The 60948-nt window shown below is 40.3% G+C and overlaps 1 protein-coding gene across 1 annotated transcript; it reads right to left on the bottom strand.

The window, feature by feature from the left end:
• Positions 1-388: 388 nt before the first annotated feature.
• On the bottom strand, positions 389-40691 carry MARCHF11 (membrane associated ring-CH-type finger 11). The gene is made up of 4 exons (XM_036378627.2): positions 40278-40691; positions 39174-39329; positions 8373-8565; positions 389-1143 (listed from the first exon to the last, which is right to left on the bottom strand). The coding sequence occupies exons 1-4, from the start codon at positions 40545-40547 to the stop codon at positions 821-823; spliced, it is 942 nt and encodes a 313-aa protein (XP_036234520.1). The 5' UTR covers positions 40548-40691; the 3' UTR covers positions 389-820.
• Between the last annotated feature and the right edge of the window lie 20257 nt (positions 40692-60948).

The following is a 60948-nucleotide window of genomic DNA, read 5'->3' as shown; positions in this document are numbered from 1 at the left end:
TTCTTTTTCTTCTTTTTTTTTTTTTAAGGGATGTCAATGACCTATAATTAGAATGGCACTAAAGATTCACACACTGCTAATTCCAGCAGCGCTGCTGAGAAGGTAAGGTCACTTCTGTGCACAGGCACAGCACCAGCCCTCTGCAGATCTTAAGAAACTTGAGAGGCAGTAAAAGACTCTTCCCCTGTCTGTGTCATACTTGTGTCTGATATCTTGCATGGACATCTCGGAGAGCTAAAAGAAAACACTTCCCATCTTCCTTTAGGTTTTGTAGAACACCCACTGGACTTCCTGCTTAAATGCAAAAGACAATATATCCTTCACTTAATTTCACACACCTGAACTGAGCTACAAACAACAGCAAAATAAAGACAGAAAAGGAAAAATATTTGACTTGTGTCAACATTCTTATTCTTTTTGGAAGAATGTTGCCCAGTTTAATCCTCATGAAAGTGGAAAAAAATAACAGTAGTGGATTAAAGCCAGAGTTTAAGAAAATACATTTAAATATATCTTTTTACTTAAAAATGAGTTTCCTCATCATTTAAAGACCTAAGAGTTAAGCTATGTTACATACACCTCAGGTACAAATTGAGAAAAGATTCAATAAATCAGACTATATAAAAAGCAAGAGACTTTTTCCCCCAGAAAAATGTATTTATGTTTTATCTGATCATATAAAAAACATTAAATTTAAAAAAAACAAGTGTATATATTTTTTCAAGTGTTAATGGTTTCACCATTCATCATAACTACATTCTGCAGTCCTGTAACACCAGGGCACATTATCCTTATCTGTGTAGCACAGTGAGCACAATCTTTACACTGAGGTCACTCTCATCACTACTTCCCCAGAGCAGTTATCCTCTGATGAATCCTCCTGAGGTCTCATGCGGTTGAACAGCTGTAGCAACACATAGCCACACTGAAATCTCGGTGAGGTTAATTGTGTTGGATGAACTAAACTTCTGTTTCTAAATGCAGTCAGTGGCAGCCACAATGTCCTCCCTGCTGAGGATTCTCCTCGATTGCTCTCTTCTATGTCCGTGGCTTTATCATAATTTAACACATCCCAGTGCAGATTCACAGCTCTCCAGCGTTTAAACACTCGGTAAACAGATGCACCTTCATGGACTATCAGTCCTGAAAGTAAGAGGGAAAAAAGAGAGTTTATGCAAAAGGTCAATGGATACCATTTTGAGAGCAAATAGAGATTTAACACATTTTAATGACTCTGGCAATTTCCAGATGCAATTAAATTACTCATAACATTAATAATTCAAACAAACTGTACATATGCAATTTAACTGGTTATTCATTTGTTTGGGAGGTAGGAACATGCAGAGGAAATAAGTTGTCCTGAATGAAACCTCAACATAACCAATAGTGGAATAATCTGAGCATGCCTAACTAAATAAATTATTCAGATTTAAGTAAACTAATGCAAAACTGGCAGATTTAGATATTAACTGTTTATGCTAGTGCTGCCCTTGTTCATGGTAAGTACTATTTATTTACTGAGATTGGTACTCCTTTAAGTAGACCTTTAAGTAGCTAGACCTTCTGCAATGAACAGGACAGTCCTAAATTTGCTTAAGAGTGTTTTGTAGAATTCAGTACAGAAACTGACAAATTTAACTGCTTTCATATTCCCAGTTCAACGTGGGAGCACATAAGATTTATGAAACAGCTGTAAATATAATGACTTTCCTGTCTTGTTCTTTAGAACAAGATAAAATTAAATGTTATTATTAACTACAATGAGCATGGTAAGGATGATAGACTTTCTTCTTTCTCTTCAGTATTCAATAGGAAAAAGTTGTAAATTATCTTTTTCTTGAGACCAAGAAATCTTTTAAAAGGTCCCTCAAGGAAAATACAGAATTTCTGGAGTCCTCAGGAGACCAATCTGCTTATGAATTTCCATGTAACTAATATTTATGCCTATTGTATGTGTTCAAGCAATTTATTTAAAGAAATTAAGCTTCTAACTTTTTGTATGTATGTATATGTTTATACTCACACTCTTTATATGTGAGTATTTCAAATATGGATCTACTGGGGAGACACATGGGGCTTCTGCCTTCCTACTAGTTTTTTCCTCAGCCAGCCTGGTTGAGGACACTTACACAGTTCTGAGCAACACCACCTGTTTTCTCTGGCTCCCTGCTTTGGGAAGAGAGCAATCTGCCTAGCCAAAAACATTTAAAAATCTTTTGTCCAGTGTGCTCCTTGCCTTAAATTTTCCTATACATGGCCACATCTGTAATATGACCAGTGATGTGCTTTAGCCCAAGAGATTGTATATCACCTGTTTCTGCACAAGAAAATTCTGATTTAAGTGTCTGAGGTCCTTTAGCACAATTAACTGATACCAGAAAGGAGATGCTCACAGAAAGATGACACAAGCTGAAAGGGTGGTAAAAATATTTACATGAACAGCAAACCTCACATTAAAGTGCAATGATTTGCAGATAGCAACGCCTACTCTAACATATTTTTAAAGATCATTACGCTGAAAGATGGAGAAACACAAAGATTTCTTTCAGAAGGATATGATAGTGCATGCAGCATCTCTGTAAGGCTTTCAAGTTGCCTAGAATTTATTGAAGCATCCAATATAGCAAAAGTAGCACAAAATAATTAAATAGTAAATGTTCTAAATGTATTTTGTAACAGCAAAGCATTTTAGTGGATTTTTTTTCTTGATTGCAAGATTTCTATCTTTATCTTCTGAGACATAGATAAAGTAACCTGTCTTTAAAATTTATCATAATAATTTAGTCGCTACATAAATGTACCTTCAAGACTGGCTTGATTGTACAAAAAAGAATAAGTGTATTGGATCCTGTACAGAATTTACAAACCAAATTAGCCATGGTTTTAATGTTGTGACAAAGATTAATCCTTTTGTGTTCTTTTGGATTTCCTATGAAGTTGATAAAGGAGATGAGAATAATCTTCCTCAACCTGTTCCTGGAACACAGCATTATTTGGTCCAACTTCTCTCAAGTCTGTGATGAAGCAAAGTTAAAAGAACCTATTTACTCCAAAGTAAAGATACATGTCTGCACTCCACTAGAACCTGAACAACATATTTCAGAACAGAGAACAAAGTATTTGAGAAAGGATCATTGAGATACATGAAGTACATTTAAACAGTCAAAATATCTTTCCAAAATTGCAACAGATGAAGTTGTAGGATGACTTCTTTCAGGGATCTCTTTTTTACTGTCTTGGGGCTTTCAGGATTTATTGAAATTATGTTTTCAAAGTCTTTAAACATTGGCAAGGGTTCCTTTATAGTGGAAGCTGTCAGTCACATATCCTTTAAAAGAGCTACAATACAAAGGATCAAATATCGCAAGCCTTGACATGAAGTTGTCAGATTTGGCAGTGCTGAAGGAGAAAAGCAGCACTTTCATAATTCCTCTCATAAAAAGTTTTAGCTCCCTTCTTGATAGAGCTATAGATTGAAAAATACCTACGTAGATGAGGCAAAATAACTTTGGGGGCAGGGGGGATGTGAAGTTCTTGGCACCAACAGTTCCAAGACCACAAAAAGAGGAACTCCAGGTAAAATTTAAATGCTAGAGATTTTCCAGGTCCAGAGGAATTCTGATGCTCAAAATATAAGTAGTTAGTCACTGAAGTGGAGCTGTAAGGAAATGGCAAATAATTGCCTTTCTCTTAAGGATTTCACGGCAATGAAGGTAGCTATGAGAAAGAAAACAAGAACAAATCCCTGAAGAGCACTGATTTGTTCCAAACACCATGATTTCAACAGCACAGAGGACACAGCTGAACACTTGTAGGGGAAAAATATTTGTTTGACTCAGATGATCCCAAGAAATATTACAATTCACTACTGTTAGCTGTTCAGATGTTCTGTCGAATCATTAATATCTACAAGGAACAGGGTTTTTGGATGATGGACCCATCTAAAATGTCCTATGGTCCTAAGAAGGCTTTACCTTTACGTTTTATCTCTAAGATGGAGGGATTGCAGCGGGATCCAGCTATCCAGCTAATAGGATTATGAAGAATCTTAATTTTGTTTTCTTTTTTTATCTTTTTGCCAAGTACTATTCTATTCTTTTACCATCTTCAAAAGTTTTCTTATCCTGACTCACAAGATACTTGACATTTTTTACTACTGAATGTCTTTACAAGCAGTCAACTTATCTTATTCATATTTGGTGGTATTAGGCTACAACTTTATCTTATTTATCATACTAATCTTTTATATAAACATTTAGGAATGGTCCTCCCAGTAATATCACAAGATTTTATCCAGGGATAAAAGATCATTTTCAGGAACAGACTTTACCTCTGGACAAAATGTCATGTCTTAAAACTATTCTAGGGCCCACAGATAAAAAAAAAAAAAAAAAAAAAAAAGCAATCAATTGCTCACAGCATTAAAGTAAAACATATCCATGCTAAAAATAGTAATAGTAAACAAATATAATTCTTTATAAATTATTTAGTGTTAGATCCAGTGTGGGAGAAAAAAAGGCTTTCTGAGAAAAGACATATAAAGTGCAGCTAGATGTGTTCATTGTAAGTAACTTCAGCCTGTTCCTTTTTACAACCAAGGAGTTACAGGAATGTTGCAAGGCATCAAGTTCCTTAGCAGGGAAGAAAGTGGTTCTCAGAGGGCAATTCACACCTCGCACTGGCTCCCATCTCTTCCTCCCTTGCCACAGTACTACTGGCACCTGTCATGTGTCTAGTGCAATGCAACAATTACTTTTCAGTGCTGGAAAGGGAGCAGCACTGCTATTCTGTGATTGCAAGTCAGCTGTTATTATTTGTGAGAGGTTTTGCTCATGTTAGAACCATTTATGACCAGTAGTTATGACTATTTTCCAGTAAAAAAATATAAAATTCTACTACTTTTCTGTTAGGCAAAATGATTGCTAGGTTTGGAAAGTAGAATGGCAAAGGCTTGATATACTGTCCTTCAGCAGGTAGATAAGGCATTTATACTATTCATTCCTTTTGTGAACTCACTCCCTTTGGTAATCCCTACATAGATGGTCTGATCCTAGCACTATCACTGGAACAGCTCTGGGTTTCACAGGCTGTAGTTTTGCTTGATCAGGGTGTTCAAGGTTTGCTTTAAGAAAACTTCAACCAATAGCAAATTTCAAAGAGAACAGCTTTGCGCTCAGCTCTGATGCAGCAAGGTACAAGATAATGACTTGTACGGTTAAAACCAACACTGATAAATAAAAACAATCCCATTTGTCAGGAACAATTCTGGGAAAATTCAGACTAGAAGAAAGAGAATAGTGGATACCAATAAAGCATGTACACTAAAATGAACAGAATATATTATTCTCATGATCTATAATCTTCAGGGTGTTTCTTTTGTTAAAATGTAAAAACAAAGAAGTAAAATACAAGTTAGGTGTAATTTACTTAATAAGAAAGTGACTGGTGTGCTACATGTGATATAAAAGTCAGTCATTGAGTAAATGAATTGTTATGTGCACATTTTCAAATATGTCATAAAAATATGTCAGTACCTTTTGGCAAATTGCTTTTAAAAATTATAGCAAAACATTTCAAAAAAATGTTTCACACTTTTTGTGTGAAGATATCTACACTTCACAAACAACCAAAAAATAAAAAATATTTGTATTGTTTCTGCAAAGGTGTAAGGGAGGTATAACTGAAAGCAGGTGGAATAAATCTTGGTCATACCACCAGTATGTCAAGCATTATCTTGAAATACGTGGTGCACAGGAAAACCTGTATGTCTGCATAAATTTTTCATTGAAATAAAGAGAGATTACAGTGGGAGTAGAGGTATTCCCTCACTCCAAATCCTGTTCAAAACTAAGACAATGCCATGGATGACTAAACACAACTGAAAGGAGAGGAGATCCTAAGTGAAACCTGTAGCTGGTTGGAAGCATTACAAGCTTCATGATATAAGAGATTATTCGTAATAATGGTAAAATAAGTTAATGCCTAGGGAAATCATCAGCATAATGGAAAGTATTTTGGGTTTTAAAAATGATTTATAGGTAATACTTACATATATCTATTAGAGAATTTTATTTGAAAATTGTAAATTAAAATTATCAATCCAATTCCCTCACTTTATCATGAAAGAAAATGATGAAATTTAATAAGGTTGACTATAAGAGTTACAAAAAGTCCTGATCTTACAAGCTAAACAGAATGCAAATTACTAAAAATTATATGCAGAATAAGTGGGTCTTATTATTAGCCTTAGGTCCAGTATGGGAGAAAAAAAAGATTTTCTGAGTAAAGACATGTAAAGTGCAGATATATGTGTTTATTGTAAATAACTTCAGCCTGTTCCTTTTAACAACCAAGGAGTTACAGGAATGTTGCAAGGCATCAAGTTCCTTAGCAGAGAAGAAAGTGGCTTTAATGAATCTGGATTATCAAAATACTTCAATTATAAAACCTCCTTTATACAGCTTTCTGAATTTCCAGATACAGTCTAGTAAATTCCTAAGTCATATGTGCAGTGAATTTTGTAACTACAATACAGTGTCCAAATATATTTAATTGTAGTCACTTTTACATTTAAATTTTCCTGTATTATTTGTGATAGTTCTATAAAATATGCATTTATTAAGTGACAGGCCAGTCACTTTATCTGTGTGTTTGCTTTGCTCCTGCAGAAGCTCCATGTGAGGTACACATTTGTTCAGCAGCTTCCACTTCAGCAGTGGCTTGAGCCTAGCTGGCTTGAAAGGCAGCTAAAGGATGCACCAATCTATCAAAGGTTGCCTGCCAAATATTTACTTCTATGGATAAATACAGTAATATTTCTGATAACCCACAGACGTTCTTGGCTGATTTTGAGTTTAATCTGGTTTAGGTGTTTTAACAGTAAAACAAATGGGAAAAATGAAAATAATTTGAAGTAACTGGTTATTTCAACTAGCTGATGCATTCCGAAGTATTTTCTTTATTAGGGAAAAAAACCCAAACAAACCAGAACTCCATATAAATGAAATGCTTGGAATGCCTGAAGCACATTTTATTTTTCTTTAGTGTATTTTTAAACAAAAGCAAAGCCCTCAGTATGGAGTGTTAAGCTGGAAGAGGTGATGTTCAGAAATCAGCATCTAAGAGGACACGTAGCTGAGTCCTTTTATTCATTTAAAAGATGAGCACTTGTCCAAACTATGAGATTCTGCTCACTTTTCTGTCTGAGATTTGGGTTCACAGAAGAAAGCCTGTGTTACAAAATATTCCAGGGCAGGCTTCTCTAACAAAAATTACAAAATGAACAGAACTGCTGATGTAGCTGAAATATAAATACTTTTACAGTAATGGGATGGTTTCAATAAAAGATGATGTGGCTTTACAGTTGAAGCAAAACCCTTGATATTAGGAATCACTCTGCTTCTTTGTCCCTTACAAAGCAGAATTCAGCACTGTTCTAATTCTCATATATAAGATTCAGATAACATTTATCTCTCAGAAATGTCAATGCAAACATCAAATGGCGTTTGACTTTTGGATTTTCTTGCAATTAAAATTCTGTGAATGTTGTTTGATGTAAATAATTATTACTAATTATGTAAATTTATTTCTCTAAATTATATAATTATGTACTATTTAACATAAATTTTCTCTCCAAATAATAATAAATATTCTATGAATCAAATCAGATTGTTTTACCAAATACTACAAGGGATTTCTATTTAAATATTCCTGGGTTCAGTGTATTTTCAGAAATTTCAAAAGTGGTTAATACAGTGTTGCAGTAAAATGTATTTTTTTTTACAAGATTTCAGCTAAATTACTTGGGGCTTTTTAATAGTAAAGCAAGTTACTATAGTTAGCACTGTGTGAGTGTTTCATAATTGTTTATGATGTGCAAAGAACTCATGCCTGCCTTCTCCATTCTCCTCCATTTCTAGCACAGTGACCTATATAAATCTGTGCAACCTAATTTTGGGTGTGCAGTTTCATGACATCTTCAAGGGCTTCTTCTGTGCTTCATGATGGTACAATCTAATTCAAACTGGCATCAGAAGATGACAGTGTGTAACTTTACTAATTATTTTAATAATGTCTTTCATATTTTCATCTGTTTAACTCCCTGAACTTTGTTAGTCATTTTATCAAGAAATTTAAGCTGATCCTGTTCTCACCACTAAGATTTTGTGAATCCACTGATGAATCTGAGAGTAAAGCTTCTTTGATTCTTTTCTCTCTGCAATATTTGCAACACTGTAAAAAGCAGCATTTGCCAAAGGTATCAGCTGAGAATAAATCTGCAAAGAACTGATCAATTAGAGTGACCAATTAGAAAAATAGAAATAGTCACAGTCTTAAACCACAGTCTGTGCTGTTTAAAGATTTGAGCTTACCTATGCATACTAGATCCATAAAACCATACATTCCATAGCAGATTTGAAAAAGGATGTCCTTTCTTTGCCATACTGCATAAGGGCTGAAGGCTGACCATAGAAGCCAAGTCACACTTGCTACTAAGAACAGAGATCCTAGGATTACAGCAACCATCTGCACTTTCTCAACCAGTGTTATAGTAATGCTTTGCCACTAAAAGAGAAACAAAGTTGTATAAGATAAAAATGTTATTGTCCATGGTTGCACATTCAACTCCATCTTTTTCCTGAAATCAGAAATTATTTTAATATTTACACATATCTTCATAGATATTTACTAATATCCTTGATACTGACATTTTATATATCTTTTTTCCTATTCCAAAGTGAAGCTAATAGTTGCTTCTCCATTTCCTCCAGTGTCCCTATCAATACGATCTAGCTGTGAACTTCTGAAGAGTTAATAGTTTTGTATCTGTTTTGAATATGTAGGCAAAAAATATATTAAGTCTTAGGAATGGAATTCTGTCTTTCATCTTTGGAGGTCAATGAACAGAATAAAAAAGGAAGAAGACTTTTTCAAATATATGTTATGTTAGTGTGACAGGTTTCCTTTCCATCCCTCCCTCCTGAAGTGTGAAGCCATTTTCCACTTTCAGGCTTCTCATCAAAGAAGTTCCAGACATACCAAGGGAGTTGTCTTTCTCTGCATAAACCAGTGTAAACAGCACAAAAACACTCCTGCAACCTAGTGTGGAAGTGACTCAAAAACTCAGGAGAAGCCCTGAATACAGATAGCACAAACATGTCTTTTCAGTACACCCCAATTATGTCCATCTTTCCAGGGCAGGCTGTATCTTCCATATGTGACATGACTCTGGTTTATGGTCGTACAAGATTTAAATATGAAAGAGTGTGCGTACTGACTTCTGTCAAGATAAGAGAAATAAAATTCCGTTATAAGAGTCACAAAAACAAAACACAGCATAAGGAACTAATTGTTCTAGATTACCCTTAACATATATGGCTTTTCTTGGACATAATTATGTAAATTACTTTGGTAGACTCCCCACTCCAGCCCCATCACTCCTTCCAGGGCTGGTGTGAAGATTTTGTAGACATCTTTCCTGTTCCTAATTTTGGATGTACCAGCCCCCTTCTATAGATGCAGTAGGGAACAAGTGGAGAAAGCTATTGCAATAAGGGTTTTCTTGCCTCTTTTCCCATCTGGCAATAATTTTTCCTTTTTCCTAATACTTTACTAAAGCCTTCTCTTTTTTACAGCTGTTGGGTACCCAGTACCAAAAAATCATAGGATAAAATAATAATTCAGGTTGCAAGGAGCTGTGGGAGCCCTCTAGTTCAACTTCCTGCTCAAAACATGATAAGGGGATGAGATTAGACCAGGTTGCTCAGGGGTTTATTCTGTAATACCTTGAAAACTTCCAAGTATGGAGGCTGTTCAGCCTCTCTGTGCAACCTGCTCCATTTCTTGACTGTACTCACGTTGAAAAAAGTTTTTCTTCAAAAACATTTTTTCTTATATTCATTCTGATGCTCTTTTGTCCCACTTACACTCTTCCTCCCACCAAGTACTACCGTGAAGAGCCTGAGTGAGCAGTGGGTCCCCTGTCCCTTTCTTTCAGCTTTTCCCATTAACTTTTCTACTGTAGCCTAATATGAACAATTGGTACTACATTCCTTCTCTTCTTGCAACCCCCTGAATATAACAGTACAAAAAGATAGACATATAACAATTTGTAAATCATCTATCTTGAAATAATATCCTTTTATAATGAACTCATGAAATGCATACTAGCTTTTTCATGGAACATGAAGATTTGGAATGGGGCTATTCATGCTAAATACTACCTTTTTATGTCAAACAACAATGGATACTCATTTCCTTTGTTAAGTCTCTTTATGAAGGTCAAAGAATGTCATTAACAAGTGATGCATGACAGAATGGTGTGAGCTTTCCATGACTCAGTATACAGGATTGAAAGTTCAGGACTGAAATTCATTGAACATTCATTAGACCCCATAGGGTAATGTTAAACAAAATTATTTTTCATTTCTCAGCTGAAGCTACATAGCATGACTTGGCAGAAAACTGTCAAAAATGCTGCTGGTTATGTATGTCTATCATCTTTCTTTATCAGTGTGTGACAGAACTGTATTAAATTTCTTTGGCATGCCTGAAATCAAAGTCCATTTACATGAAGTAAAGCTTTAACTGTCACAAAATATTGTACTGTCAAATTCACAGAAGAAGCTGGCAATAAACTGAAAAGATTTATATAAATGAAATGAAATGAACAGCAGATCTGTCACAGTGCAATTTCAGAAGTTTGTAAACTCACTTCAGTTTATTTTGATTTTCTTCTTTTTTTTTTTTTTTTAAACTTAGATTGCTCATAGTCTGCAAAGAGAGTAATGAACAAAAGAAAAAGCAATCCAAACATTTGGGATAAATAATGTAGCATGCAGTCTAGATAGCTTATCCCTTCTGGTGTTGTCTGAAGACCAGTGTCTCTTCCTCAGTGCCAACCACTGACCTATTTCATGAGGGCATTTTGTTGGCTTGTTGTTGGGTTTTCCCAATTCTTTAATTCTAGAAAAACTTGACCTTGACCTTGATAAGTTCTAAGAAACATAGATATGATCCTCACCTCTTCCTAGCCTCTTCTAAAGAACGTATTCTCATTATTTTACTCTTCTCTTGATCTGTCAAGAATGCAAGCAATTGAATCTCTCAACCTCAATAAAGTAAATAATTCCAAAGATTCAGCATATTAGCACACTATCAAATTATGACACTTACTAAGAAAAACACACAAGCATTCCAAAGGTTGTTCCTAGTTGTTCCTAACTCTTCTGCCTTTAAAAACAAAAGAACAGTTCCAAGAAAATCCCCCAAACCAACCAACCGAAACCTCCATCAAAATAATAAAAAAAAGAACCCCAAAAATAAGATTAGATATTTTCTTTTATTACCCAACTACTTTAACCTTTGTGGTATTGACTGTCTTTGTCCTATGAAAAAAATTTAGTTCTCCACCTTTTTCAGTATGAAGGTCAGCAAAAATCAAGAAAATCAAAAATTTTACAAAATTTTCCTCCCTATTACTGTAATCTGTAAATTAAGCTAATTGATGATATTCCACAGTAGATGGGTAAGGAAGGACTGTGTGTAAGACGGAAGACATTGCAGTGGCCTAGAAAATTTATGTGAAACTGCTAACTTGCCTCCTTGTGGCCGGCAGTCTGCCATAGGAATCCAGCACCCCAGGAGTGATGAGGTGGGATGGATTGATGTTCAGCTCTAACACACGATGGGCTTGGGGACCTCATCTTCTGTCTGTGTTAGTCCTTAGTGCTAATGGCAAGAAGACTGTGGATGTTCCTGATGGTTAACTTACCCCAACTGAAATTTCCCCCTCCTTGCCCCTCTCCAATGTGTTTGGATTTGTAACAGTCTGAGATTGTCTCTTTGGAAATAAGTGTCTTGATTTTTTTCCCCATAAATTTGACTGAGTTTGGGTAGAAATTATAAAAAGGCAAGCAGATGTTACTGGATCAGGTGTATTTGTCACATAATGAAGGTGATATTCTGTAGTTATGATGTTATTCACATGTTGATAGGCTTGGAATGTTCAGTCCTTTCTTAAACATGGCCAGCATTAGCCATTAGACAATGAGATGGACTGCACAGGACTCTATTTTTCGGTTGCTTTGCATTTCATTACAAGGCTTGTGAAGAGGAACTGGAGTTGTGGTCACACCATCTGCTTGTGCTGGAAGTCTCACTCACAACATGGCTAACACGTGTGAGAATACAACTGAAAGAAACCCAGGAAAAGAAAGCTCCTTCTAAGAGTAAGATTGTTATAATAGCATAGCATCAAAGTCAGGTAAACTTTCTTTGATTTCTCACAATTATTTTCCTTATTGTATTCACTGTTCTGTTATAATCACTTCATCTTTTAATGTCAAATTAATGGCTTATGAGGTCACAAAATAATAAAAATTATTCAGTGATAGTATGTTGAGAAATTGCATTCAGAGCAAAACAGACTGAATTATTTAACATTGTAAATTGAATGATCATATTATTCATGTGCCATGACTTAAATCCATTATTTTCACTAGTGTTTTTCTCATTTTCTTCATATAACTTGCTTCTAAAATTTTAATCATTCATGACTACAAATAATATTATGACTTTCTAATTTGATGACTTCTAATTTTTCCTATTTGCTGACTATACATTCCACAATCTGTAACAGTTATTTTAGCTAAACATTTTCCCAAGTTAGGAAAGATCTAGACAGGATTTTAGTGTCAGCTTCTGTAAAGTAGATGACCCTAAAAAAAGTATTATGAGAAAGATTGTCATATTTGCTCAACAATTAGAAAGAAATGTGAAATATTTTGTATCTTGATAGCTATAATAATACTGTAGGTTTTAGATATAATAATTTTGAAAACCTCATTTATGACATTTTACAAATGCTTATAAATTTTACATAATGATTATAATATATATTATATTACATGTAATATAATATCTATAATTCTATAAATATTATAATAAAATTATTATAAACTATTATAGATTATAAACTATTAAGAATAAAATTTAAAATTATTTCAAATTTCTATGAAAATCCCATTTCATATTCCCTCTGATAATATATGTAGTGTTATAATGTAGCATGCCATCTCAGTTGCCCATGAAAAAAGCATTTTATTTTAATTTACAATGATGGCAAAAACTTCCATTGAAAATGGTGTTTTAAACAAAATATAATTAATGCTTCTGATTTTAATGTAATACTTTCTGCCCTTGAAAACTTCCTAGACTTTTACTTCTACTGACACTTCATTATATTTGGTTCTTTTAAAGTTTTATTTACCACTGGTCTTTCCCTGATAAATCATTTGGGAGTATAATACATTAATGGTACTCTAGAGTTCAAATTCTGACCCCAGAAATATTGCTCCTCTTTTCTTCTAAGGTTTCTGTCAAAGAAAAATACAAATATAAGGAAATAATTCCTTATTTTTGAGGTTGAGACTTTCAGAAGTTGAAGGAAATGTATTGCTTTGATGGAAAAATTGTTAAAGAATAAAGTCAATACAGTTATATGCATGTCCTTACTAACATAAACGTGGTTAAAATATTCAAAGGTCTGTCATTTTTGAGATAAATCAATATTAACTTGGCTTTGTTTTAATAATGCCTTGTAGAAACCAATTGATTATGGTATAATATATGGGAGAAAAATTATCTCAAAAGAACTGATACTGTGCTTGTACCTAGAATACTTTGCATTAAAAATGCAAAGAAACAACAGGTTTTCCTACATCCTCAATAAAGAACATATGGAATTTCCTTATGGCTACTGAAATGCGTATCAACTGTACCAATTTATAATCCACCAAAATTCCTTAAGGAGCTGTTATGGGGTTATCCCACTCTGTTCACTCAGAAACAGAGTTTATTATGGGCACTGCTGACAGAAACCTCTCAATCCCTTCACTCATTCTGGAAGGAATATTTTACATACCAGTAACAATAATGCCTGGCTGTGATCTACTGTAACATAACAAGATTAACCTGAAAACATACCAAATATATAACCTCAAAAACCTTTTGTTAGATTGCTCTAATTGCTAGAACTAATTCTTACAAGAAAAAGTTCTTTCCTGGTGTCATACATTATCCATTACAGGATTTGTAATCTGCGTACATATGAATAAAACTTATAGAGAAGCAAAAGAACACACAGATTTAAGTTCAACATATAATTTTTTAAATGGCTGTTCCTTACTTTACCTTGTTGGTAGTCTATGTGATTAGATAATTAGGATTTCTAAAATGTTTTGCAGTAAGCACACACTGCCTACATGATTCAGTATACAATGATAGTTAATTTACTGACCAGTCTGGACAGAGAATGCGTAGTTTTGAGCACACACACACAAAAACATTAGAAATGTCATTTTTAGCTATAGGCTTCTGTTTTTATGACTTTTTCTTAAAAGAATCAATGTCACAAAAAATTGCAGCACACCATTAGTGGCTGCCTATTTTGATACATTATTAACACATTGAGTGCCTGGAGTCATGATGCCCATTATCTTTTCATCTGCCAGAGAGTTCATCAATACAGATAGTTTGGGCTGTATGTAATTTCTCCATCAGCTTGGAAGGCTGCACCACTATTTTACTTTGGGACATTTTGAAAACATGACATTTACCATGCAGATCCCGTCCATCTGTGCACTGCTCAAGCAATTTAGTTGACAGTTCCTGGAAGTGTTGACTGACTGCATGTACACAACTGATTGAACATCTACACCTACCCTGGGTGCACCTTGGATTTCTGGCTGTCCAGAAGCTTGGACATCCTAGTCAATCTACAAAATCTTCACATTCTATTACATTCATCTCTCAAAATCTTACTACTTACTAAGTAGAACAGTTCAACCTTTTATCTTACAATTTTTTAAATTATGTTAGAATTGGGATCTGAGACCACAAGCAGAGCTGTGATGTCAACTACATTAGTCTTACATTATTCTTTCTCTGACAAATTTTCACTATCTATTTTTTGCTGACAGCTAAAATAATGAAAGGAATTAGGCAAGACTGTGTGACCAGCCGAGGCAGCTACCCAGGCAGAGCTCCAGTGGAATACACTGACACCCTGGTGCCAGGCTGCAGAGTGTGCCCTGCTCTTGTGGCAGTAGGGGCCAGCAGCAGTGAGCGTGCCTGTGGGAGGCATGCCCAGGCAGAGGAGCTTCTCTTCGTACTGACAGAAAAGAGGCAGGCAAGCAGGGTGAGGAATATCGGAGTAAGAAAGAAAAAGCAAAAAAGAGTTCAACTACCTTCCCTGGGACAGGCACAAAAGGGCAGACAGAATGCATGATATGGAGGATTCCATATCCTCTGTCCAATGCAGTGACCTAAATGACAGGGGACAATGGTGACAAGCTCCTGCTGAACGCAGCAGGCAAATCTCTGCAACTCCCTCCCTGCAGAATTTTGGGTTTTTTAATCATGGGTCAATTTACATGGTGTTGAGCTTATATGACAGACAGGGTGTACCTGTCGCAAAGCAGGAAAAGGATCTTTGCACAGGAGTTTTCAGGGCTCACTGAAAGAGCTTTAGACTAAACTTGAAGGGAAAAGGGATAAAGCCATGTTCACTAGAGATCAGCCTGAGGGAGGCACACAAGTGTTGGAGAGGCAGAGTGCTATGAAGGTCTTTTGGTCTGCCATCTCAGTAATGCAGGAATAAAGACCTGTATATGTCAGCAACAGCACAAGTTGAAAAGGAAACATACATTAGAAAGCAGAGAAACACCTGAGAATGGTCATGTAGGAATTAGGGCTTCTCCCCACAAAAAGGTGGTAGGATCAATAGCCCAGCTGAAGTGCATCCACACCAATGCATGTGACATGGGCAACAAACAGGAGAAGCTGGAAGCCATTGGGCAGCAGGAAAACGGTGACATCATGGAAACATGGTGGGAGGACTTGCACAACTGGGGTGCTGCAATGGATGGCTGCAAAATCTTCAGAAGGGATAGGCAAGGAAGGAGAGCTGGCAAAGTAGCCCTGAAAGTTAGGAGTGTCATGATTGTCTAGAGCTTAATGATGGTGCCGATAGAGTTGAGCATTTATGGATAAAGATTCGGGGGAAGGGCGACGAGGCAGACATCCTGGTGGGAGTTTGTTACAGGCCATCCAAGGAGGATGTAGACACAGATGAAGTATTCTGTAGGAAGCTGGGAGAAGTTTCATGCTTGCTAGCTCTTGTTCTCATGGGGGACTGTTGTGGTTTGTGTTTGGTTTGTTCCGTTCTCCCCTCTCCTAGCTTGGCAAGTTGGTCTGGCTCAAACCCCCAGTTATGTCAATCACGGTTTTCCCCTCCTCGTTTTCCCTCATTATCCCTTATTTGTCCTTGTATCCCCTCCCCAGGCCTTCTGCCAATCACCGGCACCCCGCCCCAAGTTCCAGAATCTTCCAGCTAGGGTGTTGAGTGATTGGCTGGTAGGCCTGGGCTCCTCCCCTGACCTATCCCCATTGATCCACACCACCCATCAGTCTTCAATGTATGCAAATTTTCGTTCTATGATTGGTTTCTTGTGTACCCACCCCTTCCCTGTAAAACCCGGTCCCCGGAGGGGCTCGGGGCTCCTCCTCCGCTCGCCACCTTTGGGTGGCCACCCTGCACTTCCCCTACCCTGGATTAAACCAAGTTAATTCACCCAGCAGAGGAGGGCCGTCTCTTTTCTTCACTCCTGCGGCGTGGTTGCTTCAATATCGGTGACTGTTTCCTCTCGCCCCACCCACGGTCGGCACATGCCACTGGCTTCGTGCCAGGGGAGTGCCGGTGTAACTGAAGGTGGCTGGACTCTAAATCCCTTCAGCCGGGCCCCCCTTAAAAACAGCCACAGCTTCAGTTGCTGGCGCCCAACGTGGGGCCCCTCTGCATCGATTGCCTGCTCCTGGTCGGCCGGATTCGGGACCAGTAGAGCCTGGACTTACAATCTTCGCAAGGACCCTACGGATTTTGGACTCCGTCCTTTGGACGCAGCAGCACCCCGAGGTGAGCAGGCCCTCTGAGGCAGCGCTCCCCGGGGACCGGACGGGACCTCGAGCACCCCGAGCCGTCCGGCCGCAGGACCCGCTTCGCCGCGCTTTCCTTTGATCGCCCACCGGACACGTGAGTGTTTCGCCGCTCTCCCTGTCGTCCTCCCCAGTCCCCAGGGTGTTCTGCCGCCCTCCCTTGATTTTACAGGCAGGGGCCGGTGGGTGGTCACCTTTTAGTTTTCGTTTTTCCTTTTGCGTGGCAGATTGGGCTCGAAGTTCTTAGTAGTGGACATTTGACTTCGTGGGAAGTCTCTACTAGCTATGGGTGCTAAGCTGTCCACTGCCCAAAAGAGACTTATTATCCAAGTTGAGGGAATCCTTGTTGGGGGGGGGGGAATTGTTTATGAAAAACCTGTTGTTGAAAAATTAATAAAATGGGTCTCTTCTGAGTTCCCGGAGGTTTCGCCTGACCTGATCAAAAATCCGGCCTTTTGGCGGAGGGTTAAAACTCGACTCTCGGAGTTGTTCAGGCCAGGCGACGCTTCCCTCATACAATTGGCCAGGCTTGTTGCCCAAATTAGAAAAATATTAAAAGAAGAAGGGAGCTCAGAACAGGCCACAGTTCGAGTTAAACGTTGCCCCAGTTCGGTTTCGCACCCCAGTTCGGTTTCCTCACCCTCTGTCCCGAATACCCCTTCCCGTACGCCCAAACTTAAAACCGGGATTCTGAAGGGGGCACCCCCCCAGACCAGCCAGGCGCAGGGCGTTCCATCATCCCCTGGCCCTCTCCAGAATACCCGGTCCCCCCGCCCCGAGAGTTCTGGCCAAACTCTCGGGGGCTCCTCGACTTGTCCTGCCTCCCCTGCTCCTGTCCCCAAACCCCAGAGTTATGTACCCCAGTTCGTTGAATCCCCAGTTTGCCCCGGGTCGCCTCTGGTTTCACAAGATGGCCGCGGCGTGGCCCAAAATGGAGGCGACCGCATGGTCGAGATGGCGGGAAAACCCCCATCCTCATCCCAGAATCCTTTTCTTCCAAGTTCCAACCCCTTCCTGCCTCTCGGCCACTCCCCTTTCCCCGCCCCTTCCCTCCTGACCTCCCCCCAGCTCCACCCTCTATCTGACCCCTCCCATCTCGTTTCCCCGCCTCCCTTTCCCATGATAGCTCCTCCCATCGTTCCTCCCACAATCCCGCCCCTTTCCCCGCCTACCGCTTGCCACTGTGCCCCGCCTCCCGCTCCCGCCTCCGGGGATGGCCCCTCGTCATCGGGCCACCCAGTCTCCCGCCACGCCCCCTCCTCCCCTTCTTCTGGTTCCCACGCCCCTCCCTCCGGTTCCCACGGGTCGGGGCCCGGGGGGGGGGGGGCCAAGGGCCGGGAACCGGAGCCGGCCATGGTACCATCGGCGGCTCCGGTTGTTTACCAGCCAGAAGCGGGTGGGGGAGTGCGTCGCCAATGGGTCCCATTAAGTCATTCACAAATTAAGGAGCTGGTCAAAGCCCAAAAGGAGTACGGCCGGGAGAGTGAATACTTCCGGGGAGTTTTGGAAGCAACACTCTCCGAAGCAGAGATCACCCCCTTCGATGTCCGGCGGCTTTTCACTTGCCTGCTGAATCCATCCGAGCGGGTAATGTGGGAGGCCGCCTGGAGGAGGGGGGTGACTGAAGCCCTCCCGAGCCTGTGGAGTCAACCCCAATCGGGAGTTGATTTCACAGGTCGCCCTTTGGCCATCGACCAGCTCCTGGGGACCGGGGACTGGGAAGATGGGCACTCCCAGGCGAGTACCCTTCCCCGGGAGGCTCTTAAAGCGTCGGCAGCTGCCGCAGAAAAAGCCTTTTTGTTGCTGCCGGGGGGCGCGCCCCCAACTGCCTTTTCTAGAATCTTTCAGGGTCCAGACGAGGCCTTCCTTGACTTCGTGGAGAAGTTGAGGAAGGCCATTGAACATCAGGTGTCGGACGAAGGAGCTAGAAGCACCATCTTGCGGGAGGTGGCGTCCTCAAATGCCAACCAGGCATGCAGGGATGCCATCCTCAGCCTGCCCCTCCACCCGGCACCGCAGATGGCTGATATGTTGGAAGTGTGCGCGCGTAAGGTCCCGCTACTGACCACCAGGGACAGCGAAAAGAGGAGGATTCAACCTCCCCGGGTCGCCGCGGCAGAAGAGCCCTCCACCAAGCAGGGTGTTGCAGCAGCTGTTTCGTCGAAGTCCTCCGCACCCTGCCATTTGTGTGGGAGGACTGGACATTGGATGCCGGACTGCCCCCTACGGGCAGAATTTTACAAATTTAAAAGGGAGCAGGGACAGTTGGGGGCCAACCCCCCAAAAAACTAAAATCGGAGCGCAGTGCCCCCCTGCGCGCTGACAAAAATCAGGCGGGCCATTTATCATCATCGCGTAGGGGGAAGGGAGATCAGGGACCGCCGCCAACTAAATGTGACCAATACTTACCGGACTTGACTTCTGTTTTACCAATTCAAACAAGACCTGTGCTAACGACCGCTTCTGCTTTTGCACCCTATAGGTTGCGGCTCTCGGAGGCTCTCCACCTGAGGACCTCCGACCTTCAACTCGTTGCTGTCGACCCGGAGTGCCCAGGTAACTGGGGACGGATTCGCTGCAAGTATGTTGTGGTCGGTGATACTAAGCACACACCACCGACGGTGAACATTATCCCGGGCCTCTTACCATCGGACCCGGGGGTGTTCGCCGTCGGCCTGCACTGTGTCCAGCCCCCCATCTTTTTGCCTAAAGGGCAGATTGTAGCTCAGGCAATCCCAGTGCCTGAAATAACCTGGGATTTACATCAAACATCAGAAAACACCACGCCGACCATCGCATGGGCCCAGGTTTTGGGGCACGAAAGACCTTGCCTCGATTGTTATATTACAAAAGGGGGGGAAGGCAAACAGCTAAAAGGCCTTTTGGACACTGGGGCGGATGTCACGGTCATTCCTTCTCGGGAGTGGCCGTCGCATTGGGAGTTGCAAACCGCGCCTGGACACGTCCGTGGTGTTGGGGGTTTACAATTGGCCAGACAATCTAAGAGCATCGTGCAAATTACGGGGCCTGATGGGCAATTGGCTTCTATACGCCCATTCGTTTTAGATTATACGGAGCCCCTGTGGGGGAGAGACCTCCTAGCCCAGTGGGGAGCCCGAATTGACCTTCCAGCGGCTCCCCAGGTTTTTCGGGCGGCGGTCACTGATGAGCGCCCTACCTGGAAGCTCAATTGGAAATCAGATAAGCCAGTCCAGGTAGTGCAGTGGCCGCTTAATAAACAGAAATTGGCGGCGCTCAAGGAGCTCGTTGAGGAGCAACTACTTAAGGGCAATATCGTGGAGACCACGTCACCGTGGAATTCTCCCGTGTTTGTCATCAAAAAGCCCAATAAGGACAAGTGGCGGCTTCTCCACGACCTCCGCCAAATCAACAACATTATAGAAGATATGGGGCCTCTCCAACCAGGGATGCCCTCCCCAACGATGCTCCCACAAAATTGGGAATTGGCTGTGATTGATATAAAGGATTGCTTTTTTCAAATTCCCCTCCACCCGGACGATGCCCCGCGTTTTGCGTTCACGGTTCCTTCCATCAACCGTGAGTCCCCAAGCAAGCGCTACCATTGGCGGGTTCTCCCGCAAGGCATGAAGTGCAGCCCAGTGATCTGCCAATGGTACGTCGCTTCCTTGCTGTCCCCAATACGTGCAGTGGTAAACGATGCCATCATTTACCATTACATGGATGACATCCTGGTGTGTGCCCCGACCGCTGACATACTTGGCCACGCCCTTGACCTGACAGTCGATGCGCTGGTTGCTGCAGGGTTCGAGCTCCAACAGGAAAAAATTCAAAGGGTGCCGCCTTGGAAGTATCTGGGCCTGGAAATTACTAAGAGGACCATTGTTCCTCAGAAATTGGCTATTGTAACAACTATCAAAACCTTGGCGGATGTTCACCAGCTGTGTGGATCTTTGAATTGGGTAAGACCTTGGCTGGGCTTACCAACAGAAGACCTGGCCCCCCTTTTCAATTTATTGAAAGGGGGAGAGGAGCTAAGTTCTCCCAGGACCCTTACCCCAGAGGCGAGGATTGCACTAGAGAAAATCCAGAGACTCATTTCGGCTAGGCAGGCCCACCGCTGTCATCCGGGCCTGCCATTTAAATTCATTATTTGCGGCAAACTGCCACACCTCCACGGGGTGATTTTTCAGTGGGACAACGCCACCAAAGGCAGGGACCGGGGCTCGAGTGACCCCCTCTTAATCATTGAGTGGGTGTTCCTCAGCCACCATCGGTCCAAGAGAATGACACAGCCCGCTGAGCTGGTGGCAGAGTTGATCCGGAAAGCTAGGCTGAGGATCAGAGAGCTGGCAGGCGTTGATCTTGCGTGCATATACATTCCTCTTAAATTAAATTCGGGCCACCTAAAACAAAAGGTAATTGACAGCCTCCTGCAAACGAATACAGCTTTGCAGTTCGCTCTAGATAGCTACTCCGGCCAAATTAGTGTTGATCGGCCGGCCCATAAATTATTCAATCAGGAGTTCGTATTATCTATAAAATCGATCCAGAGCAGAACTCCTCTAAAGGCAATGACCATTTTTACTGACGCGTCTGGAAGATCCCACAAGTCAGTCATGACTTGGAGGAATCCCCAAACTCGGGAGTGGGAGTCCGATGTCACCGAGGTTGAAGGTTCACCTCAAATTGCCGAGTTGGACGCAGTCGTCAGAGCCTTTGAGAGGTTCCCTGGACCTTTCAATTTAGTTACGGATTCAGCCTATGTAGCGGGTGTAGTGTCCAGAGCTGAAAATGCTGTGCTGCAGGAGGTGTCAAACCCAAAATTGTACGACTTGCTCTCCAAATTGGTTCAATTGGTCTCCCACCGAGAGCAACCCTTTTATGTCATGCATGTGAGATCACACACCGATTTGCCGGGGTTCATAGCGGAGGGCAACCGGCGTGCCGATGCCCTTGCCGCCCCTGTTCAAGTGGCCCCGCTCCCTGATCTCTTCAGTCAAGCCAAGATCAGCCACCAGTTGTTCCATCAGAATGCGCCTGGCCTGGTTCGGCAGTTCCATCTGACGCGCGAACAGGCCAAGGCCATTGTGGCTACATGTCCTCACTGCCAGTCCCACCAGCTCCCTTCTGTCCCTCTCGGAGCTAACCCCCGTGGTTTGTCCAGCTGCGAGGTGTGGCAGATGGACGTAACCCATTATCCATCATTCGGCCGCTTTAAGTTTGTACATGTCTCTGTGGACACTTTCTCTAGTGCTGTCTTTGCCTCTGCCCACACAGGTGAGAGGGCTGCGGATTGCAGGAAGCATATGCTTCAGGCATTCGCGGTCCTGGGCATCCCTAAGGTAATCAAAACAGATAACGGCCCAGCTTACAAATCCAAGGAACTGCGGAGCTTCCTGCAGCAATGGGGAATAGAACACAAGACCGGCATCCCCTATTCCCCGACAGGCCAAGCCGTGGTGGAGAGGACCCACCAGAGCCTTAAAAGGGTTTTGGAGCAACAGCATTTGGCAGTGAAGGTGGAGTCCCCTCACATCCGTCTCGCACGGGCGTTGTGTACTATCAACTTTCTAAATTACTCCTTTGAAAATCTCAACCCGCCCATAGTGCGACACTTCGGGAAGCACGAGGAGCTGCGACCTAGGTACAGGCCCCCGGTCCTCATTAAGGATCCGGAGACCTGGAAAACGGAAGGGCCATTTGATCTCGTGACCTGGGGTAGGGGATACGCTTGCGTGTCCACTCCCTCAGGTCCGAGATGGATTCCATCAAAGTGGGTCAAGCCCTTCCGCCCTAAGCGGGGTGCAAGGCCAGAACCGGTCCCACAGGTAGCAGAGGCGTGTTGGCGGCGGAAACGGAGGAACTGGTGGGCGAGCCACCATTGACCACGGTCCTGACCCCCCCCCCTCTCGAGCCAGACCTTCTTAATTTATATTTCTGTTTCTTTTTAGTTGATCTCCCGCCTGCATGGACCCGATGACCATCATTACCCTCCTGACAGTCCTCCTTATCGAGGCTGGGGACTGTCAGGATGGGCCGGGTCCATAGTTCGGTCCATCTTATATTTTGTTTTAGTTATATTCGCAATTGTCATCGCCTGCTCCCTAATGTGGGGATTGGTTAAGAGACTTCTGCTGAATGCCTCAGCGGCCAACATAAACCATCTGGAGCTTTCAGATGTCGAGGAGGACCCTGCCTTGACTTCAGACTCTGAAAGCGTGAGCGGTGGAAGCCTGGACTTTAAAACAGCACAAGAGACAACTGCCGCCTGATTATAAGGGACTGTTTGTTTTCTCCCTTCCTTTTCTTTTTAAAACAAAAAAGGGGGAGATGTTGTGGTTTGTGTTTGGTTTGTTCCGTTCTCCCCTCTCCTAGCTTGGCAAGTTGGTCTGGCTCAAACCCCCAGTTATGTCAATCACGGTTTTCCCCTCCTCGTTTTCCCTCATTATCCCTTATTTGTCCTTGTATCCCCTCCCCAGGCCTTCTGCCAATCACCGGCACCCCGCCCCAAGTTCCAGAATCTTCCAGCTAGGGTGTTGAGTGATTGGCTGGTAGGCCTGGGCTCCTCCCCTGACCTATCCCCATTGATCCACACCACCCATCAGTCTTCAATGTATGCAAATTTTCGTTCTATGATTGGTTTCTTGTGTACCCACCCCTTCCCTGTAAAACCCGGTCCCCGGAGGGGCTCGGGGCTCCTCCTCCGCTCGCCACCTTTGGGTGGCCACCCTGCACTTCCCCTACCCTGGATTAAACCAAGTTAATTCACCCAGCAGAGGAGGGCCGTCTCTTTTCTTCACTCCTGCGGCGTAGTTGCTTCAATATCGGTGACTGTTTCCTCTCGCCCCACCCACGGTCGGCACATGCCACTGGCTTCGTGCCAGGGGAGTGCCGGTGTAACTGAAGGTGGCTGGACTCTAAATCCCTTCAGCCGGGCCCCCCTTAAAAACAGCCACAGCTTCAGGGGACTACAACAAAAAAGAACAGGTATCTGCTGATATACAACACAGCAAAGAGGACACAGTCTAGGAGGGTTCCTGAAGGAAATAAGAAACATGTACGGTTAGGTAAATTATTCTCAAGTTAACTTTTAACTCCTATGAGACTCAAACTAACTACGTTTAGTTTACTGGCATTTAGCTCATTGGTATTTTGCACATTCCATGGAGGTGTATATTTGGTGAAAATGAAATTACCATTCTATGTGAATAAATAGTATTCCTACTGAAAAGTAGGAACTGTTCAATTTCTCTGGCAGCTGATTTGGAAATATTGAATTTCATTACAACCTACTGTACTTTTGATAGCATTATGTGAAAATTAAATATTAATGACTGGAGGAAATTAAAGCCTGCCATGGTTGTTGCAGTCTCTGCAACCCAAAGATGATCTGCAAAGTGATGCTGACAGCTTAGCTCAAACATAGGCTGCCCTGTTACCGTCAGGTCCACATTCCTGGAAGAACACTTCCAGGAAGAGAAAAAACATTCAGTATAATTGCACCGAGGAAATAAACCTCAGCAAGATCATAAATAAGTGATATGAAGGAGGTATCAACAATTTTCATGCCATGTAGTCACTTTGGAGAGTTAACCACGGTTGTATATACAGTTCTGCATTTTACTTTTTCAACACGAATAGACAGTATCAGAAAAGGTTCTGGATTTGCTTTTTTCTTCTCTCCTGGGAAAAGAACTATCTGTAAATTCTAGCTAAAACTATTGACAACTTTTAAATTTAAAAAAAATGCTGAGCATGAGGCTCAGATTTTGCAGTTCATGATGATATTGATGCAGTCACCAAATATATGTAAGAAATTGCTCAGCATGGAGGGCCAGATCAAGCCTCTTCTACAAAAATACCCTGGACTCTAGTCACTATACAGTCACTAGACAGTCACTATACATTTCTGTTGATGCCTTCTTGTCTTCCATGTTAAATGTATTTAAGTATTAATTCTGGCTACTCACACTTAATTTGCTAGCTAGACTTTCCGAAAGTGCTGGCTACTCTTTCTCTGTCTTTTTGACCCTATGAATAATTAAATAATTTTTACAACCCATGCAAAAGGAATCATGGAGAGTTTATTTGAGAATATTCTATACCTTAATGTCTGGTCCATTCCCTTATGAGAACCTTGCCTCAAACCCATTGTTCAGGTGAGTTAAAGCAAGGTTTTAAACGTTCACCTCTAAGGATACTATTTAATAACAGATTTTTGTGTTATTCAGGATATTCAATAGTAGAACTTTCTCCAAGTAATTTATTGGAACACTTCCAGTTCCTGTACAATACATACATGTTCACTGAACCAAAGGAAAAGCAAATGAAATTGATTACTCTATTCACATCATCTCCTTAGGGATACGTAGGGAAATGATTTTAGTATGGTACAAAGAAAGTGTTAGGAACTATTTCTGACACTGGCATATTTCAGTGGGCTCTGGATGCAGGAAAAGAAGCCATGGAAAGGCTTTAATGGAAAAGAACCATAGAAATTATATGAAAGTGAAAGAAATTCCATGCAATTGGAAATTCAGAGTTCAAAGTTTCCAGTTCACTGAAAGAAGACTGGAAGAGGACCCTCAGAATGTAGATGCACAAACACATTTGATTGGATAAGTAGAGTCTAGTTGTAAAGCATAATTTTGTTTAAAGTACATCATAATTACTGCTTCCCACTATCTGCTTGCAGACACTCTGTGAATCCAAAGACATGCAATCAAATAACATCATCATGTATTGTTGCTGGATTTCCCTGCATCCTGCAGCAGCACTAGTCACAATAGTTGAACAACAGTTCAGGAACAAAGCAACTCCCCACCTTTAGTTAGGAAGATGCACCTTCCCTATTCAGACTTCTTCCAGTTGCTATATGGCAGTGATGTCTTTCAGCCCTGCAAGATACAACCTCACCAGAAATCCACTGAGTACAAATACTGGCCTCTGCTCCTTTTGGCCCTCAGCAAAAACTAATTCACAGACTGCAACCAGAATTTTCATATGAAAATCTGGAAGATGCTCATGAGAGAAGAAGCAATCCTGATTTCATGTGTTTCTTTTTAAGATGTGAAACAAAGAGAAGTTCAGATTTCAAGGGCAACGAAATGACTCAAGAAACATATCCTGAGTTCGGGTTGCCTCCTTGTCTAATCCCCAAGTAAGATAATGAGCATCTTGGATGAAGGTTAGAAGGCAGAATGGCAAGAGTACCAAGCTATTATATAGCATGTAATCATGAAGAAGACAATCCTGGGTTCTGGGTTGTATGAAATCTGGCAGAGTCTGCTTTGTAAGTCAATTTGAATGTAATTGCTTAAATTAATAAATCACTTAGACTGATTTTGTAGTGAATTAAATTAGCAATAAGTCTTCAGTTAAAGAGAAATTAGTCATAATTATAGAATTTTAGAGTGTACAAATGAATATGGTAAATAATATACTGCTTGAAAATTTGGCCTAGTGGAAGAATTAAGTAAATTATTAATTAATATATCACACATAATGTATAATAACTAAAAGGCTTTAAAAATATGCATAATACATTTATAAGAATTAGTATAATGATTCATTACAGTTTTAATTAATTTATTTAATAATTTATTAATAATTTAATTTAATTATTAATTAAAAATTTAATAATTTCATTAATTTAATTAATATTGGCATAATAAGGGGGTTTATTAGGTTGTTATTTAAATATATATTACACAGCAAAATTTTAGCAGTCAATTGCATTAGTTTTTTCAGGTACTGCTAAATAATCACAACTACACACTGTGTAGGTGCTGTTTGAATCAATACAATTTTTTTTCTAATAGTTTGAGTAGCCATGGTTTTGATCACTCACTTACTTACAAGATTCCATTTTTATAAAAACATATAAGCTGTAGTGCTTAATTACAGAGAGTGGCAATTTAGATACTACATATCATATAATACTAGAGCTCTATCTGTGTAAAAACAGAATAGCTGCCTTTGTTATATACACTATACCAGATACTCTCTATTTCTCTCTAACCATATCATGAATATGTCTGAAATGCCTTGGTGTAATTAAATTAAATTGCACAATATGCTTCTGAAAATTTCCAGCTGTCTAACTTGTTACACTCTATGTCAACAATCATATTGCTTCAAGAAGCAATGGTTGCAATACCAAAAACTGTAATATCCATTCATATCACTGTGTTTGAAAATTCCCAAGCTATAAATTGTTCTTGGCTTGATGGTGCTTATATGGCTTACATATAACCTATGTACTATCTCTTGCAGTAAAAACACAGACATAAAATAAAAATGCCATCAATTTCTCTCAAATACCAAAAGCACCAAAAAGAATGAAAGATAAGTACGTGCTATTAATATGGAAAATACATTTATGGAAAAACCACTTACTGTTCTGCAATTGTCATTTTTTAAGTTTATTACTATAGACACATTCACATTTTGCTGGTTCTAGACAATAGTCCCCTCTTTACATTTTTATTACATATGATGGTCTTCTTTTCAGAACAGAAGCTCATAAGATTGTTCCACCTTACAGTCAGCACAGTTTCTGGATTCCTTAACAATATTAACAGTAACAGTTGAGCTCTGATTAAACTAATTTAGGACACTCTTAGAAGAACGAACACCTTAGGGGTCCCCTAGCATATAAGCCCTGAAACAACTTGCTACCCACTTGAAAAAAAATGAAAGCAATTAGGAAGAAATTCTTTATTCAGAGGGTGGTGAAGCACTGGTTGAAGGCCTGGTTAGATGGGATCCTAAGCAACCTCATCTACCAAGTGGCATTCCTGCCCGTGGCATTCCTGCCCATGGCATGGAGGATTGGAACTACAGGGTCTTTAAGGTCGCTTCCAACCCAAACCATTCTATTATCCTATGATTCTTTTTCACCTCTCTGAATGGATAGAAACAGGGAAGTAGATCTTCAATAGGCCCTGGTTCTGCCACTGTAGTCAGACAAAAATTTATTGATTTCCAGAGTTTGTGGGCAACTCATCCTTACATGGATGATGTCTAATGAAAAAGCAGGGAAGCATCTCCATCTCAGATGGAATTTTCACCTACTCCTTAGACTCTGGTTAAATACCAAGCCTGTGAGCTGAGAAAGTGCAGAGTGTTTAAGTCTCCTCTGACCGCAGACAGAGGTAATGGAACACGTTTCAGGGCTGTGAAACAGGTAGTGTAAGATCTCATGGCTCAAAGAGGTAAATGGCTTAGACATCTAGTAAAGAGAGGACCTAATACTCTTCTTCAGGTATGTTTGTCCAGTCAGGCCTGACTGACTTAGTAACTTATGCAGATCCAACTCTGAATTACAGAAAACTGACTGTGAATCACTACCATAAACTATACAAAAAAAAAAAAAAAAAATCATTTAAATTGCCATTATACTGACATCAGACTGGTTTTTGCTATGCTGTATGGAAGAGAACTGTTTCTCTTGTATTAGCCTTAACTCATAGAGGATTCTAAGGGACAAGAGAGATGAAGGAATGCATCATTTCTCCAGTCAGGGAACTTGGAATGAGGTGTTGAACAGGAAAAGTTGCTATTTTAGTGACTGTGAAAACAAGCCTAAGCAACTTTCCAATAGAAGAGCTTTTAAAATGCCACTTCGTGAATGCCTGATCATGGTCCACCAAAATGAAGCAGCCCAGACTCTCAACCAACAAGATAACCAAGTCCAGTGGTGGAATCCTCCAGCTGAAGTTAAGTAGCTGCGACTTTGGACCCACATCCTTCAGAAATGATGATGGCCACAGTCAGTCTGAACAGTTGGATTGCTCTCTTCCGCACATACAGGAGTTTTCTGAAAGTGCTTTTCCTTTAGTAATGAAAATAAACATGAGATGTGCAAATTAACCATCTCTTTGGAGGCATGCAAATTCATGCATGAACTTGAGTTTGTAAATAAAAGTTAGGTTTCTAAAGAATTTTCTTTTTCTTATCATAAAACATATTTTACAAAACTCTCTTCCCCTACAAGAGGAACAACAGGAAAGACAGGGAGAGAGCCTTTATTGGGGAGCATAGTGATAGGATGAGGTTTAGCAACTTTAAACTAAAAGAGAGTAGGTTTAGATTAGATATTAGGAAAAAATTCTTTGCAGTGAGAGAGGTGAGACACTGGAACAGGTTGCCCAGAGAAGTGGTGATGAAAACAGAGAAAGTGACCCTGGGACAGAGACATGGCTTCTTATTCACACTTCAGATATGCTAATGCAGGATTATAGGATATAGCACTGCAGAAATTCTAGATTATTTTTAAGTAAACAGGTTGGAAGCCTGTATCTCTGAACCCAAACAAGGAAGGAAGAACTTTGAAGGTTATCTTGAGGACCTGATGCATGAGAGTTGTACAATGAAGACAAAGACTCACTTGTGTCACATGATGACCACCAAGACATCTGGAAGTACTTGAAGTACTGAAACTTCTTTCTATTCTAAAACAATCTAGACTAGAAGACTGAAGTCCATAGATCTTCTAGGTTTAATTGCTGGAGCTAAGTTCACAGCAATTGTATCAGTGACATCTACAAAAGCAGGAGGGTAAGGCCCAGAGGAAAGAGCAGCTTTTAAAATTCCAGCAGCCACTTCCCACTGAACGCACAATAGATTTTCCACAAATTTCTGAACACAGTCAAGTACATGGCATCAATTCTCAGTGGAGAAACTCTGAACTAGGCACATTTCCATAGAACCAACAGCAATTTCACATATTTTCTAGATTTTTAACCAAGGCTATAAGAAGGAAAGGGCAGTAGAAGTAGAGAATTTTGAAATCCCAGAGATTATAGGATCATAGAATTTTAAAGTTGCTAAAGATTTCTAAGATCATCAAGTCCAACCATTGACCTAGCACAATTCCTTTCAGCACTAAACCATATTCCCAAGTGCCACATCCACATGCCTTTTGAACACTTCCAGACACGATGATTTCACCATTTCCCTGGGCAGTCTGTTTCAATGCCTGACCACCATTTCAATGAGGCAATTTTTGGTAATCTCAAATCAAAACCTCCCCGGGCCATTTCCCACAACTTGAGGCCATTTCCTCTTGTCCTATTGCCTGTTCTTCACTTGGGAGTAGAGGCCAAACCACCTCACCACCACCTCCTTTCAGGTAGTTGTAGAGAGCAATGATGCACCCCTGAATGCAATTCTACAAGATGTATTTGAAGGTCCCTCTGTTTACACTGGGTAGTGGAGTATATGAAGATCTTTTTTGTAAGTTTGACAGATATCAGAAAAGCATCTGTTATTCATCTAATTTCTATTTGGTGCAAGCATCCAGAAGGCAATGAGATGATATGCAGGACTCTGTAAATGGTGGGTGAGGAGGAAGTGACCCTCTTTATTAAGTCTCAGGAGGATTTTAGGTCAGCTTGTACATTCAAATACCATCAAAGTATCCTTTTTGGGAGGTGACATCGAATGATTTGAGCTTACAATGATTTTTATGGTCACTAAAAACAGCGGCTATGTAGAGGAACAGTGCTGTGGGTGCAGGAGAAGGATGAAAGTGTGAGTCTCCCATATTCTATTTCTGTTATTCTGATGTGACTCAGGGAGCTCACATCAGCTGTTACACCCATCCCTTCAACTAAAATTTGTCCAACTGCTCTACTCCTATGAAAGAGCAGCCCTGAAACAGATGCGGACTTTAGTCATTCAAGGAGGAACACAATGTTCTGGGAGTAGCCACAAGCTCTAGTAGATTGTAAATTGTAGATTGCTCAGATAAAGCGATGAGATACATAAAGTGTTCCATTAAGACGTAGACTCTCAGTCTGTCTGTTTCTGCCCATGGAGCAGAGGGAGCCTCCTCAGCATGAAAAAAGAGAAGGCATACTGAAGTTTATTCTCATTGTCTTCAGTTAAAGATTTCTGGCTGCCAGTGTCACGGAATTTGCTTTATCCAAAATATTTGTAGTGCTTGGAATAATATGCTTCCAGTGTTAGGAGAGTAGTTAAATGTACATAAAGCTAGCTAGCATTTGATCTTGATGGCAAGCTACATGACTATGTGAAACTGCTAAGAAATTATTTTATTATATCTGTTCTTTAGCCATGAAAGATGAGAAAAATGAGCCTTAGCTTAGGAAATAGCCCCCATCCACTACTATGGCTTGTGAGGGTAACAATATGGTATATTCCTGTACTGGGAATATAGTCATCACAGAACTGGCAAAGTTTAATGCTGTCCTGAAGGGAAGACACTGCCAGAAAAATATGCAAAAATGGGACACATACACACTAATAGAGTAGGGAGTAAGGAAACAGCATGTGGCCAAGAATGACAATACTCATTCTCCACGAGCTTCATTGAAATGTAAACAAAAGAAGAAGAAAAATAAAAGAAGAAATAAAAGTAAATAAAAAGGAAAGTTGAAATAAATTTTAAAAAGAAGCAAAGAACCCCATGGCAAAAGAGTCATGCAGGCAAAACGCACAATGAGGGTGCTCTGACTCAGACAAGTACTTCAAAGGAAGTGAGGTCAAAGTGTTCCTTCACCGTTGCACTGTAGCCACAAAAGCAGGCAGGGGCTATTCTCTGCACACTGCTGAAGCAATAAGAAAGAGTCTTCAGAGTGAATATCAAACATCCAATTTGAATCTATACATGGGACAAAAAATTTTTTAAAATACAAGTGCAAGAGGTACAAAAGCTGTCTCCCCAGTACAGCAAATTAAGAAAGATGTAAGTTGGCATGACTGCCAGTCATTGGGATGAAATGCTGAAGACTTCAGTGAGAATGGACCAACATTCAAAACCAAGAAGTATTAAAAGTAAATTTCAAAATTAATTTAATAAAATCTTCTTTGACAAGTTTCCGTTGTGGATAACAGTACATGGACACTTCAGAGTTAACACAGACTGGTAGAGAAGTCAGCATGTATTGACAGTACTTGGTGCTCAGAGCAGGCTACTTGCACTGCCAAATTGGCATAAGGTAAGGAATCATGGACACACGGTATGAAAGCAGTACACCATCATGTATTAACAATTTTTCATAGTAAAAAATAGAAGAAGCCTGCTGAAACAACCACTTCTTGGTTTCAGTATTTTTCCACTAATCTCTGTTGATAGGAATTAAAGACTTAAATAATCAGGATTTTTGACATATGACAAAAAGACAAAAATTTATATTGTGAAAACTCAGAAATCTTTGATCACTACACAAACTTCTAGCAGATCAAACCATTGGGAAAACACCCAAGCACAGAAAATGACAAAAAAACCCAGTAATACAAAGGTTTGTGAATGCAGGTCTGACACTATATCTTAAGCCTTGCATTGTTATTCTTAGCATTTCAAATGGCAGCACATATATATGTAGCAACCCTGATTCCCATTGACATCCTTTTCTACTTTTGGATGTTTTTTTATAATGAAGCCTCTTGCAAATATGTAATTTATGCTTATATTTCCAGCAATAACTGTAATTGGATATATTTCCTCTGAAAAACAACCTGCCTCTGTATCTCATGCAAGTCATTCTGCCCCATGAAAATCATAGGCTGAAGGAATCTAACTTTTTTTCCTTGAAATATTTAACCCACTATTCAATATAACAAGATAATGCCATTCTTTAAATCTACATTATATGTCTTACCACTAAATCAGTAGGACACTTGTAATTAAAAAATGATTTCCAAGAACCATTCACAGCTTAGAGTGCACTGTTTTTTTCACAGTATTCTAGCAGTCAAACTGCCTTGAGCACAATCTACACATCTCACAAAATAAAAACAGAAAGCAATTGAATTTTAATAAGCTACAGAAAATAAAAGTGTAATGTATGAAGGGCACACACCCACATACTTTTAAGGCTATTATTTTTTTAAAGTATGACCTGCTTTTTTTATTTTGTATTTTACTTGATTACCTTAGAATATACTTAGAAGTCTGACAGAACTGTTTAACTGTTTGATTTTCTCTGTAATCCCCCATATTTCTTCCTGATGGCTTCACCTCCCATTTGATGTGTCCTCTGACCTCTTAAGATGAATTTAATTTCTTCTCATAACTTACAAATATGCTTCAAAGGAATATCAAAGTCAATATCTAGTATTTTGTTATTAGTTCTTCTCTATCCCTACCCAACTCTCACTGTGATGATAGAATCAGTTCCTTTGTTCAACTACTGTTCTTTATTTTTTCATGACTTTCAGATCATTGGTACTTATGATATTGTTCCATCCCCTCTTCTCTCTCACCTGTCATTAATTATCAATTAGATCCATTTTTCTAAAGTTTCTAAAGCTTTTTTCTTCTTTTCCACTGTAATGTCCACTTTGCACTCCTTCAGCTCTGTATGCTAGCAGCCAAATATTCAGCTCCTAGTGTGCTAGCAGTGCACCAGTGGCCTGCTTACTTGCTCTGTGAAAAATGTGCTCTCTCATCTGAATGGCCAACCAAATGTTTTTCTCAAGCTAAACTGACTTCTGTCTCCACACCTTTTTACCACCTTTATTTGCCCGTTCTCTACTCCTTTTATTTCCAAGTCTTTCTATGCATTAATTACAAGAAAACAAAGAAAACATAACATGAAATTCATTACTCCATCGGAATTTTCTCTTTGATTACTTCAATTTTTTGCATTTCTGTTTTTAAGTTCATGTCCTTGCTTTTATACTCTCTGCACTCTCTGGTACTCTGCACCACTGGCACTTGCTTACCCAATTCTCTTTTCACTCCCTCATTTACCTTCAGATCTTTAACAGAAAGTAAACATAAAATGTATTTTACCTTTCCCACCACAGAAAAAACCCCCAGCTGCCCTCTCCAACAGCTCTGCTATCCTTTTGTTTCCTAACTCATTAAGCATGATACTTAGAACTGATCATAATCACCATCTACCCAGTGCAGTCACTGAGCCGACTGTGAGTATATCAGATTAAAAGGTCTATCCAGTCTAGTAAATTCTCCCTAGAAGTGGCCAAAAGATGCTTAAAAAAAAAAAAAAAAAAAAAAAAGTGTGAGAAGTACAGGTACTGTATCTATGCTGATGACTGACATCTAGTTTTTTGTTTCAGATTTCTCTCTCCTGTCAAGACTAAAGAATTAGTCTGCTTCTACCACTTTTTATATGGATTTTACCATTCAATTAGGGTCATTAAAATCTCTACGATTTTCTGTCCCAGCCCTATAGTTTTATCGCTCCAAAACATGAATTTTTTCTTGAAACGATCCTTAATTTATCAGGAATTATCTTAAATTTAAATATATATTTGGATCCTCCTGTTCTCAATATTTCTAAAGCTTGCATGTGCTTTCTATGTAGCACATCTAAGTCTATTCATATGTAAAAGATAATTTCTCATCATCACTTTTGTCTTATGTCTCAATTACCATAACACATATTTTAAGCTCATGACAAAAGTAATTTTCTCAGCAAGGACAAAACTGCTTCAAGTACAATTCCTTTTATTCCACTACTTTGACCATGTTACTGGCCTACTTTCTCCACTATGATGGACTCTCTTCTCCATTACATGAAATTAAAAAGACTTTATTTGATTTTTTTAAGTCCTTCCAGGCATTTATTGATGTATTAATTACCTTCTAATGACTACTCAGGCATTGAATCTCGTTTCCATTTAGTTCGTAATACCTGTCTCAGCCAAGTATTTTATTTTCCAACAGCCCTTGCATAGTGCCTTCATATTCAAAGGGTGCTTGCAAAGCTTCATTATTTTCTTTTTAAGAGGCCTCTAAAAATACATTCCATTTGAGATGCCAAAAACTGAACTATAGTTAGAAATGGCTAGTGTACCAGGGGTCTCGGTACCAGGGCTAGTGTACCATAGATTCGTTCCTTATCTCTGTTTCAAACTTCTTTGTAAATTGTCCAATATTGGAACAATCCTTTTTGTTCTTTTTTGTCTACTGACATATGGAATAGCACAGTGTATTCTTCTGGATCTTCAGTACAGGAAGAGACATTAATAGATTGTCCTTAGTACATTGTGCAGTTTAGAATGCATAATTGAAGATTTCAGCCTTTCCCCTTTCCCCTTTTTAGTTATGCCTAGAAGAACTTAATGCTGTCATCCAGCTGAGCATAGTCATTAGCAAAAACTTTTACTAAACATTTACTCTACAATTTTGTCTGGACACTGACCTCCATACTGAAGTAGCTGAAGAACTTGACTTTTGCACTTTTTAGTGTAACACACATTCACATACTTGCAGTCTGCTATGCAGTTTTGCTCATGCTTATCTAGTTGATGCCAGTGAGCTTTCTCAAATGAGCGAGGATTACGCACATTAACAAAATTTGGAAAAGTGAAACCTCACCTTTTGAAAAGGTACCATTTTAATTTTTTTCTATTTTAAGAAATCAGGCCTAACAAGTAAGCATTTACTCATTTAAATAAGTGTTGTGATTTTACTGGTATATCAGAAAAGGTGTTGAACTGCCACACAATTAGGTTTTAAATTAGCACATCCATCTACTCTATTACTTTTGGAATAGGTCCATTTCACCAAAGTACCAGAATATAATGTTTTAATGAACAGGATTTATCAAACACCTAATGTAACACCATTTTATGACAGACCACACTAACAGTCTAGAAAAGGCTACTCTCTAAATATCTTTACTACTCACTTATAGAAGTGACAGGTTTTAGTACCAAAGTATATATTCTCAACCTTTGCATTATTCTATTCCACTTTTAAACATTAATTCTCAATCTCACAAGAGCACTGATATTCTTCAATACACATTCATACTTAAGTGCAAGTCTAGTGAACTAATCTCCTGACAGCATAAAAATTACATAGCACCAATAAAAATGAAACAATGTGTTTATACTTCTTTTAGGAATATATTTCCTTTAGGAAGGAAATCTGTACAAATTATAACCTTATAATGAACTAATAAAAAATATTTCTTTTTGCACTTTTTTTTTTGTTAGTCTCAAATATAATTCTAAATTAGTTTAATTTCCAAGTCACACATTTGAAGTTTCTCTCTCCTTTTTAAGTACTTCCAAAACTCCCTGCCCAAAGCAGTGTTTGTTCCAGCTCCCCTCATTATAGTTTGAGGGGCAGTAAGGGAATTTCCTAGTTATTAACATAGCCCAGCCTATTACTGGATCAAATTCCACCCCGCCAATGGAGCAAGTCCAGCAACATGAATGTGTGTTTTCATAATTGGACTAGTACAAGATACGTCTTTCTGATATGATCCTAAGAGGGATACTGAAAAAATTCCAAATCTCTGTTATACATCATATCAAATGTCATCAACTTGTTTGTGTGCTCATCTTCCACTGCTAGCCCATGGGTTAATTTGGGGTTTTGTTTATGTTTTAAGGTTTATTCCCATAATAAAATCTATGTGTTTCCAGGATTAGATTCTTAAAGGTGAATTATGTAGTAGCTGCTGAATCTGGAACTGGAACACTGACAGTGGAAGAATTTCTATCAAAATAGAAATATTCTGTTTCTTGAATGTCCTGCCCGAGGAGATGCACCCCTTGGAGATAACTTTGCCTTCCATGAAGCAATGGAAACTACAGAACATGTTAGATATTAAATGGAATATTTACATCTATTCCAATGTTCTGATCGAAAACAAAGGAAAATCTTTCTTAAGTCTCTACACATTCCTTAAATACATGAGGTGAAAGCAAACCTGAAGAGCTGTTGTAGATCTGCACAGACCTGAGAGTAAATAGACCAGGCTTGCATAGACCTGGCACAAATCTGCATTCACCTGAGAAAAAGCATTTTTTGTTAATAGCACCAGTTTCCTCTCCTATGACACTGCCCACAAAGTTCTAATAAGTAAAAGACCGGTAGAGACAATTCTGGGAAGATGGACTGAGGCAGACTAGTGGTTGTTGACAGAGTAAACTACTCCTGTCCAAATACTGTATCTAATGTAATGCAAGAAGTCCTGACTTTTTGGGAACTTTTAAGTACATTCACTACTTCAGCTGACGATGTTTTAAAATCCTTCCGTATTGAAATGGTCTTACCCTTAGCTTTTTGCTAAAACTAACCAAAAAGTTACCTTAAAACGAGCATTTGTGTAGCGTAGAAAACGACTCAGAACCTGTCCAAAAGTTTAAGCCAAGCCAGTGGCTAAAGGCAGCAAATATTATTACAGTCAAGAGTATGGGGAGTAAGCGCATTTTAAGACTGATTCCCCTTATAAAATTACACAGATGACTGCAGTCTGAGACTTCCTTTCAGGTTCTGTTACTACAAGACAAATATTCTGTGTAGGAGACTGAGAAAGGTACTACTGTGTTTCCTCAAAGAGACGGGTGATCTTTTGGGTGTCAGGAATTTGACCTCAGGATTGTATGTCCAACTTATTATTTGAGTGGCAACTCTATGAAATCTTTCTGTATGCTATTTTGTCTTGAAAGAAAGGACAGACTTAAATAACTTACCTAAATAATGAAAGACAGGGTGAAGAATAAATAAAGAATTAAGCTATTTAATGAGAAACATGAATCTGGTTTCATTCCCTCCTGCCCCCCCCCCCCCCCCCAAAAAAAAATAAGAAGAAAACGGTGACAACTAATGCAATGAGAGGCATTTAACTTTTGTCTCTTCAGTTTCTTTTTACTTCCCTTGTAAGCTTGGCCAAACTTTGTTGCCTACTGCATCATCTACTGACTCTTCTTCGCTTCTCTTTTCCATAGTTGTTCTTCAAACTTGGGCTTGATTCTGCTGTCCACAGATAGGTGTCTAATGACTTTTCAAATGTTCTTTAATATTCACTTGGCCTCCATCTGCAGTTCCAGAGTCCCTCACAAGTTCTGTCATATCTGCTATTCTGTTACACATTTTGACTACCTTAGGACATCTCAAATAGTACTAGATGCCTCTTTGCAGGCAACTGTGTCATGTCTTTGCTGTTGTAACAATTTTCAGATACTATAATTGCAAACTATTGCTATAGTAATCTTTGCTAGGAAAAGGATGAGATTGCTGTGGACATGCAAGAAATAAAGACTTTTTAAAAGGCTAAAAAAAGCCAAAAGTATTAAACCCCATGCCAAACCATGCCTGTGTAGAAACAGAATCTACCACCTTCATTTTCTGGAATGTTTTACAAATCATTTACTTTTTAACATCATAAAGATTCTATCCAGGAAAGCTTACCAAAACCTTTCCTTTGAGAATTTATAAAGGAAAAAAATTGAACTCCACTGGCTCTGAAAGTACTTGCCCATAATCTGAACAGCTGTAAGCAAGTACTCCAGATATTCTGTATCCAAGGAATGCTTATCACGTTCACACAACTGCCATTACCATCCAACCATGCCTTTTCTATGAAACTCCAATCAAATACAGGCACAGAAAAATGACCTGTGTGCTCTGGCCTTTGAGAGCTCCATCATCTCTGAGCTCTTAGGATCAAAACTAAAAAAAGATACAATTATCTTACTAAATGTGTTCCTCAGATGTTATAAAATATAATTTCCAAGATGGAATTTAAAGTCCCTAAAGAATTCTGATATGCAAAGTGGTATTAAGGCTTCCCTAAGAGATCTGGTGGAGCTTTGAGTTTCTCCCCCCACCTCTCCCTGAACATGCTACCACTACAATGCTCTAACTTCCATCTGCTGAAATGATGCTGTTGAAATGGAGCTCTGGAAAATGCTACTGCACATTTCAGCTTCTGAAACAGCTTCTGGTGGACAGAACTTTAAGAATGTTCTACTGCTCTGAATTGTGCCAAGACTGAAAAGTCCCCTCCTTTTACATTTCTACAGTAGATGAATACACAGACAACAGAAGCTTTCTTCGCCTCTCCCCTCTGGATCCCAAGTTGAAGAAAGAACAAAATCAACCTTTGAGTGAGTCTTGAACAAACAATAAAGACATTTTTAAAGTTTAAGAAGTTAATTTGGGAGATCCAAGTTTTCTGTCACATCTCAGCATGATTTAACTACTTACAGAATTTACCAACCTCTAAAAACCATTTCTACAGCAAATCAAAAACTAGAAGAACATAACAGAATCAAATCACTACACATTTTAATATGTAACTGGTCTTAAAAACCAACTTCAAATGGGTGCAAGTGCTAGCTGGTTAGGCATATAGGATCTTCTGCTGCATTTTCCAAAAACCTTGGAAGTAAAAGTAAGAATAATTTTGTTTAAATAAAAGACTGAAAAGACATACTTTTTTTTTAAAAGAACAAATTACCTGACAAGGCTTTTTCATTTTAATGGCTATAACATGGTATCTGTAACAGCAGAGTTCACAGGTCCATGACCCTCTTTCACTTATCCACTTTAAGAGGCAAAGCTGATGCGTGTATCGTACCGAGCCATCACAGCGGCAAGGGTTTAACAATTCACCCTGGAAAGGCAATACAGAAACATCAACTTTAAAGGAACCTTTCACATACATGTACACTCAATAGCAAAATCTTCAGGGGTCTGTAACAATGACCTGGTCTCTATCTCACTATCTGTAAAAGCATGTATTTTTGGCTATGAAATACTTAAAAATGTAATTGTCTTAAAAAATACCTAGCTGCTTCTTCTGAGAAAAGCCAGAAAGCTGTCTACACATGTTCATGTACCTGTGTGAAACAACTGAAATATTATCTTGCATTAAACAACAGTACCATTAGCCCTTTCAAATACCTCAAAAGGTATCAAAAGTGGTTGGATACATTTCTACAACAGCTATTTGAAATCATCACTCAGAAAGAAATGTGTGATGTCACAATTCCAAGACAGCCTTACTCTTGGAGCATAGCTCTGTGCTGTCCAGCTAGCCAGCTGTCAGACAGGACCTTAAATAATGTAAGTAAGCATTTCCCCCAGAGTTTCTGTGTTATATAAATCAGCTATTCTCTTCTTTCCAACTCCAAGACAAGCTATAAAATTCTAGTTACAGATCCATTGCTGATATTATGCCCAATAACGTCACGACAGAGATGATACTTGGAGGTCTTCTCAGCATTACCTGTAAGCTAACACTCTCATTTTAAAGTCTAACAGAAATCTGAGAAATTCGTACTGTGTAGAGTCCCTCAGAGGTGAACCTGGGAGCGGGAGCGCCAGAGGACACCCCGCGTGCGAGCCAGACACGGCAAAATTCCTGAATTCTCCCAAAGCTTTCCGCCGGCTCAGGTTCGCCCAGGCTTTTGCCCCAACCAGCCCGCACAGCGGCAGCCGGGGAGGGCGATTCCAGCCGGGGAGCGCCGCCGAGATCAGCACCAGGGACAGGGCTCGACCCCGAGCCGAGGGTGCGGCGGTGCGCGGGCGCCGCCCGCCCGCCCCCGGCGCCTGTGCTCACCTGCTCGGGGCCCTGGAAGCAGATCTTGCAGATGGGGCCGGCCCCGCCGCCGTGGCCGCCGCTGCCGCTCTCGCTGCTGCTGCACACCGAGCGCGTCTCGGGCTTGTCGCCGCCGGCAGCCCCGCTCTCCGAGCCGCCCCTCCGGCCCTCGCCCTCCTCGGGGGTGTCCCCGCTCGCCTCCCCCGCCCCGGCCGGCAGCTCCAGCGGGGCGGCGGCGGCTCGAGGAGGCTCTCCGGCAGGGAGCACGACGCTCCCGGAGGCGCAGCTCATGCCCCGGGGCACCCGCTCCCCCGGGACGGGGACGGCCCGCAGCGGCGGATGGCGGCGGCTCGGGGGCGGCTCGGGGCTGCCGGCGGCCGGGAAGGTGACCCGGCGGGCGGGCGCGGCCGCTCCCTCACGGCCCGGCGCTCTGCGAGGAGCGGCGCGCGGGGCCGCGGGCGGCGGGGCGGGGCGGGGCGGGCGGCACGCGCGGGGGGACGGAGCGAGGGAGGGACGGAGCGAGGGAGAGAGGGAGGCGAGGGTCCGGCGCCGGGCACCGCCGCCCCCGCACCGCTCCGGGAGAGCCGCCGCCCTCGCCAGCGCCCTGGCGCCTGCCCAGCCGGGCGGAATCCCTGCCCCTTTCCGGGACGAAAATCCCTGCCTGCTCTCCCGCCCGCCCCCGGCGTTCCTGCCCTCAGCACCGGCTTCCCCCGCACCCCGGCGGCCGCGGCCCCTGCCCCGCCCCGCGGGCACTGCCTTCCCTTCCCTGGCCTGCCCTTCGGGGCCACCTCCTGGCCCCACGCCCGGCGCCCTGTGCTCAGGGGGCTCCTTAACCACGGGCGCCAGCGCCGCGGGATGCGGCCCTTCAGGGGACACCTACGGATCTTTCTACTTTATCGGGGTTTTGGCTGCAGGAAGCTGCAGAACGAATATTCAACAGTTGTTCTTTAGGTGTGAAACAGTAGCTTTCCCAGTCTTCTGTGGCTGCCTTTTATTTTTTCCTTTAATTCATTACATCACCTCATTTTCAAAATTAAATCTGCTAAAAGCATAATGATCAAATACCTTCTAAAAAAAAATCCTCAGCAGTTGGAAATTCTTTAAAGTTTGGCTGGGGCTGCTGAAAGAAAGTAGGTGTGAATTTCAGCATCAAGTATGACACCAGTGCACATTTGATCTCGTGAAGATGACAGCAACTGTCTGTGCAGGGAAGGAGAGAGAAATAAAACCTAAAAAAAAAAAAAAAAACCCAACCAAAAACAATTGCCAAGCCATATGCTTTTCCATAGCCACATTTAGATCCAAAGAGTGATGAAATCACACGCCTTCCTCATTGGCCTCTTATCTGTAGTCTCAAGACGAGGGAGTACCTGATGAGCTCAGCCAGTGCCTTCACTGGCTGTGTTGTGATCGTAGTGGCTTTCTTGGTGTAGATATTTTATCAGAAGACCGAAGCAGCACACAGAACCAAAGCAGCACTCCTCAGCCCACGATCTCATGGCATCGCGTGGCTCTCGAGCTCTTCAGAGAGGCTTGCAGAGTATATTCCAAACACCTGGTCCAACCTTTCGGCCTGGCTGGAGACAAGCTCAGCAATGTGCTGTTGGCAGAAAAGCATCAGACCCATATTGCAGGAGAGTGGCATTCAAACCAGTTGGGGCAAAGTGCTGTTAAAGCAATTTCAGTCCCCCTAGAGTCTGCATCTATTATGGAGGCCATGCAACAGATATATTAAGGACAAAAAACAACAATGCTATTTACAGTATTGCTCTAAAAAAATGCATATGCAAAGGTTGACTTCTCAAGAAGTATCATTATAACTTTTCTCATCAGCCACTAATTCTGATTCTCATGAAACTCTCTTTTTCTGGCAGTTCTACATCAGCCAAGTCAGTGGTGGCCATTTAGCTTGGCGTTAGAGCAAGATGCTTCAATCCTAAAATTACATTTGTTCACAAGGTGGTTGTTAAGTAGGTAAATAACATGGATTTGTCCAGATTTGATAATGTAAAGCCAAAAATAATGGCACATTGACAGAGACATTTTAATGAACCGCAGATGCTGTGGAGTTAGGAAATTCTCTACATATAATTTTTTTCATAGCAATGTAATACCTGAAGGAGTTGGCAGAGAGGCTAAGCAAAAGTGAAGACAGAACTAATCAAATAGATTAATTCTAAAGAAGGAAGTGGTAATCACAAAAAATGATGGGGGAAAAAAAAGGAAGTGTCATAACAAACAGATGAATCAAAAATACTGGATAGAAGGGAATTAAAGCAAAACCAGAAGGAGAAGACAGTGGAACTAAAGGAGTAAAATGAGAAATGAATGCTAAAAAGTTACTCAACCATATCTGAGTAATACAGCATGCCCTTGCCATTTGCTGTATGTGGAGGTTTATGACATTTTTCTTTCTCTTCCTTTTGTTTGTCAGCAAAAGTTCAGCAAGTGACATGGCTTTTGGAAAGGCTATAAAAAGAAGATAAAAATGTCAACACAGAAAAGGAATGACTTCTTTGTGACAGAAAAAGAAAGAAAAATGCGACTGTAGAGATTAATAGAGTGCTTTAAGAAGGTCAGTCTTTTCTACCTAATCTTGCCTGAAATAAATGTATAACATGACTCTTAAAAGTAAATACATCTGACATGAATCAGAATAATTTTTTTTTCACACATATGTAATTATCTTGGAGAGCTGATTGTGAGTGGGTATTTCACAGACATGAGTTTTTAATACATCACCTATTTGCCTGTCTACCAACAGCTACTAGCACACTGGCTAAAACAGAATTACAAAGGCTATCGATCCCTGTGCTTCAGAGAGCATTGGAGTTGTTTGGCATGCTGAGGGTGGGAGGAGATGCCAACAAAAGAGCAGAAGGGGTGGAGAACATTCTGTAACACAGCCTCCAACCAAAGCAGCGTTCAGCCTTCTGCTGAGCGAGAGAGGAGGACCGGAGCCAAAATCAAAGATTGAAACAGAAAGAAGAAAAATTTAAAGCAAGAAAGGATAATTCACTTCATAACAGCAGTAGTGTAGGTGGTTGGGAGAAAGTAAAAAAAAGAGAAGCTGAAACCAGGAATAATTAATTTGTGATTAACACTAGAACTTATGGGATTTATATTGAAGCACATTTTGCTATAGATTTCTTGAAGAACCTTGAGCAAGTGATCTCAAGTGGGCTGAATGGAGGATCTGGTTGCCTAAAGACAGGCAGCTCTTTGCACTCCCAGACATGCCGTGTCCAACAGCCTCCAGAGGACTGTGGCTGTCACTTCTGCCATCTCTTTTGGGAACAGTGGGACACACATTCAGACCAACTTTAGACTCCCAGATGCAGGAACATCTCCCTTAGATTGGTTTTTTCTCTACATAAAACTGAAACAATAATGTTCACTTTCTTTTTTCTTGTTCCTACCTCTTCCACTTCGATATGCGACATTTTACTGGCAGAAAATGTGGCAGATTCAGGCCACATTTGTACAGTCTCGATCTTGGCAGAAGTATCTAGGTATTATAACAAGACAAATAATAAGGAACAGTGATATGGATAAAAATAACACTGAAGTAATAATAAGAGTGTGGGACAGTGAAATGAATTGCATTTCCAGCAGGCAATGGAACAGGCAGGAGAAGTACAACCCCTGAGGGAACAGGTACATTCTTTTCTCCACAACACTGGCTCAGTACTGTGCAATATTTTCCTCCAAATAAAATAATGGAAGCTCATACCAATTCTTTTACCTGAGGAGAATCAGCTGTAGGTTGAACATCCAGGAACAAAAAAAAAAAAGAGGAAGGTGTTTGAATGAATGGGGGAGAAATGTTCAGGGAATAAACAGAATAGGGGGTATTATTTGGTTGTTGTTTGGTTTTTTGTGGTTTTTTTGTTTGTTTTAATTGTATATCAAGATGAATACTTTATGCAAATCTTTATGTACAGAAGAGGTTACACTGGAATAAGGTGTGCAGGTAACAAACTACTCAGGGGATTATAGGAATGGAAGCACTGTGTTACCACATGCTGAAAAGCCAAACACTGCTCTTCTTTTTTTCTCAAAAGATTTCCGTAACACATTGACCTGTACCATAAATAGAGGAACAAAACAGCTCAATAATGAGTTTCTTCCTTTTGGCTGCTTCCTGTACCTCTGAGGAAAACATGATGATACAGTCCTAAAATATTAATAAGGGAGCAAAGGGAGTAATTGCCAGTGTATTACATTCAAAACAAAATACTAATGAGACAGTAGAAAGTTAAATCTACTTAGATAATAATACAGGCACATCATTCTATTTGCTGAATACCATATGTATACCCCTTTCACAATGAAACTCAGATTGGTGGAGATCACGTGTAAACAAAAATGAGGTATTTTGTCTCTAAGATGTTTAATTTTAAATAAATTTTGCATGTTTAATGCAACATAAAGTGCACTCCTGAGTAATAAGGCAGTTTGCCACATTTCCATGTCCAGCTTTATTATACTAAAAGATCCCTGCAGATGGTTAATAGCCCTGCTAGTGACAGTGGATTATTTGCTGGTTCACTGAGCATGCCTGATTTTTGTTATGACACACACATTCATCCTGTGGTGGAAGATTTTACAGTTATGTCAACTAATTCAAATCTCATGCAGGCAGAAATCACTTGTCCAATGAAAATCTTTATTTTCACACTGCTCTCTTGCATTTTTGGAAATGCATACCTAGTTTCCTATCCAACCCAGTATTGCTCAACACTGATACATCCCTATATAGGCAGAAGCATCCATTCTCAGCAGAAGACTGAGGCATTTCTCAAACTTCTGTACTTGTTGGGGCTCTGAGTGCATTTCCCCATCATGGAGGAAACATGGGAATTTTTGGAAATATGAAAACATCCCCTTCCTTCTGTGGCTGGGGATGCTGGGGAACCGCAGCCCCTTTTTGTGGGAGCTGCTTTTAAGATGAGCCTCTGCTGTTGGCCCTGACGTGAGCCACAGCTCCCACCATGCCTGGCCAGTGCCAGCCTCACCCCAGGGCTGTGGCTGCTCCAGTGCCCAAGGGATGCCCTGACAGCAGATCCTACCATCACACACCTGGGGACCTCTCAGAACTCCTGGAACAGGAGTGACCCCTCAGAACTCCTGAAACAGGTGCCCTGACAGATCTCTGTAGGGCTTTTTGTTTGCATTGTCTAAGAAATGGTGGTTGGCATTCTTTTTCTTTCCTTCCCTAATTATTTCAGCATGCTTTCAGATGCTTACATGGATGATGACATGAAAGTTCTGATTTTTCATTAAAATACATTTTTCTTCTTGAAATGCTATAAAACCATCCACAATTGCTATGTTTTTCTGCTGGAATTCCTGTCTTAATTGCCAGTATGCTGTTTTTTATCAAAGGTGCTGATTTTTTTTTTAAACTTTTGAAACTACCTATGTTTAATTTTTCTCAACCATGATCTTCCTGGGACATATAACCTCCCTTTTGATCTTTAACTGTTCTAAACATTTTCTCTTATACTGGTTGATGAGGACAGAAAAAAGGTTTAGCATGTATTCCAGAACGAGGTAATCTTTGTTTGCAAATAAATTTAGTTACTTGGTTTATTTTGGAAATAGATCAGCTGTCACGAATTCTAGAGGGCGGCATTGTGAGTTCAGTTAATTGAAACAGAAATGACAGAATGTCAATTAGCTTTTCCATTAGATGTTATATGAGCAAAAGCTACTGTACAAGGCCAAAATTAATTTATTTTAGTATCAGCTGGTCAGATCCTTTTATATATGTTTAAAAAAAACCCAAAAACCCACCTTAAAAAAAAAAAACCCAAAACATTTTCTTTGTATTTCCTTGTCTATAAGCGTCAGAATGACTGTAATATGCAGTACAGGCATCTATAATATGCAGTACAAACATTGAACCTTGAGAAGTAGTGGCAAGACATCAAAAATAATGTAACAGCTTCCCAAATCCTGATAGTTGTCCTTTACTCCACTCAATATGCCTCCAGCCTATGTCTGACAATTTGGAAAACTGCAAACTGACCAATGTTTGCAGCAAGGCAGTGAAATGCAGCATATTCTATGGAAACACCTTCTGGGGGATCCCACCATGAGCTGAACCCTGGCGTGGTCAGCTCCTCAGTACACACACAGGGCAGGGTGAGAACTTCACAACAGAAACTTTGTGATGGTGGGGAACTGGAGCTTGTCATAATTTTACTGTGGTGTCAAAACTCAAGTCTAAATACTCATTAAGTGAGAATGGAAATTTTTCTTGATAAACCAAACCACAAAGGGCAACTAAATAGGTATTTTGCTGACATACTTTACTGGTATTTACGTGGTGAAAGGAAAAGGACATCCACTCGGGTCTGAGATGTTCATTCCTGGTTGAAGAGCACTGCTTTGGTTATTTCTCACACCTCAGGTAGGTCTGTTTTGTCTTCAAGGGATTAGTCTCAATTAAAAATTAAAAATACAAGCCCCTGTTATTTGAACAAAGGACCAAGTCCTCCACCCTTGATGCAGCAGCAGTTGTTGCAGCCTGTGTGATCTTAGCCACAGGACGTGCCACAGTTAAGATGAATCAGCACAACTTACAGAATTACCTAATCTAGCATTTTCTGAGAAACTGTGGCAGAAAAAATGCAAGCTGACAGATTTTGCTCTGGCTGGACTGAGAGTTTTCCAGCTCTGCCAGAAGTGACCTGAGGAAGTTGTCAGTTATCTGTTATTAAACTCCTAAAAAAGAGACCAGCTCCTCCAGATATGAGACTTTCCCTCCTAAAAATTCCAAAACATTAGTGAGATTCAATAGAAGAGCTGGAGATAGACATTATAATTTCAAAGTTGCAGCTTGAGCGTGTTTTTCTATGAAATAATTTCTTGTCCTCTTTATCTTTCTACCCACCAGCCCCCCCAAAAATTTAAAAAAAAGAAGAAAATTCTGTCTCATGAGATTGCAAGATTGCCCATGTGTATTGGGAGTCAAAGTTCTCCTTGTGATAAATTTGCAGGAAAATATGTAAAAGTCACTACGGGCCACATTGGATTAGATTGGGAAGGTGTTACATCACTGAAGAGGACCTAGTTCTTACAAAATCCACTGTATTTGCTAATTAAATGATCTTATTTCAGGAAGGCTTGTTTTGGAAAGTTATATAAACCAGAAGTTACATCTTTTGTGCTTCTTAAAGGGGAAACAGCATTTTCTTACTCCATTCTCACTGGTCCCAGATTCCTGCCAGATGAATGAGATGTTGGCTAAGTTGGTTATTTAGGGATTTTTTTAGTGCATTTTCTTCCCCTGAAGACCCTTGCAAAAATGCTAGGTAATGCAGGACTGTGTTATCTGGTGTGGGAAAGGAAAAGAAAATGGTTGGTGGAAGCTCATGAGTGTTAAATCAAGGTCTGAAATCTGTAGTAAAGGAAATGTGAGATTTTCTGTACCTTGTTAGGAGGTGATTCCTGGAGGTGGGAGTTGCGTGGGGGTTTATGCAACTCAAGGATAGTTTTTAGGAAAGTTTCTTTATTTATGGCTGTGATACTTTGCAAGCAAGGTAGGACAAGGCAGGAACAGAAAAGGAAACCATGGAAATTCCTACAGTGCAGTAAAATCCAGGGCTGGCCTGTGGCAAGGATCACTGTCTTTCATTGCCATGACATCCCAACACACCAAGTACACAAAGGGTTGAGCACAAATCCATGGGGTACCTGCTTCCTTTGCTGCGCACTCTGTTCACTACAGGAAGGCGTGTCAGTGATGAGTGCTCTCACTGCCAAATGTAGCTTCACACTTAGAGCTTGCAAGGCCACTGAGCTCGCTGCAAACTTGAACCTGAACACTCAGTTGAATAAAATCTCCTGGAGAGATGAAGGCATGTGTTACTGACATGTGACCCTTTTGAAGAATGGCTGCAGGAAAATGATAAACTGTGGGATTGTCTTGCAACCAGTTTGAATAGTCTCCAACTGTTAAAACTGCAAGATATAACTTGCCTGAGTTATTCTGGACAGTGTAGAGGCACTGGAGCAGGAGTGGCTTCAGCCTTGGTGGCAGACATTTCAGTGAAAATTTTAAGTTTGCTCATCTGAAATCTGTGTCCTCTGGATGCAAGCTATAATTGCATTCACACCGAGCTTGCAGATATGCCATAGGACCTGTAGGAAATCTGTGCCTTTTTAGGGTAGCATCTGGAGATGTGGAGATCAGACAGGGTACCTAAGGGCATTCAAAGTGGCACCAAATGTGTATGCAACTACATAAAAGCTTAACCAGTCACCTCAGAAATAGGACTGGGGCAAAGTCAGACTGCATTTAAGTGCATCTCAGCCTCTCACTTTTTCTCTAGACTTCTGAAGAACTAAAGCTTTACCACTCCCACTTCTGTTTTGTCACAATTCCTCTTCTACCTCCGTCATTTGGAGTGGTGATGGTGGAGAAAGAGATACATGGAAAATGCTAACTTGGATGAACAGATCCTGGATACAGTTTCAACATTTTCCTAGATTAGGCCTACTGCTAATCATGAATATAAAATTAGTGAATTTGACCCTTGTTCTCCTGGTAACAAACTCTTCTTTCTGGAACAATTGTTTAGAACAGCAAGCAATTACTTTCTTCTGTACATTTGATTACTAATTTCTTACGAGAACAATAAAAAACAAGTAACTTCTCTTCCAGTCCTCACATTATAATTTTATTCCTGCTGCCAAAGCATCCCTGGCTGCTGCTTTGTATATTTCATGTGCAGCTGTGGTAGGAAGCCACAAATAGCATGGCATCTTGAAGAGCTCTGCTGCCAAGGGTGAAAGGATCCTGCAGGGCATCTCTCCTCAAGGATCCATCCTATTTGGAAAATAGCAAGTCATGTTGTGGTGTGGAAGATGCAGAATCAACTAAAAAAGTGTTCTTTTTCCAGCCTTCTCCATTGCAGGAAAGAAAGTGGCTTTTGGCCAGCACACTCTAAAGAAATGGGTACCCTTTCTCACTGGCTTGAAAGGCTGCCACCAGCTGCTGTGCCTGTGTTACATATTTATGGAGGCATGGCACAGGAGGGAAGTTTTTTACTATAGATGGTTGTTTGGGTTTTTTCACCTGCTGGAGTAGATGAGGGATACTTACAAAGCAATCAATCTGTAGGATGCCTCAGGATCAACTAAATGCTTTTTTTCATCATTTATGGTAAGCATGTGCCTTTTACACTCAAGAGAGGAAGGGGAGCATCCTGAAATTGTGCAGACTATAAACTAATAAATTGCACACAGTATAAACTATATAACAGTATAAACATCCTGAAATTGTGCACAGTATAAACTAACCTTTTATTGAATTAAAATGCATGAATATGCATGGGTGGCTGTGTCTGTCTTCAGGTGAAATAGGGCAGTCTTTATAAAGCTTCCATGACTGGCTGTGAATTTTTCAAACTCTGCGTGTCCCAGAGACTCCTAGCTCTTTTTAGCCAAATGCTGGAAACATAGCACTACTTGAAAGATAAACCTGGGCGCTTAATTAAAATCTGAATAAAGATATTTGAATATGTTACCTTAAATTTCATCCCTGTATCTATTTTATTCTCATAGATGCTTTTCCTGATAGCATCACCTCTTTTGAAGTTGGTCTGTCCTTTATTTATAATACACATTCCCAGCTGTCTCTTGATAATATTGCAATGAATCATTCAGAGAGTGGGGTGAGTTAGATGATCTTGTCCAAAGTAAAAAGTAATAGTCGATGATTTTTATATTTTTATGTCTGGATCATGTTCCTCTGAATCACAGGGAAAAGGAGTTTTACCATCTTTAATAAGAAATGTTCCCTTGCAAAGCATACCCAATTTGCAATGTTACACAGCTGATGCACATATGAGAAGTTACCAGCTAACATTAATTAGCATTTTAAAGCTGTACGTCCTGGGAGCAAAGTTCAGCAGTCTAACTAACTGATCTTTCTGCCTATCTTCTCATGCCCATATACATTCACTAGCAACTTTGATATCAAGCAAACAAAAAAAAAAACATGCATACATTCTTGTCCAATTGAATGCCGTTATTGAATTTTTATCAAATTTGACATTGTGTTCTGAATAAACATGAAACTGCAGCATAAAAAATCCCTAGGGGATACCGAGGCAAGAAGATGAACAGAAGCCTGTGGTAACTTCAGATGTTCATAGGAACATAGGTCTCACCAAGCCAGAAAAGATCACGAGTCTAAATGATGAAATGTCCTGCCTCCTGCAATGGTCTGTAATCAACTTTCAAAGAGAGTTCACATGGCCTATTTCCATGCTGAGTAAAGCTTACCTGAAATTTATGCTTCAAATCCTAGTTGCAGGGGTGTTCAGCTTGTGCCCTAAAGCATTTGATTTGCTTTCCCAAATCATTCTAGTATGAGTTTGCTCTTCTTATTGCCCCCACACACCGCTCCTTTAATCTCATCTTTGATACTTAGGAGAGACGTCAATCCAAAAAATGAGATTCCTTTAGCTAAGTGTTTCCATATTATTTCCCCATATTTTTTTTTCTTTTCATTAATACACTGGTTTTGCTATAGGACATGAAAAATTTTAATGACAGAGAGCTTAATTTCTGTACTTTATCTCAAGGGATCTTCATTGTAATCTGTATCACTACTATTACTGCCTTAAGTAATAACTAAAAGAGGTCATGTTCTAGGTTAATAGCCTGCAGCTGCAATAGAGAGAAGTCTGCAGTACTAAATGCAGCTATCCAAATAAACTAGATATAGCTAAAAGTGCTATCCAATGATAGGAAGTATTTTCACACAGATGTTGACATTAATCTGAAGTGCCAGTTCATTTCACTCTGCTTGAGTTTATTGTATTTGCAGCCACACTGAAAAAAAGAAATAGGCTTTGGAAACAAGTTGACCAAATAATTCTTTCAAGCTGAGGAGTTTCTGAAGGTGTCCAGCTGGAGAGAAAGGTGTCCAAAGCAATAATTTACAGGGGGTTTCAGTCATCTTGCCAGTCTTCACTTCAGATGCTTTTATACTCACTGTTGAAACTGACTTTGTGAAGACTTCTTCACCTGTGTTTGATGGAAAATAAATCACAAATCCTACATTGACTTCAACAATACTTTCAGATTTTTAATAGGGACACTGACAGTGTCCAAAATTATGTTATGTTCAGTACTTGTAGAGTTCAGTAGTCAGCTTCAAGTCCCTTTCCTGTCAAACCTAATAGTCAAATTTCTGCATACTCAGCTATTCTCAGCTAGGAGGGGGCTTACAGTGAGAACTTGATGGATACAAGAGATTGTCCTCCTATATCTAACATCCTCAGTCCAAACAGTCTCACAATCCCTAGCTTGCACCTCCACAATTCATTACTATGACTCAAATACTGTTTGCAGCCAGCTAACAAGTCTGTCTTGCTCTTTTTATTTCCTTACAGAAATTATTTAAGAGACACAAAAATATGATTGTCTTTCACCAAAAAAATATATCGAAAATGATCCCAATTTTGAAATTGGCATTATCCCCTTTGGCAAATGTTGGTAAGGAGCAAACACTACAAGAGCCTGTTTTTGTGGCATGCTGAGTAATCAAGCAAGCAAGGATGGAGACAAACACAATAGATGAGATTTTATTCAAGTACAGATGAGCATTCCCATTGTCTGAGAAGATCAGAAATGCTGCAGAGAGAATAAGGTATCAAGAGTATAATTTTCCTGGGCAAAGCACATACAATTGCATACAATAGTGGATTAAAATCATTTTATCTGGCACAGAAATTAACACATATGGCATTGCAAATGCCCCTTGCCCCCAAGATCCTAGTGTAATCTTATTTATGTGAGTACATTCTGGTTGTACAAATCAGTCTGTCAATCTCCAGGACTTTCACCATATGGAAAGAATCACTTAGAACTACAGATGTTGCACAGAGCACAGATGATGAGAACAGCAGAGTGCACAGTTTGAAAGTTAAAGGTGCAATGGTGGCATTTTCAAAGTACCCTCTGTTTGGTATGCCTCAGTCCATGGATAAATGAAACTCAGTGTGGCTCCATGGACCTTCTCCGTCCTCAGACAGCTGATTGACTTACCACCATTAATTAGCTTGGTTAGTGGAGTGGTCAGTGCCAAGGCAAGGATGGCACCTTTATGTCCTAGGACACATCTTCAACTGGCTGATGAAATTTCAGAGCTGTTAAAAATCACTTTTGACAATTTATGGATAATAGGTGGCACTTCATCCAATGGGAAGAGTAAACATGTTGAACACTTCAACAAGACAAGAAGAAAACATAACCAATCAGCAAAGCTTCTGTTTCTGGAAACAGAAGTAGTGGAACAAGTAATTATCAAACTACCTGCAGGATAACACACAGAGAGTAAAAACCATGTGGGTGTTTGAGAATGGATTATATCAGAATAATCTACTTTTATTCTATAATGGATAACAGATGCTGCAGACAAAGGAAAAGCAATTGCTATTGTATTATTTTACTTTAGAAAGGCTGTTGTTGGTGGTGGTCATGACATTCATCTTAGCAAATTAGAGCACATGATGTAGATGAGTCTAGAAGAGAGCAGTCACAACCCACATCAGAAAGAGAGATAAAGAGATTGCTGGGGCGCACAGTCAGTGTGGGTGTTTGTTTGGAGTGGGTTCTACAAAGGTCCAGCAGTGTTCAAGTGGTACTCTGCAGCAAGATACTGCAAATCAATTCTCTGGAAAGTCTTTCCTGGTAAGGTTGAGAATAAAGATTCTAAAGGCTTCTCAGGCTAATGACATTCTCCTTAACTGAGTTTTTAAATAACAAACTAGGTAAAAAAAGCATGCTGAAAGTATACAGGTAAGACACTGACTATGGTAATCTCTCAAAATCCATTTTGAGTATCTGCTTTGATACTCACAGATGTGAACAAATACATCTCAGACACTCTTCAAGGTTCATTAACTCAATGCTCTGACTAACCATAAAAACAAGACAAATATAAACCAATGTGAAGTCCCTGCACATGCCTCTGTTTCAGTTTTCCAATTTCTATGAGCTGTTTAAGGTCTCTTTAAGGGTTTCTAGAGCTGACACCTTCTAATGCACTCATGGATTTTCCAAGGCTCTCATCAACCCATTTGCAGTCTTAAGCTGACACCAAGCAGCATTACTGAAATCTACAGTGTAGTCATGTGTAAAAAAGTATTTCTTTTTGCTTAATTTTAAACCTTTTGCCAATACTTTCACTGAAATAATTAAAACCTTCTCATACAGAGTGAGTAATAGAAGCATGACTTACCTCAGGCAGAGGCACTGGAGTTACTGTTACTTACCCAGACTGGCAAGGAGAGAACATCCTTCGTGTTGTTTTTGTTCAACCTTTCTAGAAACCCAAGTGCACACATGATGGCAAATGTCTCAGTATCAGCTAAAATTAGCCCTAAGTTTTCAATCTCACTGTTTGCATTTCTTACTTTTGTGTCTCACAGTTCTTGGTCCAGTGTTTGTTCAGATGAAGGAGTTACTGTTCTATGGTGCAGCTCCCTTCCTGCCTGCACTCCTGGGTCTTTGCAAAGGAAATCAGACATACAGGATAGGAAAGATATCACCCATGGCTCATCCTGATAGGGAATGGGGTTACTCCTGAGGAGTTCACCTTGTATACCTGCCCCACATTGTCAGCACCAGCCTTTGTGAGGTGATGTAAGCACTACTTGCCACGTGAGACAGCAGAGTCTTTATGGCTGGAAGCCTTCTATCTGCTACAGAGAGCCGTATCTGCAGTGTAGCCAGAGCCATAGCTTTTGCTCTCAACACATAGGTTTGCCACATCTACCAGGATCTCTTTGCATGTTTTGTGCCTTGGCTTCATTGTACATCTAGATTAAACCATTGTGTCTCACAATGGCACAAATACTTCTGTACATCCCCTGGGAATGCCCTGTTTCACAATGCTGAGCTGGTGCACAAAGAGTGACTGTGCAGCTGCACATTATCATGTCTTGCGAGTAATTTCAGCAGAGCTGTACAATGGACTTTGGGCCGAGCCTCAGCCCAGTGTTTTGCTGCTGTGCCAGACTACGTGAGGCAGACATTCAATCAGTAATGCTTTGCCAGAAGCTGATATCACTCAATGTACTTTCATAAACCTTGAATTATGACAATACATGGCAGATGTAGGATTGGTCCTCTTTATATTTGCCATAACTTTTAGCTAAGTGCTAACAAGCCACCATCATAATATCAAAATTTTACATTCCAGAAATTCTTTCCTGCTTGTAGGAATATGGTGTCATAATAATTATAACAATATGCAATAATGCATAATAATATTTATTTCTTTTTAAAAAGCTAAATTTTGCCACTACTTAAATGAGTAGATGCTTGTCTAACAATGGTCCTCTTTGGCTTTATTTTTATGATTTTTTGTTAACACTGACAGAAAAAAAATATGACTCAACAAGCTTAGGAATATAAGATCACCTGGATCACTATAATTGGTAAGAAACCTAAGTTTATTGGAAAAACTATAATCAAGATTTGGTATTGATATAGAATTTCTCCAAGCTAATATACACTGACAATTTCAATGCTACTGACATTAAGAAAAATTACATCTTTCATTGTTGCTGCATCCTTAGACACTAGTTTTGTGAAAGGGTCCTTTATAGGTAGAAGAGATTTTTTCTGCACACATGTAACATGGCTGGGTGGAGTGCTGAAGATCCTGTGGTGTTGGATGGACACCCAACTCTTAGGCATTATGCCATAAAACCAGGTATTTCAGCCTAGCAGCATGAAATCATTAAAAAGACATTACATTACATTACATTACATTAGTTCAATTGTTTTGGGTCAGCTCTCCTTGTTAATCATCATCTGAGTAAACCAGGACTATCCATGTAAGAGTCTGCAGGATCTGCTTTACACAGCTCCTGCAGGACTAACCCTTTGAAGACTGCTGTTGTCAAATGGTGTTCCGAGACAACATGGAATAATTCAGGGGGAAATTATGGATGAATGCCAGATGACATAAACATGAAGTATCAATGTTTTTTTATTTCAGTATTTGAACCATGTGTTAATTGCAAAAAGATGTGTAAAACTGGTGAAAATATGGAAAATGCAGTCTGATGGGCTATTCTGTACACTGATAAAATCTATATAGAACTAAGACATGTGTCTCCGTTTAATCTTCTAATTGCCAAAGACAGTTCATAGACCCTATCCAATTCTCTTCACTCCTCTCCCAAAATTCATGGGCTGAAAAATTTGGCATGCTTTCTCTTCTGTCAGTTAGAGTATGACTTGTGGAACTTTCATGTTATGACTAGCAATATAATCTCACGTTACACCAAGCTACAACAGTTATTAATGCTAGAAGAATGTTCTACTGTCAAATTTTGTCCTAATTGAACTACAAATGTTGGTATGTCAAAGTGCAAGGATGAGTTCTCCCCATTTGACACATTTGTATCAGAAGACTTGGATTTAAAAGCTACCATTCTGGCCTGGCAGTATTTTACACAGGCATCAAGGACTGAGGTAAGCTGGATCTGTACTCGGCATTCATAAGTCTTTCACCTGGGAAGTTTTCTCCCAGTTTTAGGATAACTGGAAATTAATATGGTAATGAAGATAAAATCAGGTATCTAAGCCCAACCAGAGCAGAACAAGGTGCAAAGCAGGGAATATCTGTAGCAAAATCAAAAAAATTCTTTTTCTTCTCCATTTATTATTATCTCTTAATTATCTCATTGGAAAAGATCTTCTCACATCTGCAGGATTTTTTTCTTTAAACCCCTGTACCAGTGACCCTTTGAAATCCGTGGTTGTTAAATATGGTTTCAGATGAGTATGAAGGATTTGCCTGGGCAAACACTGGGGGCTTTTTAATAAAAAAAAACCCAAACCTTGCATCTCTCTCATCTTGTGATAAAGTTCTAAGACCTGCTTCCACCTTCTCTAGTGCTGCTTCTACAGCATGACCTACAAGTCTTTCTTTTCTCTGGCACTTGCTGCTTCCTTTAATACACTTTTGTAGTCAATATAGTGAAGAAATGGCCAGTCTGAAGGCAGTGAGCCCCAGGAGATCATAAAGCATTCAGACAGTGCTGTTTGGGAAGGTGTAGAGAAGTGGCATCTGAGCTCATGAAACCATCCACATGAGAAATAGTTCTCAGTAGTCCTTGTGGATAGGCTCTATCCAGTTCTTTTTGTCTCCCTTTAAAGCTGCTGACAGTAATTTTGACCTCTCACAGGCTCCTACACTTTTCATTTTCACTCCAAGAACCAGGTGATTTAGTGTCTGGAACACATAGATGTTCTTGCAGTCTTAGATCCTTCCCATTCTGCCTCCCTTGATGGGCCTTCAAGCACAATTCACTTGCTCAAATGATATGGAAACCAAGGGACTGTTTTGGAATCCTAACTATGACTCTGTCAGCCTGGCCTGGGATTCTCACTGAGTCACTGAATGGCTGAGGTTGGAAGGGTCCTCTGCAGGTCCTTTAATCATATCCCTGTTGCTCAAGCAAGTGACACACAGAGCTGGCTGCCCAGGACTATGTCCAGACAGCTTTTGAGTATCTCCAAGGATGGAGACTCCAGAACCTTCCAGTGCTTGGTCAGCTTCACAGTGAAAAAGTGTTTCTTGATTTTAGAGTGAAACTCCTGTATTTTAGTAGATGCCCATTGCCTCTGGATCTCTCTCTGGGCACTACTGAAGAGAGCCTGGCTCTGTCCTCTGTGTGCCCTCCCTCTGGATACTTACCACATTGATAAAATCCCCCTGAGCCTTCTCTTTTCCAGGCTGAACAGCCATAGCTCTCTCATCTTTTCCTTCTAGAGAGATAGTCCAGTCCCTCCGTCATATTTGTGGCCCTTCATTAGGTTCTCCCCAGTATGTTTAGGGCTTCTTGCACTGGGGATCCACAGACCTGGAAGAGCCCACAAGGAGAGGCCTTTCCAGTGCTAAGCAGAGGGACAATCACTTCCCTGGACCTGCTGGCAGCACTTTTCCTGATGCAGCCCAGAATACCATTAGCTGCCCCAGTGGCAAGGACACACTGCTGGCTTGTGTTCAACCCAGGTCCTGTTCTGCAAAGCATCTTTTCAGCCAGGCATCCCCTAGCATACATTGGTGCCTGGGGCTGCTCTTTCCCAAATACAGGACTTTACACTTCCCCTTGCTGAACTTCATGATGTTCCCATCAACCCATTTCTCCAGCCTGCTCAGATCCCTCTGGATGGCAACACAACCCTCTGGGTGTGTCAGCCACTCTTCCCAGTTTGTGTCATCAGCAAACTGGCTGAGGGTGCACTCTTGAGAGCATGCCCTTCTGGGTACTCCTCACTTTATCCAGAGATGATAAAAGAAGATGTAAGATATCAGAGTCCTTGAAACTGCGTGCCGTTCCCTGGCGTACATGTAATTTTGCAGCTGCTTTGATCAGTAGTTATCCTTCCTCATATTACAGCTCATTCAATCCTGACCATGGTTCTTCAAATGGAGAAGGAAATTGGGTACTCTTTTATTACATTCTTTCATTCCCATCCAGTTTATTTAAAATGCAAAAAATACTTTTATCTACAAAAGTACAGACAGGAATCTATATCGATGTATCTGTCTAAAAACTCAGTATGTAAACATGCTCTCTGAAACATACAGGAGTAACTTCTAAAAGCTTAAGAGACAGTGTCAGGGCCTCTGCTAAAGCACTTTAATTTCAGCATGCAAGGTTAGAAGAATAACTGTAGTGATGGTGAAAATTAGTAAATCATATGACTATTCCTATGTATTTGCTATATGTCACCCTGCTTAATTCAGTCTAAGAGCAACATAAATGCTTCTGTTAAGCACAGCTTAGCAGATGTCCAATATTTTTTCTCAGAGCAATGCTTTGTAGAGGGACTGTGTGTTCCAGAAAGGAAAATTAATATTATTAGTTTAAGATCTGTAACTCTCTCTGCTACCTGGCTTTAAATTGTCACAATTTACTGAAGAAATGAAAGCATGTGGGGCTTCCTCAGCTTTTCTTCCAAGTTTTCCTCACCCAGAGGGAGAGACCATCATCGTGATCAGTTTACCCACATCCCAAGACACGGCATCACCCTTCCAGGAAACTAACAATTTCACATTAATTATGACTGATCCCATAATTCAGATAATAAAATCTCAAGTACTTTTCTGCAACTACTCCAAGACCAATAGGAGGAAGTAGGAAACAGTGTAATGGACAGCTCTCTCTGGATGTGACCTCTGATGGAGCTGGTCACTCAAAGCTGTCCTCAAAGGTGGCTTTTTCATGGTTAGCAATGGGTGAAACACCCCCATAGGGAAACCAGTCACTTTGAGAGGATGAGTCTAAATTAATCTAGCTTGTAAGCATTAATTATAAATAATTTGCTCTGGTCAAACCATGGTTTTACTGGTGCCTTTTGTTAAATCTTCTAGAATACTGAGTTGTTTAGCGCAGCATAGAGAGGAAGCAATATGCCTGGTTTTGTTTGTAAAATAAATGCTTTCCAAAGCTCTGTATGTGAATCCTGGAAAAGAATGGTTTTGATTTTCCCTTGAGAAATGGGCTGATGCATTTTTGTCAATAGGCATCCTTTTCAAATATAAACCAAATTCATTATGTCCTTGCTGAATGGTTTCAGAGCCATATACCCTGGCACCAACAATACTGTCAGCTTTCTCTTATATTAAATTCACACTTGAGGAGCTGTAGATGATGAATTTTAGATTTTGTTAATCCTTGATGCTGCTTTCAGGTTTTGAGCAAACTAATGCAAAATCTGCTTGCCAAAAAAATGAATAAAGAGTCTGTAAGTAAGGGTCTGAGCCTTGAGGTTGTACAGTGAAACATTTAAAAAAGTTACTTTTTTTATATATGTATTTCAGAAATCCTGTAAGAGAGATGATATTAGGATCGATTAAATAAGCCAAGTAGAGATCAAGACAACTAAGGTATTGATATAAAATTCAGTTATAACTGTAAATTTTAGAAAAACTGTGTCTTTCTCTAGTCTGGTATGTATTGATCTTGGGAGGTAAGGCGAGAGGCAGACAATTTTAGTGCTATGCATGTTTTTACAATATCATGAACATTTAAAGATGATGTGCCCATTCAAGATGCAAACATAATTGCTTTACACAGTGGCCTTGAGCTCTGCATTTAGTTTTATGGAGAGTGCATCAGAATGAAAATCAACAAACAGAGGCTTATGATACAAGTAGGAACTAGCATGGGAAGCACAGCATTTCTGGAAAGAGACAGAAAAGAAAAGAAGGGGCAATTCTGGAGGAAAAAAAAAAAGGCTCAAGTCCAGTTCAGAAAAAGATATTTCAGAGAACAACTGGCATCCTGTTTGATTTTTTTTTCTGGTGAGTATTGGCATGGCACTACTAGTCTGTACACAGCCTTTCTAGCTCAGCTCATACAAATACTCTCTCTTGAGTATTTCACTAGGATGTGAAAACAGATAATTCCATTCACCAAGTCAAACAGAAAGAAACGACACATTGAGAACATATGGTTACTTTAGGTCCTGCTCAGCAACGTGTTTCTGTGTCCATTCTCAACACATGCCACAAGCTCTCCCAAACATTTACTATATGACTTCAGCTCATCTGTCCACAAAAGATTGTTTTAGAATGGAGCATTGCAATTCATTACTGGGGAACAAACTTCCCATCCTTGCCTCAACATAGGAACATAGCTGGATCTCAAGCAGGTTCTACCTAGATGTTTTACTTTCCTCCTTAGGCTTCTTTCTTTTCCTAGAGCTGTACTCTGTTCCTGATTTACTGGATCCAGAATTTAGGCAGAGTACCCTTTAAAGTCATTATGATGAATTGCAAAAAAATGGTAGGCTTCAGATTGCCAATTAAGTCTAAATTGGAAAGCCTTATAATAGCCACTATTTAATATGGCTTGTACAAGAGAAGATAAAAATAATTATGACAACATCACTGCAGCATGATCATGTAGAGAGTTATGATTTGTTTCAGTTTTGAGGAAATTAGACTCAGTGGGAGAAGAAAAAAGCATCAGGCAGAAGAACCACCTGTAGCACTAAAACATAGACAATAATATTAAATCCTGATTTAAAAAATATCCTGAAGTATGTGGGGAAATGTTCCTTTGTCATTCAGTAAGGGAGAGTTCTACATCTTCATTTGTATATCAGGAACTCCTCTCAAACTATCCATTTTGAATCTGAAATAGGCAGAGTGGAATCTTCACATGATGTTCTGGACATCAGTCTGTATCTTTCCTTTTACCATACTCAGTCCAAGGTATGTTGCTACCTCCAGAGTCACAAATCCAACATGTATCTACCTATTTTAGCCCTGACACCATAGAACCTGGCTCCTCACCAGGGTGTCAGAAATATCTGCAAGTACTGCTGGAACATACAATGATTATTTGTGTAACACATTAAAATGGAAAACATTGCAATTCACTCAGTAGAATGTAAAAAGTACATAGAGGAGACTTTCCTCAAAACATCAGATTCAGGTAACCCCAAGCTAACCCCAAGCACTGAAGAATGTCTTAAATGTGGTAGCAGCCAGGTTCTCTATACACCACAGGTGTAAATATGCAGAGAGTAGAATCAGGTAGTTGTGTACATGCTGCACTTACAAATCCAATAGAAGTCCTTCCCACACCCAATAAGGAAAAAGTTGAAGGGGAAAAGAAACCACAAAAGAAAAAAC

Source organism: Molothrus ater, chromosome 1, assembly GCF_012460135.2.
Source record: "Molothrus ater isolate BHLD 08-10-18 breed brown headed cowbird chromosome 1, BPBGC_Mater_1.1, whole genome shotgun sequence".
NCBI classification, from domain to species: Eukaryota; Metazoa; Chordata; class Aves; order Passeriformes; family Icteridae; genus Molothrus; species Molothrus ater.
Note: the sequence above shows the minus strand (reverse complement) of the source record. Positions and strands in the feature narration are given on the sequence as shown.

Bases quoted from the DNA above. Each gene is read 5' to 3' on its own strand.
- MARCHF11 (XM_036378627.2), bottom strand. From the start codon at position 40,547: ATGAGCTGCGCCTCCGGGAGCGTCGTGCTCCCTGCCGGAGAGCCTCCT. The intron at 39,330-40,277 runs GTGAGCACAGGC...TTGCCTTTCCAG, and splicing joins GCTTCCAGGGCCCCGAGCAG to GGTGAATTGTTAAACCCTTG. The intron at 8,566-39,173 runs GTAATTTGTTCT...TTTCTCTTTTAG, and splicing joins AAATGAAAAAGCCTTGTCAG to TGGCAAAGCATTACTATAAC.